At 46.2% G+C, this 71,601-nt stretch overlaps 4 protein-coding genes and 3 long non-coding RNA genes across 9 annotated transcripts; 3 read left to right on the top strand and 4 right to left on the bottom strand.

The window, feature by feature from the left end:
- Positions 1–13,931: 13,931 nt before the first annotated feature.
- Positions 13,932–15,219, bottom strand: LOC127302260 (quinone-oxidoreductase QR1, chloroplastic). The gene is made up of 2 exons (XM_051332670.2): positions 14,796–15,219; positions 13,932–14,709 (listed from the first exon to the last, which is right to left on the bottom strand). The coding sequence occupies exons 1-2, from the start codon at positions 15,102–15,104 to the stop codon at positions 13,999–14,001; spliced, it is 1,020 nt and encodes a 339-aa protein (XP_051188630.1). The 5' UTR covers positions 15,105–15,219; the 3' UTR covers positions 13,932–13,998.
- A 4,780-nt stretch (positions 15,220–19,999) lies between these two features.
- On the bottom strand, positions 20,000–21,245 carry LOC127302261 (quinone-oxidoreductase QR1, chloroplastic-like). Its single transcript, XM_071820645.1, has 2 exons — positions 20,937–21,245; positions 20,000–20,859 (listed from the first exon to the last, which is right to left on the bottom strand). Exons 1-2 carry the CDS (start codon positions 21,243–21,245, stop codon positions 20,149–20,151), a joined length of 1,020 nt encoding a protein of 339 aa, XP_071676746.1. The 3' UTR covers positions 20,000–20,148.
- Positions 21,246–43,904: 22,659 nt separating this feature from the next.
- LOC127298277 (uncharacterized) lies at positions 43,905–47,049 on the top strand. The gene is made up of 3 exons (XM_051328176.2): positions 43,905–44,309; positions 46,308–46,484; positions 46,630–47,049. The coding sequence occupies exons 1-3, from the start codon at positions 43,908–43,910 to the stop codon at positions 46,921–46,923; spliced, it is 873 nt and encodes a 290-aa protein (XP_051184136.1). The 5' UTR covers positions 43,905–43,907; the 3' UTR covers positions 46,924–47,049.
- A 2,159-nt stretch (positions 47,050–49,208) lies between these two features.
- On the bottom strand, positions 49,209–55,791 carry LOC127302258 (uncharacterized). Of its 3 annotated transcripts, none has more exons than XR_011745673.1 (5): positions 55,736–55,791; positions 50,782–50,882; positions 50,567–50,682; positions 49,662–50,330; positions 49,209–49,545 (listed from the first exon to the last, which is right to left on the bottom strand). It is a non-coding gene; the product is annotated as an uncharacterized lncRNA (long non-coding RNA). The 3 variants fall into 3 exon arrangements; XR_011745672.1 differs by having other exon boundaries at positions 49,209–49,994; positions 50,103–50,330; XR_007852758.2 differs by having other exon boundaries at positions 49,209–50,330.
- Positions 52,947–53,386, top strand: LOC139831378 (uncharacterized). The gene is made up of 3 exons (XR_011746105.1): positions 52,947–53,053; positions 53,123–53,163; positions 53,290–53,386. It is a non-coding gene; the product is annotated as an uncharacterized lncRNA (long non-coding RNA).
- A 4,334-nt stretch (positions 55,792–60,125) lies between the features above and the next one.
- LOC139831765 (uncharacterized) lies at positions 60,126–60,701 on the top strand. The gene has a single exon (XM_071821093.1). The coding sequence runs from the start codon at positions 60,126–60,128 to the stop codon at positions 60,699–60,701; it is 576 nt and encodes a 191-aa protein (XP_071677194.1).
- Positions 60,702–63,702: 3,001 nt separating this feature from the next.
- LOC127298276 (uncharacterized) lies at positions 63,703–65,789 on the bottom strand. The gene is made up of 4 exons (XR_011746104.1): positions 65,715–65,789; positions 64,671–64,728; positions 64,442–64,567; positions 63,703–64,085 (listed from the first exon to the last, which is right to left on the bottom strand). It is a non-coding gene; the product is annotated as an uncharacterized lncRNA (long non-coding RNA).
- Between the last annotated feature and the right edge of the window lie 5,812 nt (positions 65,790–71,601).

Here is a 71,601-nt window from a genome sequence, read left to right as displayed (position 1 = left end):
TTTATTGTACATAGAGGATGACATGCGGGTCCCAATTAGCAGCAGCGGTCTCAACGTTTCAAATGCGGCTTGAGATCAAAAGAAAAAGAAAGTTGATTGTACATAGAGGATGACATGCGGGTCCCATGAGTCAGCAGCTTACTCAACGTTTCCAAGGCGGCAGGGGATCAAAAGGAAAAGGAAATAGCCAAAAATCAGAGGGTGAAAAAAAACCCAAGAAAATAAACTTTTATAGCACATAGAGGATGACATGCGGGTCCCATGAGCCAGCAGGTTCCTCAACGTTTCAAACGTGGCATGAGATCGAAAGAAAAATGCAAGTGAACAAATATCAGGAGCCAAAAATAATTAAAGAAAAGAAACTTGAGTGTACATAGAGGATGACATGCGGGTCCCATTTAGCAGCAGAGATCACCGTTTGAGAAGCGGCGAGGATCGAAAGAAAAAGGCAAGTGACCAAATATGAGGTGCCAAAAAATCCAAGAAAAGAAAGTTTTATAGTACATAGAGGATGACATGCGGGTCCCATGAGCCTGCAGGGTCCTCAACGTGGCATGAGATCGAAAGAAAAATGCAAGTGACCAAATATCAGGAGCCAAAAATAATTCAAGAAAAGAAACTTGATTGTACATAGAGGATGACATGCGGGTCCCATTTAGCAGCAGCGGTATCACCGTTTGAGAGGCTGCACGGGATCGAAAGAAAAAGGCAAGTGACCAAATATGAGGTTCCAAAAAAAATCCAAGAAAAGAAAGTTTTATAGTACATAGAGGATGACATGCGGGTCCCATTTAGCAGCAGCGGTCTCACCGTTTGAGAGGTGGCAGGGGATCGAAAGAAAAAGGTAAGTGACCAAATATGAGGTGCCAAAAAAAATCCAAGAAAAGAAAGTTTTATAGTACATAGAGGATGACATGCGGGTCCCATTTAGCAGCAGCGGTATCACCGTTTGAGAGGCGGCAGGGGATCGAAAGAAAAAGGCAAGTGACCAAATTTGAGGTGCCAAAAAAAACTCCAAGAAAAGAAAGTTGATTGCTCATAGAGGATGACATGCGGGTCCCAATTAGCAGCAGCAGTGTCAACGTTTCCAAGGCGGCAAGGGATCAAAAGAAAAAGGAAGTAGCCGTAAATCGTGGGGTCAAAAAAATCCAAGAATAGAAAGAATTTTGGTTCATAGAGGATGACATGCGGGACCCATGATCCTGCATCGTAAACGGCTCGATCGGAGAGCGTTGAACGAGATGGCGTGATCGAGAAAAAAAACAATGCCAGAGAGGCTGCCATCTGGGCCCTACATCCCGCGGCGGTGCGGATTTGCGTTGACTCGGCCGGCGAACCTGAGAATTCGAGATGCACCACGTCCCGGGCCACCATACGCAACGTTTTGGCCGTTTTCGTCGGGCTAGGTGGCCTCAAAAACGAGAAAAAAAACGTTTTGACATGCACAACGGACAGACCCAAAATCGTCGGCCATGGTACACCAGCAACCACGGCGCGACTTCAACTTCGTCGGCCATGACAACTTTTCTTGTAGTGAACGTGGAACCTGCACAACACAATCAAAATACTTTGCCCCAACTTAACAGTGAGGTTGTCAATCTCACCGGCTTGCTGTAAACAAAGGATTAAACGTATGATGTGGAGAATGATGTTTGCTTGCAAAGAACAACAGAGAACAATGATTGCAGTAGATTGTATTTCAGATGTAAAAGAATGGACCGGGGTCCACAGTTCACTAGTGGTGTCTCTCCAATAAGATAAATAGCATGTTGGGTGAACAAATTATAGTTGGGCAATTGATAAATAGAGAGGGCATAACAATGCACATACATATCATGATGACTACTATGAGTTTTACTTAGGGCATTACGACAAAGAACATAGACCGCTATCCAGCATGCATCTATGCCTAAAAAGTCCACCTTCGGGTTAGCATCCGCACCCCTTCCAGTATTAAGTTGCAAACAATAGACAATTGCATTAAGTACTGTGCGTAATGTAAACAATACAAATATCCTTAGACAAAGCATTGATGTTTTATCCCTAGTGGCAACAACACATCCACAACCTTAGAACTTTCTGTCACTGTCCCAAATTCAATGGAGGCATGAACCCACTATCGAGCATAAATACTCCCTCTTGGAGTCACAAGTATCAACTTGGCCAGAGCCTCTGCTAGCAACGGAGAGCATGCAAGATCATAAACAACACATATATGATAGATCGATAATCAAATTGACATAGTATTCCGTATTCATCGGATCCCAACAAACACAACATGTAGCATTACAAATAGATGATCTTGATCATGATAGGCAGCTCACAAGATCTAAACATGATAGCACAAGAGGGGGAGATAACCATCTAGCTACTGCTATGGACCCATAGTCCAAGGATGAACTAGTCACGCATCAGTCCAGAGGCGGGCATGGTGATGTAGAGCCCTCCGGTGATGATTCCCCTCTCCGGTAGGGTGCCGGAGGCGATCTTCAGAACCCCCCGAGATGACGTTGACGGCGGTGGTGTCTCTGGAACTTTTCTCGTATCGTGGCTCTCGGTACTAGGGTTTTCGCGACGGAAGGATTATATAGGCGAAGGGGCAGAGTCGGGGGACGCTCGAGGGGCCCACCCCATATGGCGGCACGGCCAGGGGTGTGGCCGCGCCCCCCTACGGTGTGGCCGCCTCGTCTACCCTCTTCGTCTCCTCTTCGGACTTCTGGAAGGCTCCGTGGAAAATAAGACCGTGGGCTTTTGTTTCGTCCAATTCCGAGAATATTTCCTGTGTAGGATTTCTGAAACCAAAAACAGCAGAAAACAGGAACTGGCGCTTCGACATCTTGTTAATAGGTTAGTACCGGAAAATGCATCAAAATGATGTAAAGTGTATATAAAACATGTGAGTATTGTCATATAACTAGCATGAACATAAGAAATTATAGATACGTTTGAGACGTATCAAGCATCCCCAAGCTTAGTTCCTACTCGCTCTCGAGTAGGTAAACGATAACAAGGATAATTTCTGAAGTGACATGCTACTATCATAATCTTGATCAATACTATTTTAAAGCATATGAGATGAATGAAGTGATTCAAAGCAATGGTAAAGATGATGATTAAACAACTGAATCATATAGCAAAGACTTTTCATGAATAGTACTTTCAAGACAAGCATCAACAAGTCTTGCATAAGAGTTAACTCATAAAGCAATAGATTCTTAATAGAAGGTTTTGAAGCAACACAAAGGAAGATTTAAGTTTCAGCAGTTGCTTTCAACTTTCAACATGTATATCTTATGGATAATTGTCAATACAAAGTAATATGATCGATGAGTGCAAATAAGCAAGTATGTAAGAATCAATGCACACAGTTGACACAAGTGTTTGCTTCTAAGATAGAAAGAAGTAGGTAAACTGACTCAACATAAAGTAAAAGAAAGGCCCCTTCGCAGAGGGAAGCAGAGATTACTGATACGTCTCCGATGTATCGATAATTTCTTATGTTCCATGCCACATTATTGATGATATCTACATGTTTTATGCACACTTTATGTCATATTCGTGCAGTTTCTGGAACTAACCTATTAACAAGATGCCGAAGTGCCAGTTCCTGTTTTCTGCTGTTTTTGGTTTCAGAAATCCTAGTAAAGAAATATTCTCGGAATTGGACGAAATCAACGCCCAGGTTCCTATTTTGCCCGGAAGCATACAGAAACCTTCCAGAGCCGCCGCCATCGCAAAGCCAAGATCTGGGGGACAGGAGTCTCTGTTCCGGCACGCCGCCGGGACGGGGAAGTGCCCCCGGAAGGCTTCTCCATCGACACCGCTCCCATCTCCACCACCATCTTCATCACCGCTGCTGCTCCCATGAGGAGGGAGTAGTTCTCCATCGAGGCTCGGGGCTGTACCGGTAGCTATGTGGTTAATCTCTCTCCTATGTACTTCAATACAATGATCTCATGAGCTGCTTTACATGATTGAGATTCATATGAGCTTTGTATCGCTACTAGTTGTGTGCTACTCATGTGATGTTATTAAAGTAGTCTATTCCTCCTGCATGGTGTAAAGGTGACTAGTGTGCGCACCATGTGGTTCTTGTCGTAGGCTATGATCATGATCTCTTGTAGATTGTGGAGTTAATTATCATTATGATAGTATTGATGTGATCTATTCCTCCTTCATAGTGTAATGTGGACAGTGTGTGCACTATGTTAGTTCTTGGTTTATTTTGCAATGATCTATTATGCTCTAAGGTTATTTAAATATGAACATTATTGTGGAGCTTGTTAACTCCGGCATTGAGGGTTCGTGTAATCCTACGCAATGTGTTCATCATCCAACAAAAGAGTGTATGTAGCACATATGAGAAAGAGTTATTTATTATGCGATCAATGTTGAGAGTGTCCACTAGTGAAAGTATAATCCCTAGGCCTTGTTCCTAAATACTGCTATCGCTGCTTGTTTCTTGTTTCTTTGCGTTACTCGTCTGCAATACTACCACCATCAACTACACGCCAGCAAGCTATTTTCTGGCACCGTTGCTACTGCTCATACTTATTCATACCACTTGTATTTCACTATCTCTTCGCCGAACTAGTGCACCTATTAGGTGTGTTGGGGACAAAAGAGACTTCTTGCTTTGTGGTTGCAGGGTTGCATGAGAGGGATATCTTTGACCTCTTCCTCCCTGAGTTCGATAAACCTTGGGTGATCCACTTAAGGGAAACTTGCTGCTGTTCTACAAACCTCTGCTCTTGGAGGCCCAACACTGTCTACAGGAAAAGGAGGGGGCGTAGACATCAAGCTATTTTCTGGCGCCGTTGTCGGGGAGGAAAGGTAAAAGGTACTCACACTCCGGATCTCGGCTACTAAGCTATTTTCGCCGTTGTAAGTACTCGAAGCTATTTCCTTTAGATCCTGCAATTGCATCTTTTTGTTTCTTGTTTACACTAGTTTGGCATAATGGAGAAGAATGATCTTCTTATTCTATTTCCTGATTTAAAACATGGATTGTTTGATGCGAAAATTAAAAAACCTATGGAATCTTATTTGCATGCTGGTAGTAATATTAGTATGAACGCTTTGAACACCATTGTTGATAATAATATAGAAAGTTCTAAGCTTGGGGAAGCTGGTTTTGAGGAGCATGATCTTTTTAGTCCCCCAAGAATTGAGGAGAAAATTTACTTTGATGATACTTTGCCTCCTATATTTGATGATGAGAATAATAATGATAGCTACTTTGTTGAATTTGCTCCCACTAGTACTAATAAAATTGATTATGCTTATGTGGAGAGTAATAATTTTATGCATGAGACTCATGATAAGAATGCTTTATGTGATAGTTATATTGTTGAGTTTGCTCATGATGCTACTGAAAGTTATTATGAGAGAGGAAAATATGGTTGTAGAAATTTTCATGTTACCAAAACACCTCTCTATGTGCTGAAATTTTTGAAGCTACACTTGTTTTATCTTCCTATGCTTGTTACTTTGCTCTTTATGAACTTGTTTATTTACAAGATTCCTATGCATAGGAAGCATGTTAGACTTAAATGTGTTTTGAATTTGCCTCTCGATGCTCTCTTTTGCTTCAAATATTATTTCTTGCGAGTGCATCATTAAAACTGCTGAGCCCATCTTAATGGCTATAAAGAAAGAACTTCTTGGGAGATAACCCATGTGTTATTTTGCTACAGTACTTTGTTTTATATTTGTGTCTTGGAAGTTGTTTACTACTGTAGCAACCTCTTCTTATCTTAGTTTTGTGTTTTGTTGTGCCAAGTAAAGTCGTTGATAGTAAAGTTCATACTAGATTTGGATTACTGCGCAGAAACAGATTTCTTTAATGTCACGAATCTGGGCAATATTCTCTGTAGGTAACTCCGAAAATTATGCCAATTTACTTGAGTGATCCTCAGATATGTACGCAACTTTCATTCAATTTGAGCATTTTCATTTGAGCAAGTCTGGTGCCCTTTTAAAATTCGTCTTTATGAACTGTTCTGTTTTGACAGATTCTGCCTTTTATTTCGCATTGCCTCTTTTGCTATGTTGGATGAATTTCTTTGATCCATTAATGTCCAGTAGCTTTATGCAATGTCTAGAAGTGTTAAGAATGGTTGTGTCACCTCTGAACATGTTAATTTTTATTGTGCACTAACCCTCTAATGAGTTGTTTCGAGTTTGGTGTGGAGGAAGTTTTCAAGGATCAAGAGAGGAGTATGATGCAATATGATCAAGGAGAGTGAAAGCTCTAAGCTTGGGGATGCCCCGGTGGTTCACCCCTGCATATTCTAAGAAGACTCAAGCGTCTAAGCTTGGGGATGCCCAAGGCATCCCCTACTTCATCGACAACATTATCAGGTTCCTCCCCTGAAACTATATTTTTATTCCATCACATCTTATGTGCTTTGCTTGAAGCGTCAGTTTGTTTTTGTTTTTGTTTTTGTTTGAATAAATGGATCCTAGCATTCATTGTGTGGGAGAGAGACACGCTCCGCTGTAGCATATGGACAAGTATGTCCTTAGGCTTTACTCATAATATTCATGGCGAAGTTTCTTCTTCGTTAAATTATTATATGGTTGGAATTGGAAAATGATACATGTAGTAATTGGTAGAATGTCTTGGATAATTTGATACTTGGCAATTGTTGTGCTCATGTTTAAGCTCTTGCATCATATACTTTGCACCCATTAATGAAGAAATACATAGAGCTTGCTAAAATTTGGTTTGCATATTTGGTCTCTCTAAAGTCTAGATAATTTCTAGTATTGAGTTTGAACAACAAGGAAGACGGTGTAGAGTCTTATAATGTTTACAATATGTCTTTTATGTGAGTTTTGTTGCACCGGTTCATCCTTGTGTTTGTTTCAAATAACCTTGCTAGCCTAAACCTTGTATCGAGAGGGAATACTTCTCATGCATCCAAAATCCTTGAGCCAACCACTATGCCATTTGTGTCCACCATATCTACCTACTACATGGTATTTCTCCGCCATTCCAAAGTAAATTGCTTGAGTGCTACCTTTAAAATTCCATCATTCGCCTTTACAATATTTAGCTCATGGGACAAATAGCTTAAAAACTATTGTGGTATTGAATATGTACTTATGCACTTTATCTCTTATTAAGTTGCTTGTTGTGCGATAACCATGTTCCTGGGGACGCCATCAACTATTCTTTGTTGAATATCATGTGAGTTGCTATGCATGTCCGTCTTGTCTGAAGTAAGAGAGATCTACCACCTTAATGGTTGGAGCATACATATTGTTAGAGAAGAACATTGGGCCGCTAACTAAAGCCATGAATCATGGTGGAAGTTTCAGTTTTGGACATATATCCTCAATCTCATATGAGAATAATAATTGTTGCCACATGCTTATGCATTAAAGAGGAGTCCATTATCTGTTGTCCATGTTGTCCCGGTATGGATGTCTAAGTTGAGAATAATCAAAAGCGAGAAATCCAAAATGCGAGCTTTCTCCTTAGACCTTTGTACAAAGGCATGGAGGTACCCCATTGTGACACTTGGTTAAAACATGTGTATTGCGATGATCCGGTAGTCCAAGCTAATTAGGACAAGGTGCGGGCACTATTAGTATACTATGCATGAGGCTTGCAACTTGTAAGATATAATTTACATAACTCATATGCTTTATTACTACCGTTGACAAAATTGTTTCATGTTTTCAAAATAAAAGCTCTAGCACAAATATAGCAATCGATGCTTTCCTCTTTGAAGGACCATTCTTTTTACTTTAATGTTGAGTCAGTTCACATATTTCTCTCCACCTCAAGAAGCAAACACTTGTGTGAACTGTGCATTGATTCCTACATACTTGCATATTGCACTTATTATATTACTCTATGTTGACGATTATCCATGAGATATACATGTTATAAGTTGAAAGCAACCGCTGAAACTTAATCTTCCTTTGTGTTGCTTCAATACCTTTACTTTGATTTATTGCTTTATGAGTTAACTCTTATACAAGACTTATTGATGCTTGTCTTGAAGTGCTATTCATGAAAAGTCTTTGCTTTATGATTCACTTGTTTACTCATGTCATATACATTTTTTTGATCGCTGCATTCATTACATATGTTTACAAATAGTATGATCAAGTTTATGATGGCATGTCACTCCAGAAATTATCTTTGTTATCGTTTACCTGCTCGGGACGAGCAGAAACTAAGCTTGGGGATGCTGATACGTCTCCGATGTATCGATAATTTCTTATGTTCCATGCCACATTATTGATGATATCTACATGTTTTATGCACACTTTATGTCATATTCGTGCAGTTTCTGGAACTAACCTATTAACAAGATGCCGAAGTGCCAGTTCCTGTTTTCTGCTGTTTTTGGTTTCAGAAATCCTAGTAAAGAAATATTCTCGGAATTGGACGAAATCAACGCCCAGGTTCCTATTTTGCCCGGAAGCATACAGAAACCTTCCAGAGCCGCCGCCATCGCGAAGCCAAGATCTGGGGGACAGGAGTCTCTGTTCCGGCACGCTGCCGGGACGGGGAAGTGCCCCCGGAAGGCTTCTCCATCGACACCGCTGCCATCTCCACCGCCATCTTCATCACCGGTGCTGCTCCCATGAGGAGGGAGTAGTTCTCCATCGAGGCTCGGGGCTGTACCGGTAGCTATGTGGTTAATCTCTCTCCTATGTACTTCAATACAATGATCTCATGAGCTGCTTTACATGATTGAGATTCATATGAGCTTTGTATCGCTACTAGTTGTGTGCTACTCATGTGATGTTATTAAAGTAGTCTATTCCTCCTGCATGGTGTAAAGGTGACTAGTGTGTGCACCATGTGGTTCTTGTCGTAGGCTATGATCATGATCTCTTGTAGATTGTGGAGTTAATTATCATTATGATAGTATTGATGTGATCTATTCCTCCTTCATAGTGTAATGTGGACAGTGTGTGCACTATGTTAGTTCTTGGTTTATTTTGCAATGATCTATTATGCTCTAAGGTTATTTAAATATGAACATTATTGTGGAGCTTGTTAACTCCGGCATTGAGGGTTCGTGTAATCCTACGCAATGTGTTCATCATCCAACAAAAGAGTGTATGTAGCACATATGAGAAAGAGTTATTTATTATGCGATCAATGTTGAGAGTGTCCACTAGTGAAAGTATAATCCCTAGGCCTTGTTCCTAAATACTGCTATCGCTGCTTGTTTACTGTTTTACTGCGTTACTACTGCTGCAATACTACCACCATCAACTACACGCCAGCAAGCTATTTTCTGGCACCGTTGCTACTGCTCATACTTATTCATACCACCTGTATTTCACTATCTCTTCGCCGAACTAGTGCACCTATTAGGTGTGTTGGGGACACAAGAGACTTCTTGCTTTGTGGTTGCAGGGTTGCATGAGAGGGATATCTTTGACCTCTTCCTCCCTGAGTTCGATAAACCTTGGGTGATCCACTTAAGGGAAACTTGCTGCTGTTCTACAAACCTCTGCTCTTGGAGGACCAACACTGTCTACAGGAAAAGGAGGGGGCGTAGACATCAATTACTCATGTGCTAGAGCTTTTTATTTTGAAAACATGGAAACAATTTTGTCAACGGTAGTAATAATTCATATGTGTTATGCATAAAACCTCCTATAAGTTGCAAGCCTCATGCATCGAATACTAATAGTGCTCGCTCCTTGTCCTAATTAGCTCGGATTTCCATGGATTATCATTGCATTACATATGTTTCAACCAAGTGTCACAAAGGGGTACCTCTATGCCACCTGTACAAAGGTCCAAGGAGATAAATCGCATTTGATCTCTCAATTTTGATAGATCTCAACTTAAGGACATCCATACCGGGACAACATAGACAACAGATAATGGAATCCTCTTTTATGCTTTAAGCATTCAACAACAGATAATATTCTCATAAGAGATTTGAGGATTAATGTCTAAGCTGAAACTTCCACCATGATACATGGCTTTGGTTGGTGGCCCAATGTTCTTCTCTAACAATATGCATACTCAAACCATTTAACTCATGGCAAATCTCCCTTACTTCAGACAAGACGAACATGCATAGCAACTCACATGATATTCAACAAAGGTGTGACAGGTTGATGGCGTCCCCAGAAACATGGTTACCGCTCAACAAGCAACTTATAAGAACTAAGATACATAAACGACATATTCATTACCACAATAGTTTTTAGGCTACTTTCCCATGAGCTATGTATTGCAAAGTCAAGGAATGAAAATTTTAAAGGTAGCATGCAAGCAATTTACTTTGGAATGGCAGAAAAATACCACATAGTAGGTAGTTATGGTGGACACAAATGACATAAGTTTTGGCTCAAGGTTTTCGATGCACGAGAAGCATTCCCTCTCAGTACAAGGCTTTGGCTAGCAAGGTTGTTTGAAGCAAACACAAGTATGAACCGGTACAACAAAACTTACATAAGAACATATTGCAAGCATTATAAGAATCTACACTGTCTTCCTTGTTGCTCAAACACTTTACCAGAAAATATCTAGACTTTAGAGAGACCAATCATGCAAACCAAATTTCAACAAGCTCTACGGTAGTTCTCCACTAATAGGTTTAAACCACATGATGCAAGAGCTTAAACATGATCTATTTGAGATCTCAAAACAATTGCCAAGTATCAAATTATTCAAGACAATATACCAATTAACACATGAAGCATTTTCTGTTTCCAACCAAATAGCAATAAACGAAGCGACTTTCAACTTCGCCATGAACATTAAAAGTAAAGCTAAGAACACCAGTGTTCAATATGAAAAAGCGGAGCGTGTCTTTCTCCCACACAAGGAATGCTAGGATCCGAATTTATTCAAACACAAACAAAAATAAAAATACACAGACGCTCCAAGTAAAGCACATAAGATGTGACGGAATAAAAATATAGTTTCACTAGAGGTAAGGGGCCCGGTCGGTGTCAGCACCAGGGCCGGCCTGGACCGGGTGGGCCGGCTTGTGGGCCGGCAGGCCGGTCGGCCGACCGGCCGCCTTTTTCTTTTCTTTTTTCTTTTGCTTTCTCCTTTTCTTTAATAACTAAAGCTCCCGACCTCCGATTTGAATGAAACCAATTTTGTTTGGAAGATAACAACAAATGTCATCCAATAGAAAGTGCAAACTCAAGAATCTGTAGGAGGGGATTTTATCATAAATATAAAAGGTAGAACCTTATATCATGAATAACCGGTAAAATCACCCAACCTCGAAAACGCAATAGAAGATGCATGTGAACTCCGTTTTCGATGAACATGGGCTTGTTGTAAAGCTAGCAACAAGCACAAGAACCTCACACCAAGAAACACCAAGAAGCAATAAGGATATGCAAAGTATGCAAAGGATTGAGCTCCCTAAGACGATGTGATCAAGTTACCCAACCGAAAGCCCCTCTTGATAGTGCGGCTATCTATCCTATAATCCGGTCTCCCAACAACAACCTTGATACCGGTAAAAGAAAAACTTAGCAAGGTCAGACCTTTGCCTTGCGCATCCCGCTTGATCTTGATGATAGTTCTTCACGCTCCACTCAAGCCGGACTGCCTCACTTGATCATCGTCGCTTCGTGTAGACTCACAAATGCTCCCCCATACACCATGATGGGAAAGCTCTATTGATGCACATCTACACATGTCCATTATCACCAAATGGACGGAAAGCTTCAAGCATGTGATTCACTTGAGATGCTCATCTTCAACTTGCCCGACTCAACCTTGTATCTTCTCATACTCTATCATACTATCTTGAGATGTATATAAAGAATTCTTCACTTGGAATCAAGCTCTCAAGATCTTGATCATCCATTGTTTATCACATAAGATAGAGTATGGCTAATATTGAGTTCCACATAGGAACTCCTTCTTCATTTCTTCTACTTGATCATATCACATATAGATCTTCAAATCAATGATCTTGATGCCAATACACAAGGTGTATCTTTATCTTCATGACATCCATACTTGAATCGAACACATGGAATACAAGTAGAACCTATGGAATATTCCTTCATATAAACTCAATAAAAACATTAGTCCATAGGGGTTGTCATTAATTACCAAAACCACACATAGAGACAATATACCCTTACATATAGCATGGAAGAAATTTCCGCGGGCACAAGTACGATGGCGACTGACTTTACAAAAGAAGGCCACAAATGCGATGACGACTGACTTTACAAAAGAATTTGCTAAGGCTTTGAGAACAAGGTGTAGTTCCGAAGCACTTATTCCCTCTACCCTTTGTTCTTTTTCCTCTATGTTATTAACCCTCTTTAGCATTAGGCAAACAATCAGCATATGTGTTCAGGAACAGAACTAGTATATGTTCGCTTAATTTATACTAAATAATTTTACGTCACCATATTTGCGCTAAATATATGTCACAAAATACCACCATTATTTAATTCCTTTGTCTAAACCGATCTAGCCACTAAATATATGTCGCTTCTATCAATACATATATGCATATACTATCTTTAAAAAAAATTAATTATGACTGGCAAACCTAAAACTAATCATGCCATCTATGTTAAAATACAATTCTAGTATTAATCTCTACAAATATAATTTGTTGTGAGAAATAGGAACTATGTTTTCTTGATTCTATTATTTAATATATGCTTAAGAAAAACATGATAAAATGAACTCTAAACTAAGAAATTAAAACCAAAATAGTTTATGTCCATTACTATGTTCAAGTGCACTTATAGATATACTTTTTCTTTGTTTTCGAAATATCTAGTGTTCTCTTATATACGACTGATACAAATGACGTAATAGAGGATTGCAGAGTATAAAAGTATCAAGCTTTGTTGTTCCACCCATTTTTCCATCGGTTACTAGACAGATCCTCTTCCTCTATTCTAATCGAAATTATGCACCGCTTGTAATGCATGAATGTTTAGAATATAGATGCGTGTAACGTGAAAGCACTACATGAAAACGCCACTATGCCGACGGCCTGGAGCTATGCCGACGGCTAAAGGTTGGGGCCGTCGGTGTAGTTCACGGGCGCCGAGGACTGTAGGAAGACCATGGGCATAACTACACCGTCGGCATAGCTCCAGCTACGCCGAGGGTCACCGTCGACATACCTTCAGCATCGGTATAGCACCGTAGATGTCGATGGTGACCGTCGACGCAGCTTGCACCGTCAGGCTTCAACGCGCCCCTGCGACTCTAGGCTACCGGGTTGGCATAGCTCCCATCGTTAGTCCATCCTAGGCTTGGCAAGTCCGAGCTATGCCAATGGTTATACCCGTCGGCGTAGCTGAATTTTTTTCCGCCCGATTTTGCCTCCACAAATTTCTATTTCCCGCGCCCACTTCCGCCACGTCAAATCTATGCCGACGATATAACCGTTGAAGTAGCTTAAGTTTTTTTTTTATTTTCCATAGGTTTGCCTACTTCAAGGGCTTGGTTTTTTTGCTTAGTAATGTTTGCATGCATGATACTTACATGGCACTTTTTGCTTGGTTTTATTTTTTATGTACATAGTTATGTTTGCATGCATGATACTTTATGTGCTGTTTTTTGTGTGTTGTTTTACCTTGAGCACTGGAGGTAATCTTGAGATATGGTTTAACTAGGACACATCAATTTATGTGACCTACTAGCTACAAAGGCCATTTGGTCAACTATATATCATTCGAGTCTGGTCAAAGGGGTCGATCTGCAGGACTCCCGTACTAGGTTTGGTCTATAGGAGAGAATATTTAGATAAGAGGGGTTTATTATTGGTACTACATGTTCCTATGACCTAACACAATATAAAGGAATAGAAAAGTCCATGGATCAACTATCATTGGAGGCCGGTCAAAGTGGTTGATCAGCAGGGCTCCCGTATTTACTTACAAATAAATATATTTCAAATCATAAGATTTACTTACAAATAACTATATTTCACTCACGCTAGAAATGAAAAAATCAGCAGCAGAGGCAGAAAAGAAATGGCAAAGTCCCGTGGTACATCATTATCACTCCGCGTCTTCTACCATGTCCACGATAATCTTACCGGTGGCGTGGCCGCTCATGCTCTTGGCCCAGCCCTCGTGCGCCCTGCTCAGCGGGTAACGCGAATCAACCACCGCCCGGATCTTCCCCTGCACCACCAATCCCAGCAGTGCATCCATATCCTGCTTCTTCGTCGACACGATTAGCGGCACCAGCCTCTTCTTCGAGAAGCACAGCCAGTGCAGCACCGCGACGGCCACAGACGCGGTGCGCGGGGTCAGGTCCACCACCACGCCACCGGCGTCCGCCAGCGCCGGCTTGAACGCCGACCACGGGAACCCCTCCGCGCAGTGCACCACCACATCATGCATCCGTCTGGACGGCCCACGCAGCGCCACGCCCTCAGGCGTGGCGTAGTCCAGCGCCTCGTCGGCGCCGAGGCCCCGAACGAGGTCCAGGTTGCGCGCGCCGCAGGTGGCCGTGACGTGGTGGTGGCCCGCGAGGCTGGCCAGCTGCACGGCGAAGGTGCCGACACCGCCAGAGGAAGCGGTGACCAGCACGTTCTTTGCGGGGCCGTCGCCGGCGTCGAGGGCGACCCCGGCCGTCCTGAGCGCCATGAGCGCGGTGGCCGCCGCAATTGGAATGCACGCGCCTTCGACTGCCGACACCTCTGGCGGCCTCAACGCCGCGTTCGATGCTGACACCACGGCGTACTCGGCCAGGCCGCCGCTACCCTGAGACCACCAAACAAACATCAGTAAACAACCAAACCGGAGCAGGCGAACAAGCGACCTCACGTCCCGTGCGTGCGTTTTCTTACCGGGAAGTTGACGGCGATGATCTTGTCGCCCGGCCTGAAGCCGCTCACCCCAGCGCCCAACTCCACTACCTCGCCGGCGAGCTCGCAGACCGGGGTGAAGGGGAACTTGCTGGGCAGGAAGGGCCGCCCGACGCCCTTCTGGAACCTCCAGTCCAGCGGGTTGATGCTGGCGGCCTCCACCCGAACCAGCAGCTCGCCTTTCTTCGGCGACGGGACCAGCACCTCCACGTGGTTGAGGCCCTCGGCTCCTCCGCCGTACTTGTCGTACTGTACGGCCCTCATTGTTCTCGAAGAAGATGGTGAAGACATGGCCGCTCGCCGGAACACAGTAGGTGCTGCTGCCGGCTACAGATTATCTATCTCCGGTAATGGAAGTGTCCAAGTGCCGTGACGATTGTTAATGTTGCGGGCGCGCGGACGTACTTGTACACGGCGCGGGTCGCTTCATTTGTTTGACATGACGACCCCCCGATTGACGACGCGTCCCTGAAGAAAGCGTACGTGGCCGGGCTCCTCGCCGCACGCCGGTCGCCGGCGTTGGATCGCAGCGCGGTCAGCCAGTGACAAGTCCGCGTGATCGAACGCCACACCACAGCATCTGGACTGAGGGTAGTCCGCTTTGGTTGTAAATGCGTCTGGCACCCTCTCCAGCGGCACGACGCAAAGTGACCGGGCCGTCCGCGGAGACGCAAACCTGGCCCAAATATGCGCCAGGTTTGCGTCTCGGCGGACGCTGCGCGGACGCGCAAAGTGTCCGCTGCGGTCTCCACCGGGCCCGCCTGGCAGCGAGCCTGCATGGAGGGCATCGCTTCCGCGGCCATCGCTTCCGCGGTCAGCGCCTCCGCGTCTGCGCCGCTGCCTTCGCCATAAATGCCGCACTTCCTGTTCTGCGCGTGCACTGGCGGGCGGCGGCTGGGCTTCTGCGGCGCCTTCAATGGCATCGTATCTCGTGCGCGGCCGCCCTTAAAAGTCCAGCGGCCGCGTTGCTCCTTCGCCCACAGCTCCACTCGCACCACAACCGCCGCTGCGCCATGGGGAAGAAGAACGACTTCGAGGCCTCCGGCAGCGGCAGCAAGAAGGTGGCGCTCCCCGTCACGGTGGGGAGGCTGATGCACGGCAAATGGGTGCCGTGCGACGCCTGGTCCGGCGTGCAGCTGCCTGGCGGCTGGCGGCTCAGCTGCCGCCGGGTGCCCATCCCTCCAGTACCTGCGCGCGAGCCTGAGCGGACCAAGGAGATCCGGCGCAGGAGGCGATATCTGCCGGCGGACCTCCGCGCTGATCCGGCGTACGCCATCGACTCGGAGAGTTGGCGTACGTACCTGTCCACGGAGACGGACAGCAGACGAAGGGTTGGCTTCATGGGCGACAGGGATTATCCCTTCGGCCCTGCACCGCCGGCTCGTCGTCAGCAGGCGCCGACGCGTCGTCAGCATGCGCCGACGCGACGTGAGCAGCCGCAGCACAACGACCGCGAGGACGAGGACGACGACGACGAAGCCTACGCCGTCTACGACGACGACGACGACTACATCGAGGCGCTCGCGTACCATAGCGAGGAGGTGAAGGACGACAGCGAGGACTACGTCGGCCTCGTCTTCCACGAATGGCAGCAGGCCATGGCGGAGGGCCGGAACTTCGAGTTCCCCGACAACATGACGGACGACGAGATGGCCAAGGTCGGCCTCCTCGTCTCCGAGTACGACGCGCCGGTGCAGCCGCCGTTGCCCCGCTACGCCACCGCTGTCATGCCGCCTGGCCTGTCCGCCGATGAAGCCCTCCGACAGGCGCTCCTGGACTCGGCAGCGCCTCCTCCACCGCCGCCACAGCCTTGGGTGCCTCCCCCACCGCCGCCACAGCCTTACGGCTGGGCGCCTCCCCCACCGCCGCCACAGCCTTACGGCTGGGCGCCTCCCCCACCGCCGCCACAGCCTTATGGCTGGGCTCCTCATCCGCCGCCACAGCCGCAGCCCTGGGCGCCTCCACCGCCGCCTCAGCCGCAGCCTCCTCAACCTTGAGCACCGCGAGCGCGCCCGGCGTACGCTCCCCCGGATGGCTACTGGCCGTGGGACGTACCGGAGATCATCTTGCTCGACAGCGACGAGGAGCAGCACGGCGACGATGCGCAGCAGTAGGCGTTTTAGGTTTTTTTTTTTATGTTTTCAAGTATGTAAGTTATGTTTCAGTTTTTGTAAATTATATTTCAGTTCAAAAAAATGATTCATCCTAAAAAAATGCGTCGTGTCGCTGGAGCCACCCCCGACGCAAACGGACGCGCGGTCGTTTTCGACCAAAAGAACCAACGCAAACGGACGCGCGCGAACGCTAAAATGCGTCGCGCCGCTGGAGATGCCCTGAGGAAAATTCACCCCGGCCGATCAACCACTACAGCGCGCGCATTCGCACCTGCGAAATCGCCGGACGCCGAATTTTCCTCCGTGGCTGACCATCTCCGTGACTACTGGTACAGTGGTACCTACAGGCCAAGAGCGGCTTTGCATCCAAATCCAATCTGTCAGCCCAACGCTTCTCCTGCATGCTTGCAGCTCCTCCTCGACCAATGGACCTCATAAATCAACCAAAATAATTATACAAGTGGACTTTTTTTAGATAATAGGCAAGGACTTTGCCCGACTTTAAATTAATAAAACCACATCATGTTTTGAGTTAGGGTACAAACTGCTGGGCATTACAGCTTCGCCAAGGACTAGAGATATCCAGTTTGAAGATTCAAACTAAAACACAAAGTTTGCACAAAACTTGCTAAGACACAAAGTTTGCATGGAAGCTTCGCCTTGCCCAGACCCCGCACCTTGGCAGGAGCTACTTCGTCACGGCGCCACCGGCTTGAGCTGCACGTATAGCTCCCTTAGCTCTCGTGCCATCCAGCTTAGCCCCTCCTTTTCTCTTGCCTTGGACTTTAGGCTCCACAGCTGCAAAAAAATGATGATTTTGTAAATAATATCAGCTGGGTTAGCGATAGTTTTCTTTTCTATAGCAAGTTTATTGCGCACGTTCCACAGGGCCCAAGATTGAGCAAGAAACAAAACCCACAGCAGCCTTCTAGGATACCCCGAGTAGCTAGCAAGAATGGCATGAAATTGGGCGAAGTTAGCGGGGCGCCAGTTGCACCCGAGCAGCTGGCGCGTGACCGACCAAGCGAACGCCGCCAAGGAGCAGGCGAAGAAAATGTGAGCGGCATCCTCCGGGGCTCCACAAAGGGCACGAAGGCCATTGGACGGACCGTGTCTAGTGAGGATCTGCTGCCCAGAAGGCAACTTATCAAGCGCTAACTGCCAGGAGAAGATTTTGATTTTTAGCGGTACTCTGGCTTCCCACATGTCCTTAAAATGAGCTATCGTCGTGCCCTGAGAAAGTTTGGTATACATGGACTTCACCGAATAAGCTCCCGTTTGCTCCAAGTGCCAAGAGACCTTGCCTTGGCCAGTTCTGAGAAAAAACAGGGGCCATCAGCTCAAGCAGCGCACTCCACTGTCGCAGGCCCTCCTGGTCGAGTGAGCGACGGAAACGTACTTGCAGAGAGTTTTGGAGAAGCGCATCCGCAACCAAGATAGCTTGGTTGTCGCAAATGGCAAACATCAAAGGGAAGGACTCCATGAGGGGACCCCTCCCACACCACCAGTCCATCCAGAAGTTAGTTCTAGCGCCGTTTCGCACCTCGTGCTTTGCGCCTACCTTGAACAGATGCTTGATTTTATGCAAACTTTTCCAAAAAGGTGATCCTCCCTGACCTGATCCCGAAAACAGGTCCGGGGCGTCGCCATACTTGGCACGGATGATACGAGTCCAGATCGTGTCCTTCTCTTGGTAAAGCCTCCAAATCCATTTGAGAAGTAGAGCAAGGTTCATCTTCTTGGTATTGAGCAACCCCAAGCCTCCCGCTTCTTTGGGTCTGCAGAACGGATTCATCCAGCTTGACCTCTCCCAGCTATGCGCCCCAAACCTTTTTTTAAATCCGGCGTGTTTGGCGTCACGAGCCTATTCCCGCTACATAGGGGACGTGGCGGTCACTCCCTTCTCCTCCGTGCATAGAAGGTGTTCGATCGTTTGTCTGGTAAACGCCGCTAGTTGTTCATTGTCCCCATTGCCACCATGGATTTCTAACTATTTATTTTGCCTCTTAGACATGGATAGCGGCAACAATGATGACACAGCCTGCAACGATGACATTGACGAGCACTTGGCGATCATCGCTTACCTTCAAAAAATGCTTGATGACGCCGAGAAGGAGAAGAAGAAGAGGTCGTGCTATGGAGGTTAAAGGTCGGCAAGAAGAAAGTCAAAGCCCAGACAAAGGTTGGAGGGACATGCTATGTGGCACACCGACTACTTCTCCAACACTGCAACACATGCCGACATTTTTTGAGTGGCACAAGAACAGATTGTTAATGATACATGTGGAGTTTCCTTTTTTTTTTTGAAAGACCCGGCAAAGTGCTGGCTTTTCGTGTTAAGGAGAGTAAAGAAGTTTACCAACTAGTGGACAGGACACAAAAGAGAAACATAGAGAAGAAATTTTAAAAAAAGGCTTTACATGAAGTTTAGCCAATTCGTCTCGCTAGGTTCCCGAAGGAGGCTGCTAGGCTTTTGGCACCAGCCAGGCTCCAATCCTCCTAAGGTCCTTGAATTGCAGCAACAATGTCAAACATAAGGTTCGAAATGAGCCTGGCTTTGAATTAACGAAGCCATCAACCGGCAAGGAGATACACGAGAAGTTACAACACACACGCGCCAAACGCACAAAGAAACCCACACAGAAGACAACACAGAGAACATCGAGCCGAAGCGCCAGCTTGAACCATGAGGAGGGGCCTTGTCTTTTGCGGCACCGGAGCAAATACGACCATGTCCACACCAACAATGTCTCTCACCGGTCTTACCTTCCCTTCAAAAATTATCCGGCTTCGCTCAAGCCAAAGCTCATAGGCTATCAAAATAACCATTGAATTGACTCCTTTTCTTGAGGCCAGAGGCTGGCTGGCGATGTGGAATTTCCTCAGTAATGAATATGATTATAGCATTTTTTGTAGCGGAAACTTTGGACTGCAAAGGAGGAATAGGGCATTGTTTTTGCAAAGAAGATATCACTATAGCCATCTTACAAATAGTCACTTCTCACTCAACGTAGAAACCCATGATTTTTTGTGTGTATCTTTCGCACAAATCTTATTGCTCAAATCATAAGATTTACTTACAAATAGCTATATTTCAGTCAGGCTAGAAATGGCAAAATCAGCAGCAGAGGCTAGCTGTTTCCTCAGAAAAGAAATAGCAAAGTATGGCTATCTTACAATAATTCACTAAAGTGACATGGCGTGCTCGTGGTACATAATTATTACTCTGCGTCTTTTACCATGTCCACGATGATCTTACCGGTGGCGTGGCCGCTCATGCTCTTGGCCCAGCCCTCGCGCGCCCTGCTTAGCGGGTAACGCGAGTCGACCACAGGCCGGATCTTGCCCTGCACCACCAATCCCATCAGTGCGTCCATGTCCTGCTTCTTCGTCGACACGATCAGCGGCACCAGCCTCTTCCTCGAGAAGCACAGCCAGTGCAGCACTGCGACAGCGACGGACGCGATGCGTGGGGTGAGGTCCACCACCACGCCACCGGCGTCCGCCAGCGCCGGCTTGAACGCCGACCACGGAAACCCCTCCGCGCAGTGCACCACCGCATCGTGCTTCCGTCCGGACGGCCCACGCAGCGCGGTGCCCTCCGAGGTGCAGTAGTCTAGCGCCTCGTCGGCGCCGAGTCCCCGAACGAGGTCCAGGTTGCGCGCGCCACAGGTAGCCGTGACGTGGTGGTGTCCCGCGAGGCTAGCCAGCTGCACGGCGAATGTGCCGACGCCGCCGGAGGCCGCGGTGACCAGCACATTCTTGGCGGGGCCGTCGCCGGCGTCGAGGCCGACCCCGGCCGTCCTGAGCGCCATGAGCGCGGTGGCTGCCGCGATAGGAATGCACGCGCCTTCAACTGCCGACACTTCCGGCGGCCTCAACGCCGCATTCGATGCTGACACCACGGCGTACTCGGCCAGGCCGCCGCTACCCTGAGACCACCAAAAAAACATCAGTAAACAACCAAACCGGAGCAGGCGCCTCACGTCGCGTGCTTGCGTTTTCTTACCGGAAAGTTGACGGCGATGATTTTATCGCCTGGCCTGAAGCCGCTCACCCCAGCGCCCAACTCCACTACCTCGCCAGCGAGCTCGCAGACCGGGGTGAAGGGGAACTTGCTGGGCAGGAAGGGCCGCCCGACGCCCTTCTGGAACCTCCAGTCCAGCGGGTTGATGCTGGCGGCCTCCACCCGAACCAGCAGCTCGCCTTTCTTCGGAGACGGCACCGGCACCTCCACGTGCTTGAGGCCCTCGGCTCCTCCGCCGTATTTGTGGTACTGTACGGCCCTCATTATCCTCGAAGAAGATGGTGAAGACATGCCAGAGTAGGTGCTGCTGCCGGCTGTTATAAAAGCGACAAGCAAATAACGAAGAACGAAACAAGAACACACGCAGGGGACACAAGATTTAACGTGGAAAACCCCTTCCAACACAGAAGGGGAAAAAACCACGGACGCCAGCCAGCAAAACTTCACTATATCGGGAGGTGTTTACAAACGCCGTGGGTTATCTTATAATCTGATCAACCCTAGCCGGCGGCTTACAAGATGTATATATAGGCGGTGCCAACGATCCGTACCGTCCGGCGATGGGCCTCGCTCCGCTCGTCAGAAGTTAGCCTCCCTTTAGTATATGAATTTGGATCACAATACAACAAACTCCACCTTGAGACAAATTCCATCTTGTAGCATGAACTTCAACAATCTCCTGAACAACAAAGGAAAAACACTTGCTGGCGCCAAACAGCCACTTGGGCTAAACAGTTATACCAACCAAGCTCGAGCAAAGCTCAAACTTGGAAACAGGAATTGGCTTTGTCATCATATCAGCAGGATTATCATGAGTACTTATCTTGCATACCTTCAGTTTACCTTGAGCAACAATGTCGCGAATATAATGGTACTTGATGTCAATGTGCTTTGTCCTCTCATGGAACATTTGATCTTTAGTAAGGTATATTGCACTTTGACTGTCAGAAAACAAGTTAATGCAAGAATTATCTCCACAAAGCTCAGCATATAAACCTTTCAACCAAACAGACTCTTTGCCAGCTTCATTAATTGCTATATATTCTGCTTCGGTTGTAGATTGGGCAACAACAGATTGTAACGTTGCCTTCCAACTCACAGCACATCCACCAACAGTGAACACATAACCTGTGAGGGATCTTCTCTTATCCAAATCGGCAGCAAAATCTGAATCCACATAGCCTACGAGTCCGGGAGTCCCTCACCGGTCTTGCCAAACTTCAAGCAAGCTTTGGATGTGCCACGAAGGTATCTGAAAATCCACTGAACAGCTCTCCAATATTCTTTACCAGGATCAGCAAGATATCGACTGATCAAACTCATAGCATAGGATAAATCAGGACGAGAACAAACCATGGCATACATCAAGGAACCAACAGCACTAGAATATGGAACTCGAGACATGTACTCAATATCTTCATCAGTACTAGGACATTGCAATGCTGACAATTTGAAGTGAGAAGCAATTGGTGTACTAACAGACTTTGCATCATGCATATTAAAACGATGAAGAACTTTCTGAATGTAATTATGCTGACTAAGAAATAACACACTAGATCTTCTGTCTCTTGTAATTTCCATACCTAGTATTTTCTTAGCAGCACCAAGATCCTTCATCTCAAACTCACTACTTAACTGTGACTTTAAAGTAGTGATCTCTTTCTTGCTCTTGGCAGCAATTAACATATCATCAACATATAACAGTAAGTATATTGGTGATCCATTGACAAACTTGATATAGACACAACTATCATACTTAGATCTCTTAAACTCATGTGCAAGCATAAATGAATCAAACCTTTTGTACCACTGTCTTGGAGACTGTTTCAGACCATAAAGGGACCTCTTCAACTTGCAAACAAGATCCTCCTTACCAGGCACAACAAAACCTTCAGGTTGGTCCATGTATATCTCCTCCTCAAGCTCACCATGCAGAAAAGCAGTCTTTACATCTAGCTGCTCAAGCTCAAGATCACGCATAGCCACAATACCAAAGAATGCACGAATGGAACTATGCTTCACAACCGGAGAGAATACATCATTATAATCAATACCTGGAATTTGGCTGAAACCTTTTGCTACTAACCTTGCCTTAAACCTCGGAGGCTCATTAGGAGATAAACCTTCTTTTCTTTTAAATATCCACTTACAGCGGACAGCCTTTTTCTGTTTAGGCAAGGGCACAACATCCCATGTGCCATTCTTGTCAAGCGACTGCATCTCCTCTTGCATAGCAGAAATCCACTTCACGTGGTCAACGGATGCAACGGCCTCAGTATATGTAGCAGGTTCAGTATCATGCTCCACCTGTTCAGCACAACTCAAAGCATGATGAACAAGATTACATTCTTCAATTAAACGAGGACGTGGACCTTTGTTACGCCTCGGTCTATCAGCAGCAATGGAACTATTTGTTTGCTGCAAAACAGGTGGTGAGTGCTGAACAACAGTGTTATCATTTTCAGCAACATCATTTTCTTTCTCCTCCACGTGCTCCACCTGCACGCTAATCCTCTGTTGTTCATCATCAGAATTATCAGAAAAATCAACAGCATCAGTAACATCTGTAGATGAACTCTTATAAAACATGACAGCCTCATTAAAGACTACATTCCTGCTATGCAAAACTTTCTTAGTTTCAGGATTCCATAACTTATATGCCTTAACTCCTGAACCATAACCAAGAAACACACACTTAACAGCCCTGGGCTCTAGCTTTCCATTATCAACATGAGCATAAGCAGTGCAACCGAAAACTCTCAACTGTGAATAATCAGCAGGTGAACCAGACCATACCTCAATAGGAGTTTTCTTATCAAGCGGAATACAAGGTGACCTGTTTATCAAGTAACAGGCGGTGGAGGCTGCTTCAGCCCAGAAACGTCTATGCATACCGGCATTAGACAACATGCAGCGAGCCTTGGAGATGATGGTTCTGTTCATCCTCTCCGCCACACCATTCTGCTGAGGAGTATATGGGATGGTGTGGTGCCTGACAATGCCTTCATCGCTGCAATAATCATTGAAAACAGTAGAACAAAACTCCATGCCATTGTCAGTACGAAGCAATTTAACTTTCTTTTCTGTTTGCTTCTCTACCATAACTTTCCACTTTCTAAAAGCATCAAACACATCAGATTTATGTTTCAGAAAGAAAGGCCACACTTTTCTGGAGTAATCATCTATGATAGTAAGCATGTAATTTGCACCACCAAGAGAAGTCTTGCGGGAAGGTCCCCACACATCAGCATGCACATAATCTAAAATCCCTTTGGTGGTATGAACGGAAGCATTGAATTTAACTCTTTTATGCTTACCAAAAATGCAGTGCTCACAGAACTCAAACTTACTCAAATTGCAGCCATCTAGCAGGTCTCTCCTGTGCAATTCTGCCATGCCATGTTCACTCATATGTCCAAGACGCATATGCCACAGATTAGTTTTACCAGGTTCATCAGGAATAACAGCAGCAGCAATACCAGACAAAGTGCTACCTCTAAGAACATATAACTTTGCAGAATTCATATCACCAATCATGTGAACGAGAGAACCTTTTGTTACCTTCAGAACTCCGCGAGAACCGGAGTGTTTGTACCCGTCAACATCAAGGGTACTGAGAGAGATCAGATTTCTGGCCATGCCAGGTATGTGTCTAACATCTGTCAGAGTGCGTGTCATGCCATCATGCATCTTGATCTGAACGGAGCCAATGCCCACGATCTCACGTGGGTTGTTATCTCCCATACGCACAACATCTCCACTCTGCACAAACTCATAAGAACTGAACCAGTCTTTGTTACAGCAAATATGAAACGAACATGCAGAATCAAGGATCCACTCATCATTACCAGAAACACAACCAGCAAACACAACTAGGCAATCGCCATCAGAATTATCACTGGAAACAACAGCAGCCTTACCATCACCCTCAGATTTGTTTTTCGGTTGGTAAGTACCGTTTCTTTTCTCTTTGTTCTGCAACTTCCAACAATCATCAATATTGTGGCTAGTTTTCTTACAATACTTGCAGAACTTACCATCACGTCCCTTGGACTTTGAGCGACCTCTGTCGGTCTTGCTCTTATCTCTGTTGTAGTTGTTGTAGTTGTTGTTTCTGTTCTCGGTCCTGCCTCGGACCTGCAGTGCTTCTGCCTTAGATGACGAACCCTCTGCCTGCACCATAGATTTCATCTTTTCCCTCTGCTGGAGGGCCTCATAAACTTCGGCAAGGGTTAGTTCATCACGACTGTATAACAAGGTGTCTCGAAAATTCGCAAAAGAATTAGGCAACGAGACTAACAGTATAAGAGCTAGATCCTCATCATCATATTTTACCTCCATGGATAGCAAATCAGAAACGATCTCTTTAAAGATCGATAGGTGATTCATCATTGACGCACCTTCTTGCAGCTTGTGCGAGAACAACTTCATCTTCACGTGCATCTTACTGGTTAGATCTTTGGACATGCAGATCGATTCCAGTTTCAACCACAGCGCCGCTGCGGATTTCTCAGCCAGCACTTCCTGCAAGATATTGTTGGATAGATGAAGCTGAATTAATGAAAAAGCCTTACGGTCTTTCCTCTTTTCATCGTCGGTCCAGGTCTTGGCATCTTTCTTGCCAAAACCATCAAGAGCTTCATCCAGATCAGAAGATTGGGTAAGTATCGCCCTCATCTTCACTTGCCACAGAGAAAATCTCGTGGTGTAATCCAGCTGCGGTAGATCGAACTTCAAGGAAGACATGTCGCAAAACCCTAGATTGAAACACGGGCTCTGATACCACTTGTTATAAAAGCGACAAGCAAATAACGAAGAACGAAACAAGAACACACGCAGGGGACACAAGATTTAACGTGGAAAACCCCTTCCAACACAGAAGGGGAAAAAACCACGGGCGCCAGCCAGCAAAACTTCACTATATCGGGAGGTGTTTACAAACGCCGTGGGTTATCTTATAATCTGATCAACCCTAGCCGGCGGCTTACAAGATGTATATATAGGCGGTGCCAACGCTTCGGCCCAAGCCTCCGGCGACGGGCCTCGCTCCGCTCGTCAGAAGTTAGCCTCCCTTTAGTATATGAATTTGGATCACAATACAACACCGGCTACAGATTATCTATCTCCGGTAATGGAAGTGTCCAAGTGCCGTGATGACTGTCAATGTTGCGGGTACGCGGACGTACTTGTACACGGCGCCGGTAGAAACGATCGAAGGTCGTGTAGTAGGTCGCTTGGTTTGTTTGACATGACGACCCCCGATTGACGACGCGTCCCTGAAGAAAGCGTACGTGTCCGGGCTCCTCGCCGCACGCCGGTCGCCGGCGTTGGATCGCAGCGCGGTCAGGCAGTGACAAGTCCGCGTGATTGAATGGCACAAGACAGCATCTGGACTGACGAAAATTCACCCCGGCCGATCAACCACTACACCGCGCATTCGCACCTGCGAAATCGCCGGACGCCGAATTTTCCTCCGTGGCTCACCATCTCCGTGACTACTGGTACCTACAGGCCAAGAGCGGCTTTGCATCCCAAATCCAATCTGTCAGCCCAACCCTTCTCCTGCATGGTTGCAGCTCCTCCTCGACCAATGGACATCATAAATCAACCAAAAAAATTAAACAAGCGGACTGACGAGGCTCATCTACAGAACGGATTCATCCAGCTTGATCTCTCCCAGCTATACGTCCCAAACCTTTTTTTTTAATCCGGCGTGTTTGGCCCCGAGCCCATTCCCGCTACATAGGGGACGTGGCGGTCACTCCCTCCTCCTCCGCACATAGAAGGTGTTCGATCGTTTGTCTGGTAAGCGCCGTCCCATTGCCACCATGGATTTATAACTATTTATTTTGCCTCATAGACATGGATAGCGGCGACAATGATGACACAGCCTGCAACGATGACGTTGGCGAGCACTTGGCGATCATCGGTTACCTTCAAAAAATGCTTGATGACGCCAAGGAGGAGAAGAAGAAGAGGTCGAGCTGTGGAGGTTAAAGGCCGGCAAGAAGAAAGTCAAAGCCCAAACAAAGGTTGGAGGGACATGCTATGTGGCACAACGACTACTTCTCCAACACTGCAACACATGCCGACGTTGGCGGCACTATAGGATGAGCAAGGACTTGTTCATGGATATCCTTCATGACGTGAGAGAGTTCGACCCTACTTCAGGCCGAAGCATGCCGCCATTGTCACGGTTGGCTTCTCGTTGATCCAGAAATGCACCGCCGCCGTCATGAGGATGCTAGCATATGAAGCACATGCCGATGCACAATACGACTACCTTCGCATGAGTGAGTCCGCTGCCATTAAGTACACGTACAAGTTTCGCCGAGCCATGGTGGGAATGTTTGGCACATACAAATCTTCATACTTCCAGTTAGTATGATACATGTTGTTATAGCTACATAGTTTTACTTCCGACAATCCATGCTTCCTAGGTCTCCTTTATGTTGTGACAGGACCATATATTTGGGTCCGAGCATCCACGCCTCACTTGCCTCATATATGCATCCATTTTTTTTTCTACCAAGAGATAGTTGCAGGTCGTTGATGAGCCCCCTCAGATCTTCGTCGACACCTTCCTTGCTACTCGCAGATGTTGCATGGTCTCGTCGATGCTCCTTCTCTAAAACATTTTTCTACACATCGGTGCCCATGTTCAAGCATACGTCATTCGTGACCTCTCTATGGACCATTGTTGTATATGGAAGCAAATTCTGATGTCGCTAGAGGCAAATACTATTTACTATGGATGCAAATTTGATTCTTTTTGTACTAATCAACAACGATATAGAAACATGTATTTGTTTCGTTGGAAGTAAATAATATTTTCTTTTGAAGTACATTCTATGTTTTCAATAAATACTGAGAAGTCGTTTGGTATCCATCATTTGGGCCCGGAATCCTGGAATTCATTTTGAAATTCCATAGGTGGGCTGTTTGGTTGCCACAGAATTGGACCGTCATTTCATTTATTAAATCCAGCCAAATGATGCCATGGGTAAACACGATTCCGAGCTAAGACATGTCATTTGCATTTCTTTATGGAAGCCATTTACAAATTCAATATTGAATTCTGCTGTCATTTGCAATTCCTGTGGCAACCAAACAAGTGTCTATTTCTGAAATTACAATGTAAATGAAATTTCAAAATTCTACAAATGAAATGAAAGCCTGGCTTCCAAACGACTTCTGACAAATATTTGTTTCATTTGGAAGCAAATTGATGCTACTCTGAAATAATTCTCTGATCTTTCAAACGATATATTTTCAATGCCAGAAATAATAATTAGGAAATCAATCACCGGTTGCCTTTGAAGCAAATATTCTTGGTAGAAATCAAAAATTTAGTTGCACAGGAAATAAAGTTTACCAAAACTGGAAACGTTTTTTTACATGACTAGAAATATTTTTCTCCATATAAATTAAGCAAGGTTGAAAACGTTTGAAACACAATTCGGTTCATAAGAAGCATACTATTTGGCGTGGAATCTGATTTTCCTGGAGTTATTAGTTTCCATAACTTCCCGAATTAGTTTCCTAATAATTTGGAGAAGTTAATTAGAATTAGATAGAACGTGATTAACGGAATTTGTTTCAAGCTAACTAAGACTAGTCACAATGGGAAGTATCATAGACTAGTATCATACATATGATACTAGTTTATGATACAACACCTACAATGCATAGTATCATGAATTAGTATCATAGTTCCATCATATTTAATGTTTTGTAGAATCTCAATGCAAATATGTGTACATGATGTATTTGCTACTAAAATTTCTAGTTTTACGTGCTATGATATGGTATCTACCTATGATACTACTCTCACTTCTCTCCTCATTAATTGATATGCCACATCAGATTTTTGCCTACACGGCATGCATGATACTACCTATGATACTCCCATTGTGGCTAGTCTAACAACCCATGTTTCCGTCTAGAAAAGTTACCACCTAGCCCACACTTTATTGGGTCATCGATCCTACGGTGGAGACAAAACAAATCACATGGTTTAATACTATAGCGGTGCCCGGAAAGAGCATTATTACCAATCGATCGGCGTGACCTGCTGCTACAAGTCCGTCGTCGTCCTCCTCACATAGATCCTTCTAGTTTCCCAATCCGTCTGTCTCAAGGTAGATGGCCATGCCTGCCGCCGCCGCCTTCCCCAACTGGATGATGCTGGACCGCTTCGTCTTCCGCAGGGACGACGACGAGACTTTCCGAGACGACAGCAAAGCGCCCATCAGGGCGTCCGGCACCACCTCGTGGAACGCCCCCTTCGTCTTATGTTTCTGCCTTGCCGATCCCCGTCCATCTCCCGCATCTACGCACATCTGCCTAGATTTCCTCCTCCCACGGAACAGGTGCCCTTAGCCATCCTGTCGACCCACCGGCATCTCGTCCTGCTGCGCGTCGGTACCATGAAACTCGGCGTCGGACTAGTGCAGGACTTCTTCATCTACTCTGCAACCAACCCTACATCGCTCAAAGCGCTCCCCCTTGCACCGAGCCGGACATGGACCGTTCCCACCGTGATGGCCGCATGCCTCGCCGTCCTCCCCCTGCCCAGAATGAGGAGTCCAACAACCGGCATCTGCTGAACACCGCATCCATGGGTGTCTTGTGCCGAGGCGGTGAAGAGTTCGTGGTGGCAGAGCTAACGCTTTTCAAGCCCACCCAATGTAAGGCCTATGCTGACATCTGTTTGTTGGGCTCCAGCACAGCCGGACCTGCCGACAAATGGAACTCCATGCGTGTATCAATCCTCAGCAGCGACAACCCTGATGATGCTTGGCAACTCTGCTGCTGGGAAACTGCTGGGAAACAGACGCCATCATCCCCTTTGGCGACCGCCTGTGTTGGATCGACTACTTGATGTCTACGTTCCCCCTCCTTTCCTGTAGACAGTGTTGGGCCTCCAAGAGCAGAGGTTTGTAGAACAGCAGCAAGTTTTCCCTTAAGTGGATCACCCAAGGTTTATCGAACTCAGGGAGGAAGAGGTCAAAGATATCCCTCTCATGCAACCCTGCAACCACAAAGCAAGAAGTCTCTTGTGTCCCCAACACACCTAATAGGTGCACTAGTTCGGCGAAGAGATAGTGAAATACAGGTGGTATGAATAAGTATGAGCAGTAGCAATGGTGCCAGAAAATAGCTTGCTGGCGTGTAGTTGATGGTGGTAGTATTGCAGCAGTAGTAACACAAGAAACAAAGAAACAAGCAGTAGTAACGCAGCAGTATTTAGGAACAAGGCCTAGGGATTAGACTTTCACTAGTGGACACTCTCAACATTGATCACATAACAGAATAGATAAATGCATACTCTACACTTTTGTTGGATGATGAACGCATTGCGTAGGATTACACGAACCCTCAATGCCGGAGTTAACAAGCTCCACAATTTGTTCATATTTAAGTAACCTTATAGTGTAAGATAGATTAACAGATTAAACCAAGTACTAACATAGCATGCACACTGTCACCTTCATGCATATGTAGGAGGAATAGATCACATCAATATTATCATAGCAATAGTTAACTTCGCAATCTACAAGAGATCATGATCATAGCATAAACCAAGTACTAACACGGTGCACACACTGTCACCTTTACACACGTGCAGGAGGAATAGGACTACTTTAATAACATTGCTAGAGTAGCACATAGATGAATAGTGATACAAAACTCATATGAATCTCAATCATGTAAAGCAGCTCATGAGATTATTGTATTGAGGTACATGGAAGAGAGATGAACCACATAGCTACCGGTACAGCCCCGAGCCTCGATGGAGAACTACTCCCTCCTCATGGGAGCAGCAGCGGTGATGAAGATGGCGGTGGAGATGGCAGCGGTGTCGATGGAGGAGCCTTCCGGGGGCACTTCCCCGTTCGGCGGCGTGCCGGAACAGACTCTGTCCCCCAGATCTTGGCGTCGCGATGGCGGCGGCTCTGGAAGGTTTCTGCGGTTTTCGTCGAACGCATCAGGGTTTTCGATCCAGGGGCTTTATATAGGCGAAGAGGCGGCGCAGGAGGGCTTCTGGGGGGCCCACACCATAGGGCGGCGCGGCCCCCCCCTCTGGCCGCGCCAGGGTGTGGTGTGGGCCCCCAGGGCTCCCCTCTGGCGGCTCTCGGGTGTTCTGGATGGTTCCGGGAAAAATAGGAACCTGGGCGTTGATTTCGTCCGATTCCGAGAATATTTCGTTACTAGGATTTCTGAAACCAAAAACAGCGAGAAAACAGGAACTGGCACTTCGGCATCTTGTTAATAGGTTAGTTCCAGAAAATGCACGAATATGACATAAAGTGTGCATAAAACATGTAGATAACATCAATAATGTGGCATGGAACATAAGAAATTATCGATACGTCGGAGACGTATCAGCATCCCCAAGCTTAGTTCTGCTCGTCCCGAGCAGGTAAAACGATAACACAGATAATTTCTGGAGTGACATGCCATCATAAACTTGATCATACTATTTGTAAAGCATATGTAGTGAATGCAGCGATCAAAACAATGTATATGACATGAGTAAACAACTGAATCATAAAGCAAAGACTTTTCATGAATAGCACTTCAAGACAAGCATCAATAAGTCTTGCATAAGAGTTAACTCATAAAGCAATAATTCAAAGTAAAGGCATTGAAGCAACACAAAAGAAGATTAAGTTTCAGCGGTTGCTTTCAACTTGTAACATGTATATCTCATGGATAGTTGTCAATGCAAAGCAATATAACAAATGCAATAAGCAAGTATATAAGAATCAATGCACAGTTCACACAAATGTTTGCTTCTTGAGGTGGAGAAAGATAGGTGAACTGACTCAACAATAAAAGTAAAAGAATGGTCCTTCAAAGAGGAAAGCATCGATTGCTATATTTGTGCTAGAGCTTTTATTTTGAAAACATGAAACAATTTTGTCAACGGTAGTAATAAAGCATATGTATCATGTAAATTATATCTTACAAGTTGCAAGCCTCATGCATAGTATACTAATAGTGCCCGCACCTTGTCCTAATTAGCTTGGACTACCGGATCATCACAATGCACATGTTTTAACCAAGTGTCACAAAGGGGTACCTCTATGCCGCCTGTACAAAGGTCTAAGGAGAAAGCTCGCATTGGATTTCTCGCTATTGATTATTCTCAACTTAGACATCCATACCGGGACAACATAGACAACAGATAATGGACTCCTCTTTTATGCATAAGCATGTAACAACAATTAATAATTTTCTCATATGAGATTGAGGATATATGTCCAAAACTGAAACTTCCACCATGGATCATGGCTTTAGTTAGCGGCCCAATGTTCTTCTCTAACAATATGCATGCTTAACCATAGGGTGGTAGATCTCTCTTACTTCAGACAAGACGGACATGCATAGCAACTCACATGAAATTCAACAATGAATAGTTGATGGCGTCCCCAATGAACATGGTTATCGCACAACAAGCAACTTAATAAGAGATAAAGTGCATAATTACATATTCAATACCACAATAGTTTTTAAGCTATTTGTCCCATGAGCTATATATTGCAAAGGTGAATGATGGAATTTTAAAGGTAGCACTCAAGCAATTTACTTTGGAATGGCGGAAAAATACCATGTAGTAGGTAGGTATGGTGGACACAAATGGCATAGTGGTTGGCTCAAGGATTTTGGATGCATGAGAAGTATTCCCTCTCGATACAAGGTTTAGGCTAGCAAGGTTATTTGAAACAAACACAAGGATGAACGGTGCAGCAAAACTCACATAAAAGACATATTGTAAACATTATAAGACTCTACACCGTCTTCCTTGTTGTTCAAACTCAATACTAGAAATTATCTAGACCTTAGAGAAACCAAATATGCAAACCAAATTTTAGCATGCTCTATGTATTTCTTCATTAATGGGTGCAAAGCATATGATGCAAGAGCTTAATCATGAGCACAACAATTGCCAAGTATCACATTACCCAAAACATTTATAGCAATTACTACATGTATCATTTTCCAATTCCAACCATATAATAATTTAACGAAGCAGTTTCAACCTTCGCCATGAATATTATGAGCTAAGAACACATGTGTTCATACGAACCAGCGGAGCGTGTCTCTCTCCCACACAAGCATTTATTCAAACAAAAACAAAAACAAGAAACATACAGACGCTCCAAGTAAAGTGCATAAGATGTGAACGAATAAAAATATAGTTTCAAGAGAAGGAACCTGATAATTTGTCGATGAAGAAGGGGATGCCTTGGGCATCCCCAAGCTTAGACGCTTGAGTCTTCTTGAAATATGCAGGGATGAACCACCGGGGCATCCCCAAGCTTAGAGCTTTCACTCTTCTTGATCATAGTATATCATCCTCCTTTCTGGACCCTTGAAAACTTCCTCCACACCAAACTCGAAACAACTCATTAGAGGGTTAGTGCACAATAAAAATTAACATATTCGGAGGTGACACAATCATTCTTAACACTTCTAGACATTGCATAATGCTACTGGACATTAGTGGATCAAAGAAATTTATCCAACATAGCAAAAGAGGCAATGCGAAATAAAAGGCAGAATCTGTCAAAACAGAACAGTTCGTATTGACGAATTTTAAAATGGCACCAGACTTGCTCAAATGAAAATGCTCAAATTGAATGAAAGTTGCGTACATATCTGAGGATCATGCACGTAAATTGGCTTAATTTTCTGAGCTACCTACAAGGAGGTAGACCCAGATTCGTGACAGCAAAGAAATCTGGAACTGCGCAGTAATCCAAATCTAGTACTTACTTTACTATCAAAGACTTTACTTGGCACAACAAAACACAAAACTAAGATAAGGAGAGGTTGCTACAGTAGTAAAAAACTTCCAAGACACAAATATAAAACAAAGTACTGTAGCAAAATAACACATGGGTTATCTCCCAAGAAGTTCTTTTCTTTATAGCCATTAAGATGGGCTCAGCAGTTTTAATGATGCACTCGCAAGAAATAGTATTTGAAGCAAAAAGAGAGCATCCAGAGGAAAATTCAAAACTCATTTAAGTCTAACATGCTTCCTATGCATAGGAATCTTGTAAATAAACAAGTTCATTAAGAGCAGAGTAACAAGCATAGGAAGATAAAACAAGTGTAGTTTCAAAAATTTCAGCACATAGAGAGGTGTTTTAGTAACATGAAAATTTCTACAACCATATTTTCCTCTCTCATAATAACTTTCAGTAGCAACATTAGCAAACTCAACAATATAACTATCACATAAAGCATTCTTATCATGAGTCTCATGCATAAAACTATTACTCTCCACATAAGCATAATCAATTTTATTAGTTGTAGTGGGAGCAAATTCAACAAAGTAGCTATCATTATTATTCTCATCAAGTGTTGGAGGCATAGTATAATCACAACAAAATTTACTCTCCATAGTAGGTGGCACCAAAAGACCACTATCATTATAATCATCATATATGGGAGGCAAAGTATCATCAAAGAAAATTTTCTCCTCAATGCTTGGGGGACTAAAAATATCATGCTCATCAAAGCCAGCTTCCCCAAGCTTAGAATTTTCCATATCATTAGCAACAATGGTGTTCAAAGCGTTCATACTAATATCATTGCTACTAGCATGCAAATAAGATTCCATGGGTTTTTTAATTTTCGCATTAAACCATTCATGTCTTGACTCAGGAAATAGAATAAAAAGCTCACAGATGTTGTCCATTATGCCTTACTAGTGTAAACAAGAAACAAAAAGATGCAATTACAGGATCTAAAGGAAATAGCTTCGAGCACAAACACAATGGCGCCAGAAAAGTACTTTACCTGGAACCGGAGTATGAGTGCCTTTTACCTTTCCTCCCCGGCAACGGCGCCAGAAAAGTGCTTGATGTCTACGTTCCCCCTCCTTTCCTGTAGACAGTGTTGGGCCTCCAAGAGCAGAGGTTTGTAGAACAGCAGCAAGTTTTCCCTTAAGTGGATCACCCAAGGTTTATCGAACTCAGGGAGGAAGAGGTCAAAGATATCCCTCTCATGCAACCATGCAACCACAAAGCAAGAAGTCTCTTGTGTCCCCAACACACCTAATAGGTGCACTAGTTCGGCGAAGAGATAGTGAAATACAGGTGGTATGAATAAGTATGAGCAGTAGCAATGGTGCCAGAAAATAGCTTGCTGGCGTGTAGTTGATGGTGGTAGTATTGCAGCAGTAGTAACACGATAAACAAAGAATAAGCGTAGTAACACAGCAGTATTTAGGAACAAGGCCTAGGGATTAGACTTTCACTAGTGGACACTCTCAACATTGATCACATAACAGAATAGATAAATGCATACTCTACACTTTTGTTGGATGATGAACGCATTGCGTAGGATTACACGAACCCTCAATGCCGGAGTTAACAAGCTCCACAATTTGTTCATATTTAAGTAACCTTATAGTGTAAGATAGATCAACAGATTAAACCAAGTACTAACATAGCATGCACACTGTCACCTTCATGCATATGTAGGAGGAATAGATCACATCAATATTATCATAGCAATAGTTAACTTCGCAATCTACAAGAGATCATGATCATAGCATAAACCAAGTACTAACACGGTGCACACACTGTCACCTTTACACACGTGCAGGAGGAATAGGACTACTTTAATAACATTGCTAGAGTAGCACATAGATGAATAGTGATACAAAACTCATATGAATCTCAATCATGTAAAGCAGCTCATGAGATTATTGTATTGAGGTACATGGAAGAGAGATGAACCACATAGCTACCGGTACAGCCCCGAGCCTCGATGGAGAACTACTCCCTCCTCATGGGAGCAGCAGCGGTGATGAAGATGGCGGTGGAGATGGCAGCGGTGTCGATGGAGGAGCCTTCCGGGGGCACTTCCCCGTTCCGGCGGCGTGCCGGAACAGAGACTCCTGTCCCCCAGATCTTGGCGTCGCGATGGCGGCGGCTCTGGAAGGTTTCTGTGGTTTTCGTCGAACGCATCAGGGTTTTCGATCCAGGGGCTTTATATAGGCGAAGAGGCGGCGCAGGAGGGCTTCTGGGGGGCCCACACCATAGGGCGGCGCGGCCCCCCCTCTGGCCGCGCCAGGGTGTGGTGTGGGGCCCCCAGGGCTCCCCTCTGGCGGCTCTCGGGTGTTCTGGATGGTTCCGGGAAAAATAGGAACCTGGGCGTTGATTTCGTCCGATTCCGAGAATATTTCGTTACTAGGATTTCTGAAACCAAAAACAGCAGAAAACAGGAACTGGCACTTCGGCATCTTGTTAATAGGTTAGTTCCAGAAAATGCACGAATATGACATAAAGTGTGCATAAAACATGTAGATAACATCAATAATGTGGCATGGAACATAAGAAATTATCGATACGTCGGAGACGTATCACTACTGCAGAGGCATCCTCCTGTGCGACGTGTTTGGAAAGCCCACGTAGCATTGTTGAGAGACAAGTTTGATAAATGATAAGGTCGAAGACTAGCTCATAAAGGGGCAAGTGGTGGTGGTGGACTGGTGACGCATGGAGGTGGTGGCGATGAAGGTCACGATGATCCTACCTCCATTTGACGCCGGTGGTGAGAGGAGATGGTGAGGAGACTGAGCAACTTTCTGCCATGAACTATGAACTGTTTGCTATGATTCTGTGATTTGATGTAAAACTATGAATTATGCATGAGTTGTTTGTGTTTGATAGTTTGATCATTTAAGCCTGCCTTTACGGGTTAGGAAGCCGCTTTCGTGGAATAGAGCCCGTAAAGCAAAACTGTAAAATAGAATATTCTGATTTATAGTTTATATTTATGGGCTCTCTTCTGCGCCAGCGATTTTTTGACCCGTAAACACGAGCTCGGTGAACTGAACTCGGGGTTTTCAGTTTACCTGTTTACGGGCTATGCTAGAGATGCTCTTAGTACACCAAGTAGTACTCACCTTAGTATGCTACATCTAGTCATCTCTATAAAGAAGAGCTTTGCATATATAATTGCTTCACATATATAAAATTCCTGGGCTAACCATCTCGACCCCTAACCCTCGCCCCGCTTGGTGGCGCCACACCGATCCCGGTGACTCCCTCTGTAATGTCCCAGGTTTAGAGACGATCGAGGGGTAGATTTTAGAAAGGGATGTGCATTGCATTGCAAATTCTGGGGAAATTTCGCGCTTTTAAACAAAAACTGCATCGAAGGGGGACAAGTTTCTCTCTCGACACCTTACAGGGTTAGGGTTTCGAGAGTGCGACAAACCTGTTCCTTATTCAACTAAACTAGGGTTTTGAGAAGAGAGGGGAGAGTTTGCATCACAAACTTAAGTTGCATGATTGAATTCCAAATTAAGTTGTATGATTGAATTCAATCCAAGTTTGAATTTGAATTTCAAATTCAAACATCAAATGAATATCACGTTATTCAAACTTAAGATAATTTAATAAACAATTAGCCTTAATCAAGAACTATAAATCACACAACAATAAAGTAAAGCTCATTAAGGAAAACTTGAGCTTTATTAATAATCACACAAGATACATTGTCACTTACAATATTCAAAATTGGAACAAATGAATATTACAACATATTACTAGAATTGGACAAAATGGAAAATGAAAAGAACAGAAAAGTACAAGTTAATGTTCTATCCTAACACTACAATCTAGTCTTCATTTAGCCTTGTACTTGATGATCTCCCTGATCCTTGGAGCATCAGGTTGTTTCCCTGCACACAAACACAAAGCAAATAAAAACAAGTGTTATGCCAAGTGGCATAGCCACTTGGCAGGTTAGCAAACAATGAAATGAGATGGATATGCTCAAGTTTCTGCCGAGCAGGTCCATGCCACAGATAGAATCAAGCCCAAGTGCACAGCACTTGCACACACACACAACCAGGCAGCTCACCAGGCTATGTGCATGCACAACAAAGACACACAAGCCAGGGGAGTCACCAAAATGGTGCCAGGCTCAGCTGTCGACCAGGCGAGCAAAGAGAGGATGATATAAAATCTTTTTCCATCCAAACCCTAAACATTCCATCGACACAAGCTCCTGGGTAAGTTCACCAAGAACAGCAAGAACACTTAGAACAGGAAGAACAACAAGCCACCAGAAACCATCCAGGGACAGATTCATCAAGAACTGTCAGCTGTGAGCAAGTACCAGATGGAGTCCACAAGCTTGCAAGGAGGAGCAGGGCAAGCAAACCAAGCATCACAGAAGCAATCCTCTACACCAACACCTATTTCTAGGAGCTGGAGTGAGGTATACCACACAAGAGCCTGAGCAAGATCATATCTTGCTCATACTTAAGCATGCTTGCATCACAGGAGCACAGAAGGGTAGGAAAACCCTGGATGTATCATCATTTGGTTACTAAACCAATTGGTGCCAGCAAGTATAAACAAGGCTAGAAGGAAACTAAACCAGGGAACACTGGTTTTGACAACACAGTGTCAAAACCAGAGAAATCCAGCATGGATTTACTCCTTGTAGCCATCCAAATTTACAAAGCACCTATTAGCCTAGCTAAACCATCAGATGGACAGGCAACATGTGCCTATCCTGTTTATCAACATCTAGGCTACTGGAAATTCACTAAGTGACTAGCCAGTAAGCATCTATCCATCACAGAAAGCCACCAAATAGGGGAGCTACCCTAGGGCAGCATATGAATACTGCCAGGGACACCTCAAACCCTAGACCAGCCAAACCAACAAGCCAAATACAAATATCATCACCCTGATTGGGTTCAAAGAAGGGCTAGGGTTCCCAACCACTGTGGGCATCCATCTAGCCTAATCCAACCAATTGTGATGATCATCACTGTACAGTTCACATCAATTATCCACTCCATCAATTAAAACAACATAGATAATTGATATCAACAAGCAAACCTTGAAATAAACATTTGCTAATGATCCAGAGGATCACTGCAAGTGTCAGCTGATGCTTGAGCAAGCACTAGCACTGATCTGTGCCACACACATACACATAGATAGGTAACAGCAATGCACAGGCACAGGTAAGCAAGCCAATTACCAGCTGCTGATGATCACATGATCATCAGAGCTTGCCATAGCATGCTAGGGCATGCTAGAGCATCACTAAGCAACAGAGCATGGACCAGGTATTTAATTGGCCACAGATAATCCACAAGTGTTTCACAGATAACCAAATGGCTAACCAAATGATTGTATTCAGAAGCACATCCAAGGCTGGATGAACCACTAGATCAAGATAAATAAGTAAAGCACTTGGTGCTCATCACTGAATCATACAGATAAACCAGCAGTAATGCTCAATCAAGCATACACATGAAATTGAGCACAAGAGACAGCATACCATTACCCTGGAACTTGCAAATTGCAAGGAATACACATGGTAATCAAGCCAGGGCAGCCAAATTGAATACACATGAATGTCTAGCAAGAACAGTAACTAGAACAGAGGCACAGGGATGAATTCGAGCCAAAAATGCAAGATTAAACAAGCATGAGGCTCTGGAACATGCACAGAAATGTGCACAACCATGATAGCAAGAATTAAGCATAGCTAATGGGCAGAATAGAGCAGCACCGTAGCAAGAATTCATGGCAGTAGCACAGCAGCAACACAAACAGCACAACAACTAGCACGGCCAGAACCTCTACGAGGACAAGCAGGCCATGGTCAAACTAGACGAAGAAGAGGTGAGGAAGAAGAAGAAGAAGGGAAGGAGAAGAACTCACCAGGGAGGAGGTGGCCGACGCGGTCATGGCGGCCAAGGCGGCGCGCGCCGGAGCACGGTGGCACCAGGCCTGGCCAAGCCAAGCCTGGCGATCACCACCGCACCTAGCGCTGCACCACGCGCAGGGAAGGCGCCTGGAGGAAGGGCCGCGGCCTCTCCAACGCGCGGCGGCGGCGGACGCCAACGGCCTAGCGCACTGGAGCGACGATGGCGAGCGAACGGCGACGCCCGCGACAGATCGGCGCGGACCATCTGGTTCGCCCTCGAACGGCGACCCAGATCCGCAGCACCTCGTCGCCGGCGACGGCCTGGGGCGGCGGGGATAAATCGGCGACGGCGGAGGCGACTCTGGTCGCTAGAGCGAGAGAGAGAGATTAGGGTTTCGCGTGCGAGGAGAGGGGAGCGCGTCTGAGTCCGACCGAGCCGGTTGGAGCGGCTCGGGTTTGACTCAACCCTTTGGGCCACCTGACAGGTGGGGCCCAAGGGTATTTTAGGTATTTCATAATTCATATATATCCTGAAACTTTGAAATTTAATAAGAAATGCTTAGAAGCTCAAAAAAATAAATTAAAAATATGAAAATGGATCAGCATAAAATTCTCTATTTGAATAAAATACCAAACAGAATTTTTGAAGAAAATTAAGAATAAATCCTACTTTGATGATTTAAATAAGAATTTAAATCACACATATTATTTTCTAAAATGAAAATAAGTCCATTAATGCATTTGGGCTTTAAAAACACCTTGACAATATTTCAAGGTTGTATTTACCCTAAATCAAGTATCTCCAAGATGTTCTTAGTATTTAACCTCTCACATGAAATTACAACGACATCGGAAGGGGGGAACAAACCCTAAAACTGGAATCATGCATAATTGCTTCTTTAACCATTGCCCTTATCGGACAATGATGCTATTTTTCAGAGACAGAGGACAAGGGTCAGTCCACACCATCCAACTGCAAAACTTTGCAGTGTTCATGCAAGTTCATCACTTGCTCATGTCATTTGAGTATTTCTATCAAATTACTTGCAAAGTATTATGGTTATCACTATTGCATAAAAATCAAAACCACTACTTTCATAACTATGAATATGACTATGTGGTGGGCAATGGAACCATGGATTGTGTTGATATGGTGGAGGTTCCATTGCAAGGGTTTATATCCATCTAGGATTAAACAACAAATGTCGCCAGTGATTCTTGTGCCGTAATACCCGTGTTAACCATAAGATCCGGAGTGGGACGGAGTAGTCAAAAGTGTTTCCACCTCTCGTTCATCAATGGATGCGCTTACCGTAGCAGTTGTATCTGGCGAAACAACCGGAGGGTGGGGATCCCATTCTAATTCCCCACGGTAAAGCATTGCTTGCCGTAGCAGTTGTGTCTTGCGGAACAACCGGAGGGTGGGGATCCCATTCTAATTCCCCACGGTAATGCGGTCTATGATGGGTTGCAGCTACCGGCGTAGGAGTGTATGGTAGAGCCCAGCACTGACATCGTGGTCGGGGTCCACCTTGAAATCTACAGGAATAATGGGACCGACGTGGACCCAGGGTCGGGGCATGCAACAAAGGGTGGGTGTTCGAGGTAGCGGAGGAACATGAATGGCTAGACCTTATACCGGGCCTCACACCGAAGGAAGTGTGGACGGGAAAGCTGCCCGGTTGGCACCAAGGTTAAGATCTCTTATGGGTAAAGCAACACACCTCTGCAGAGTGTAAAGAACTGTGACCTGTCACTCCCTGTTCCGGGATGAGGAACTGCGAACGCGGCCGGAAAGGAGCTCCATGAAGTTCTAGTAAACCGGTGAAGGCTGACGGACATAGCTCTTTGGAATAAAAGCAATCTCTTGAAGAAAAGTTTACCAAAACTTGCATTGGTATTAGACTTTCTGGTCTAATATCGTAGCTAGTGCATTAAACACCTCTTATCTATAATGAACTTGTTGAGTACGCTCGTACTCATACCACTCTTAAATCCCTTGCTTAGATTGTCTGAATCATCTGGGGGAGGACTACGACAACAATGAAGGAGCCAAGATCATCGGCTATGAAGAACCAGACCTCTCTGGAGGTATCGAGGGCGTAGACTACCTCATCGTCTACGGAACCGGGGAGGCTTCCGGAGGAGATCTAGCCTGAACATCTCGAGTAGTAGTAGAATCCGAGCAGCCCGAACTCTTAGTATTTAGCTGCTCGAAGAAATAAATGTATAACTTAATGAGACTCTTATATTGTAAGCTAAGTTGGGTTCGCCTCGAACCCAGGAGTATTCCTCTTAGGACCCAAGAGGAGCTCCGAGACGACATGTGTATTATATTTGTAATAATAAATGAATGAGTTATGGACCTGCTATGTTCTGTTGTACTACTCTGAGGGATGTAATATTTGCGGAATGGTACTTCGTGAATGTTATATCAACGACTGGCATACTACAACATGCAGTGGTATGCAGGGTCACCACACCCTCCTCCTCCTCCCCTTCTCCCGTAGGCGTCGCCGGGCAAAGCCCTGGTAGTGTGGCGGAAATGAACTCTCCTCGGTCAGGAACTTGGCATGGGGTCGCGGCTCTCACGCCGGTGGCGGTGCTTGTCCCGGCCCGGTCAACGATGTTGTCGTGGAACAACGGGGAACATCGGATCTCGGTGGCCTTCTTCAGCGACGATCGACGTCAGGTGTGGTGATCCGGGCCCTGATCTGGGCCCAAATGGGATTGGTCGGGCTTTGTTGCAGGCTAGGCTTGATGCATCATGTCTTCACCGATGATGGTTCCCAAAGGTTTTCTAGTGCTAGTTCCGTGACACAACGACACTAATGACATTTGTCTGAGGCATGGTGGTGGTGGCTTCCTCCTATGTCGGAGGTGGTCGGCATGTTGGTCTCGACGATGAGTTGGGGAGGCACGGATGTTGGTGAAAACCAAGCGCCCGACCCCGGCCATGGTTGAGCACTTTCGTTTCACTTAGTGGGTGTTTCAGGGTATGCGATGTTTCCGGTTCTTAGTTAGTGGTGATTTTTCGTGTTTTCACGGAATAAGGCCATGTTGGAATAATCTTCTCTTATTGTCCTATTGGTAGGTGTTGTGCGGTTGCTTCGGGTCTCCATATATGGTCCTTACCAGACCTTTGTTAAATACATTAATAAAAAAGGCGTATACATCGTTTCGATGCAGAGGTTGGGCCTAGTCTCCATTTAAGAAAAACATATATCATCACCATAGATGCCCAACTGATTCATCAACCTATGCAGATCGCCATCATCTTTCACCCCCGAATTTGAAGCACCATCAGCCATGATAGGCCTAATGGGGTCGATTATTACAACATTATTATTATTATTATCACTAATTCATTACTTTTTTGTCTTGGGCTTTTAGTGTGGGTTTGGTTTGTGCCCAAGATTGGCCCACCAAAATTTTGGCTAGCCAATATTTTCGTTGAGCTATTTTTTGCCCACAAATTGGTCAACATTGGCTAAAAAATTGAACTAAAGTTGGTAGTGAAGCATTGACAAACCAAAAAATTGGCAACTATCCAAAAAAAACAACCAATCTTTTGGTCATGACCAAAAAATTGGTAGGGTATGATTTGCCAGCAATTCAAACACACCCACATTTCAGTCACTTCAGTCCAGCCGAACCGCCGCACCCCACCTAGGAGCACCCACGCTCGCTTTTGTCCCTCGTCTCACTGCCGCCGCCGGCGGTTCCGGCCACCGTACCCTTCCTTCCGGTTTATCTCAGGGATGGAACTACACTCGGGCAGTCGCCTCAGCTCGCATTCGCTCCCAGGAGCTCCCCGTCGTTCCTGCACACGGCGCTGCCCAGACGGCGGCGGAGAGGACCAGATCAGCGCCCTTCCGGATGATATGCTGCTCCAGATCCTCGTTCGCCTCCGCTGCGCCCGCGCCGCCGCCCTCACGAGCTCTCTCTCCCGCCGGTGGCGCGGCCTCTGGAGGCACCTCTTCGCGATCTCCTTTTGCGAGATCCCCTTGGACGCAGTCGACGCCGCCCTCCAACAGGTCGCCTGCCCTACTCTATCCCGCCTCGAAATAGAGATCCCCGAGAGGCACAGGATCATGGACTCTGCACGCCTCTCCGCGCTGCTCCAAGCTGCCGAGCGGTTCGCCCCGGCGGATCTCGTCGTCGATGTCCACGGGGACTGTAAAGATCAAGTTACACATAGCCAACCTTTATCTCACACTGCCGGCAAGGCGCGTTGAGTTCCCTATGCTGGAGAGGTTGTCTGTCGCCCACTGCCGCTTCGACAACATGAACATGGTTGAGCTGATCAGCCGGTGCCCTCACCTGCGCGTGCTAGAAGTGGACCACTGCTGGCGTCTCGACACGCTCAAAGTTCACTCAGCGACCATTGAAGAGCTTGTGGTGGACGACTGGCTGACCAACGTTGATATCGTGGCCCCCGTGCTTAAGAAGTTCAGGTTGAAATCCACCATGGAGAGATGCTTCAGCGTGTCCTTCTCAGCACCGATGGTGGAATATCTCTCGTGGTCATTCTCGTTTCACCATCAAAACGTCGGGATCGGCGATATGCGGCTATGGTGTGTGCGTGGCCTGAGTCTACAGACAAAACAGAGAGCCCACGTCCTACTGTTGGACATAGATTTTGCGGTGCGTATTCTCTCCTGCTCAATTTACCTTGCCTTATTGTCTTAGTTTGCTATTACATGACTGTTTTCTTTATAAATGATCGAACCTCGAAATGCTAAGCTGATGCACATTCTAAATGGATTTATACTTTTGGATACCATGCCTTGGAGTAGGTTGTTATAAATTGATGAAATAAGATCAGTAGCAAATTTGGGTAAGGTTGAGTCCAAATATGTCCCAATAAAGGCCCAGTATGACTGTATGAGATGAGTATCGCAAGTTACAGATCGAAGCATAAAAGCTGTTTATCTAGGTAAGTACAATAAAAAGGTACTCGTATTTTAGTTTTGCAAGTCTAAAGCTAATCTACTCTATATTCAACTAAGAAAGAACCAAACAACGTGCATCTTCCTCTCCTGCTCAATTCATCCTGTGGTACAGTCTTCATGCCAGGTTCTCTTAATGCATGACTAAGATAAGCATTACAACTTTGTATCCAAGTATAAACGACCTTTTATCTAAGTAAGCACACCAGAAAGAATTATTGTTGTATTTATGTACTCGAACAGTTAGGCAACTTTTTCCAAAATCCCTGGCGTCGGGCCGATATACTGATATGCAACAAACTACTGACTATTAACTATTAAGTTTTGAAAACGCCATTCCAAAACACAACCATGCATTGGTAGCGAAAAGTCACTGCTACGGCTACTACTACTGCATAGATACTGTTGCCAAGAATAGCTTATTGCTTACCAGCTATTGCCCCACCACCTCGTGTTCAACCAATCAATGCCAGCTGCTACCCTTCTCTGCCATGTCAACTGCCAAGGCCTCCATTCGGACGGCACATTGCTTTTGTGCTTATGTTTGACCTTAAACACTGGTATGGCCTCCAAGGAACCACTTTTCCATGGGTATGGTAGAGGTGTCATTCATGATTTTAAAGGCGTCTAAGAGAAGTTTGGGGGCGCTCTGACGCCTAGTCGCCTAAAGCGATCGATTTTTCAAGGCAGAGGGGATGGGGGGCGCCTTGATTCATAAGCGCCACCTAGGCGACACTTTTTAAACCATGGTGTCATTTAGAGTAAGTGCTGATCAGAAGAATAGTACAGTACCCAAGTTGAAACCAGAGCAACAGATGACAGTGAATTGAGTGAGTTTGGAATTTTGAATGAGGAAAGAGAAACCAAGGTTTGATTATAAATTTTGTATGGCTGTAAATGGAGCCAAAGTCGGCAAGAGATTTAAACAAGAATCGAAGGATTTGGTAGTGCAAAGCCAGGTCTGGGAACTGTATTTTGTGTTTTAAGCTTATGCATGTGCTTAAAATAGCGAGATGCTATAGCATTGTAGATTTCGTCGAGTAAATAGAATTTTATTTAGCTACCAAGCCCATAAGCCCAAGACCACCTTACCAGCTGTAAGCCTCTCAGGCTCATAATGCTACCTGCCCACACATGGGGTGTCACCCGAGCTACCGGATCCCCACCACCACACAACATTGTAATTGTTGTTACATCACATATCAATTATTTCGCTCAATGTTCATAAGGGCTGAACAATATAGCGACATTTTGTTTTCAAGTTATCTGGAAGAGGTTAGATAATCTGGCCAATGACTTTGGCCATGTTTGAATTGCAGTACTCGTCCCTGAAAAAGTAACAATATCGCTAGGGGAGCTTCGTAGGCTGATGTCAGGAAAGGCTTGCAGGGTGATGGATCGGCTTGATCGAAGTCAAAATTTTAGCAGTCTTTTATAAGTTATGGTCTTCAAAATGACAAAGTATTGAGAACATGCAGGCTTGAGGTAGTCTGGGAACATTATGATGTAGCTTTGCTATGCTCCTGCTTAGACCTTTCTTCTAGTCATGTCTGCCGAATGCATGCATAATAGGTTGTTGACCTTGGATCAAAAGTCACACATTCAATTACTTCTGCTACACATCATCAAATTGCTTTAATAGTACTCTGAGTTGATCTTTAAATTTCCTTTTCATGGACCTTCTATGCATTAGCACGAGGAATTTCTTGTGGACAGTGACTTGTTCCAGCAGATATCACCGCTTCCTGAATTTTCTGTTTTGGAGATGTATTTGGGATCATATGGACATGTTTTTGGAGCAATGATGTTGGATCTTCTTGGGACTTGCAACGCTATAACCAGGCTTAAAGTCACCATGCGAAGCTCACCGGTAATTCGTCAATCTGGGCACCCTGATATATAATGCATTTAAGAGACCTGTTTTTATATATTCTTCAGATGACTGTATAACTTGATACTCCTGTATGAGTAGGTTTTTCGGATTCATAATCAACAACACTTCACGATTTTTTCAGAGAACACAAGCATGCCCACCAGAATGTCTTTGTGATGAATTCCCAAACTGGAGAAGTCAAACTATCCCGCTGATGTCTCTTGAAGAAATAGATATAGATGGGTTTTTGGGACTGGGCCACGAAGTTGATTTCTTGAAACTTCTGTTCAGATCCGCAACTTTGATGAAAACAATGGTCGTCAGGTTATCCTGTAAGCTTTTCCCAAGTGATGGGGGATATAAGGAAATGTGCAGCATCTTCGAGGCGAATCCATCTGTGAAATGCTATGTTTATCGCAGCTCTGGATGGTATTAAGCAGGTTATTGAACCATGTCTATCTTATGATTCTAGTTGTAACTTTATATGATAGCCCCTAATAAACTTGAGCTACTGCCCTATCTTCATTTGTCGTCTTCATGTTTTGCGGAAGATTTACGTCAGTACTGCAAACTTCTCTGTTGTCTTGGATTTTTTCCATTAAAATAGCATGAACCTGGTTGGCAGCAGTAGCAGGTGCAATGGGAGCTCAACTGTTAAGTAGGCCAGTTCAAGTATAAAAGAAGAATGGAATGGGAGGGCAGGCGCTAGTTCATTGGACCTGTTTACGAGTTCCTAGACTGGAGGAAGTAGCCAGTAGATGAGTACTGAAAGGGCTTCCTCTCCAGCTTCTCGGTTGAAGTACTTCAGTTTCAGCACTGCTCATCAAACAGCGTGTCCAGGAGTTGTCAAGATCGCTGACGTCCAATTCGCTTACGTCATTGTCTACCTTCACTTCTATCAATTCCCAGTGGCGTCAAGCACATCGAAGCTGAACGGACGGTGATTGTTTCGTTTTAGTGTGAAAAGTTATGGGTCATGAACACATAATCTCTATGGCTCAACCGCCTGTGCTTTTTCTCAAATGCGTGGATTTGACACGACCGTTTGGTTTCCTCTTGTTCGTGCACTAAATTGCACACGTTTAGGCAAGTTCATGTTAAGGACGTACCCAGTGCTGAGAGCTCCCGCACTGTACGGAGTCCTGGAGAAGGTATTAGTGGCAAGCCTTACCCTCACGAAGTCCAATGTGAGGAGACCGCGACTCGAACCTGGGCAAGTTCATGTATGCACAACAAATTATGTTTAAAAATAGGGTGACATGAGATACTTATCCCGATCATCTTTTGGTCCTACTAGAAATATGTAGGCAATGATATGTATATGTATTGTATTATTTTTTTTGAAGAAAATGCTTGACTTTAGCAATGTTAGGCGTAACCAGTTTATTCTTATTTTAACGGAAGACATAATGAGATTGATTAAAAATTCCATCCTTGTTTCGGACCGGTAATGCTACACCTACAGATGAAATTGGCTATGGAACGCTACGCGCTGACGTGACGAAGGGACGTGGAGCCAGCGTGGGTAACTTCTCGCTCACAGGCGAAAGAAAATCAGTTACGAAAAATATCCCCCATCTTCCCAGTAGAGCTCCACTACTTCATGGGCGGTGAGGCGGCCTAGACCTGGTCGGCGGCGGCGCGGCGACCTAGCCCTCATCCTTGGCGGCACGGCGACCTAGCGCTCTTCGGCGGTGGCGCCGTGACCTCTCCGTCGTCATCGGCAGCACGGCGACCTAGCCCTCGGCGGTGGTGGCGGCGGCGCAGCTCCCCCTGTTCTGCAGCTGGACGGTGATTCCCCTCTCTTGCAGACCCATCTCGTCAGAGTTGGTCGTTAAAACTACAAGTTTCATAAGTACCAATGCAAGTTTGGCATCTTGCTAAAGAATTTTGTCTCTCTTAATGCTGGTCTCTTACAATTTCATTTCGTGGGTATGCCACGGTCGGATGGATGAGGCTAATGTGATCTGCACTGAGATCAAGACGAGACGATTGCTGCCAGATTGCTACTGGATTCTTTTCTGCAGGAGCATACAATTTTATCTAGTGGATAGTCCTGGGGATAATGGATTGTATTGCAGCCTGTAGTAGAGTTAATGAATGTAGAAACAGGGCTGGATTGTATGATTTCTTCTCAGGGTAAAAGTTGTGTGACACAGCTTAGTTGTGCACTTCCATGTGTTATCTTTGTACCATACTAGTACTTTGTATAAGCTTCACGTTTATATTTACATGAATACAGATTGTTCAGATGTACCGGCACTTTGGTTTCTGTCGTTGTGCCATTTTGTACTGCTGCTAGCTCATGGTCTGACTACCAATTAGCTCCACTACCTGGTTCTTGTTTGTGGTTCTGGGGTACATTTGGATGTTGTTTCGATAGTTTTCGAGCTGATAACATTCTGGACTCAAACGCATGCCAGACAATTGCTCTTCTGAACTCAAACGAGTTCAGTTGTACATTACTCTTTCTGTTGGCATGTCCAAGGGAAAACAATGTGACGTGTACAGCATTGGATGGTACAGGCCTGAGATTCTGTGAACTACTGTTGCTGGTAGTTTGTATGCTATACAATGTGATATGTTGTATGATAAGATAATAAATAATAAACTCTTTTGATGATAAATTCATTATGATATCTTTCTATTCCAATACTGAAAATTGCAATCGCATATAATTCAATAATCAGTTCAAATACACTGTGGAGAATCCAGATTCCAAAACATAAATTCGTTTACTTTCTACTACCCTGTGCCTATTAGCTATTACATTAAAATTTCCAAGTGCATAAAAGATTATAACAAAGGTCTGCATCCAACATCCTTAAATTACACAATTCATCTCTAACTTTGATCCATCGTATTGTTGGACTTCTCCAGTTCCATCAAAGCGTAATTGCAGAGAACTGGACACAGGAGCGGAGCTTTGCTGAACTTGATACAACATGCTTGTATATTTTCCTAGAATTGGAGGCATAACGACAGACGATGAACCTCCATATGGTGATGCAGCTGTCATTGTTTGATTTATGTTGCTAACACTAAAGTCAAACGGTTCCTGCACCAAGCAAGTTTAGAAGGTACTTGCTATAGAAATAAATAAAGAGACAAAAATATATACATGAATTGCTCCATATGGTATTGTGGCTGTCATCGAGGTCAATGTTGGCACACCTTATGGGCACTACGGAGCTCTTGAGGAAGTTTGTGCATAGCCTGGTAACCTTTCCGAAGTCATTGAGGATGTGGGCGAGGTTTTGAATGTCTTCTTTAATAGGGGCTACAAAACTGCCACATCATCCGCATAAAGAGATGTGCGGAGGATGGTACCCCGCCCTCGGATCTTATTGAGAAGCCCATGTCCCGTTGCCTTTTCCAACGCATGAGCCAAAGTATCGATAGTCCAACACCTTTTTTTTCTTGTAAAACTTCTCCTTAATTAATAGAAAGGGCAAAGCTTTTGCCCGCGTTTCAAAAAGAAAAACTAATGTCCAAGAAAAAAGATTCCTGGTCCAGATAAAGTGGTAAAAGACATATGTGCTCAGGTATGTAGTGAAAATAAAGAGATGACAAACAAAGATACTTGAATTGTGCTGTAACTAAAGAAATAGCTACCTCATATTTCGTCTCCTCTTGTTGTAGCCTGTCTCTCTCGGATGATTTTCTTTTTTGCATTTGATCTTTTATTTTTCATTTTCATGGAGTGAACCTGAAATAAATACTAAATTAGTGGACTTAAAGTGTAGAGCTTTTCGAAGAATCAAAGTATTTGTTAGAAATGTCTCTTGTTCAGCTTTCTTCTTCTCCTTTTGTGCAGATTTCTTCTTCTCCCATCTCCCATTTCTGTATATCATGATAATATTATAAGAATATATATAAGAAGTTAATTAAACAAAGAACATATTAGTCAAACCAACTGAACACTAATACTACTGCCGCTCGAGGTAATGGACTACTACTTGCGTGCACCGTGACCAGTGTTATCCCCTAAAACAGGTGCTGATTAGCTAGTGATTAAATTTTAAAAAGCTTGACGAGAGACATTTTTTTTGACATAGCAGAGTACGAAGATTGAGTACCTGCAAACGCAGATGGATAAGGATCAGGCAAGCTGAACTGGGTTTGATCAATTTACTTGAACCTGTTCCTCTGCCATAGAATGATCGATCAACAGCTTGGCGTGGTCAATCTGAACCTACAGTATAGTTTGTTGCATAATTAGCAGAATGTCCGGCGGCCGCCAACGGTCAAAATGGTGAGGTCTATCTACGGGTTGAGGACGATGGTGAGGTACCTGCGTGAAGCCCGGCCATTCACCACGGCGCGATGGAGGAAGCGGGACGGTGGCGGCGGCCCTGCACGGCGGCGCGATGGAGGAAGGTCGTCGTGATCGATCTGAACAAGGGCAAAACGTATTAGGCACATCCTATTGGTTCCATAATTAGCGGCACGTCATGTTTGTTGCATAATTAGCGGTGCTTTTTTTTTCCTTCCGTGCAGCAGCCACGTACAATTCCATCCGCGTCACCGCGTAGCTATTCCGTAAGTCTCCGTAGGTCTAGCATTTTCGGTTTTGGACCTTCTCCTCTAAACACTTTCTTTGGGTTTTGCCATTTCAGCCCAACCGCCACCCCCACCACTCCAAAAATTCCATCCTTGTTGTTACCTGTCGGTGGCAGGGGCACGAGCAGAAACCGTCGGGCTCCTAGCACCCTCGGTGGAGGAGGTCCCCGTCCGCTTGGCGGGTGGCGCAGACGGCGCATTCAGAACCTTGCCTTCCTCTTTCTATTGCTAGAAAATGGTGGTTCTCCTTTCCCTGGCATACAACTCTCATAGGTTGGGACTGATGTGGTACTTAAATCCATGTTCAGGATTTAAATCCATGTTCACGACTAGCTACATTTAGAAGCTACCTGGATTGGTGTGCCTGTGATTAGGAGACGAGAGCCACTTTTATAAGTTCTCACGAGTTCCGATAAATCAGAATGTTCATTATTTAAATTTTCATCTTCATCAATAATAATGTAGCCCTAGTGGATACCCTTTAACTTTCTCTTTTCTATATTTGTCATCTCAAAACTAGTCACGCACACATCAAATTCCTGCGCCTGCGATGAGTCCCATATAGCTTTCTAACATAGAAAAAGAAAGAGAAGGTCACTAATAGTATAAGTTGAATCAATGAATAAAGAACAGACTTTTGAGAGAACTAACCCGCTCTTTTTTATCCCCCAGGAACTTCACAAAAAGTAAGTTAGAGAAAAATAATGTTGAATGCCTTCATCCAGTTGTCAATAGTCTACTTCGGAACAACAAGCATGTGACGATCAGTTTTTTCTTCTTCTTTTTTAGGATCAGTTGTGTCTCTACTCTTTTTCTTTTCTTTTGTGGGTTTAGTCTAATGCTTGAGATACCCCTGCAATGCTTGAGATACCCCATGCTTGAGACTAAACCAACAAAAGAAAAAAAAAGTAGAGGCACAACTGATCCTAAAAAAGAAGAAGAAAAAACTAATCATCACATACTTGTTATTCCGAAGTGAACTATTGACAACTGGATGAAGGCATTCAACAGTATTTGCTCTAGCTTACGTGTTGTGAAGTTCCTGGGGATAAAAAAGAGCAGGTTAGTTGTCTCAAAAGTCTATTCTTTATTCATTGATTCAACTTATACTATTAGTGACCTTCTCTTTCTTTTTCTATGTTAGAAAGCTATATGGGACTCACCGCAGGCGCAGGAATTTGATGTGTGCGTGACTAGTTATGAGACGGCAAATATAGAAAAGAGAAAATTAAAGGGTATCCACTGGAGCTACATTATTATTGATAAAGCTGAAAATTTAAAGAATGAACATTCTGATTTATCAGAACTCATGAGAACTTACAAAAGTGACTCTCATCTCCTAATCACAGACACATCAATCCAAGTAGCTTCCATTGACAGTTTTGTTTTTCAAATGTAGCTAGTCCTGAACATGGATTGAAGTACCACTGGCTAGTAACTGATGTGTGTTGTTTCATATTTGTTTTTGGTTTAATATTATTAATGTTTACCAGCTACGTGGCAGAATGATTTGCATGAGCTTTGGCTCTCCTACACTTCGTGGTACCTAAGGTCTTTACGTCTATGTCTTCAGAGACCTTTGATATGTGGTCTCAAATTTTGGGTTGCCCTTATAAAAAATCGGATTCGTATTCCGCCTTCAAGGATTGTTTACAACATTCTGGTTCCGATTCGGATTCAGAATCCAATATCTTGGATTAGCAGGAGGTGGTGGTGGAGGTTCACAAGGTTGGGATTCTCGTGATCACCAATTTCAGTATTTTAAAATGAAGTCTATTTATAATTCTTTATTACAACTTCCTCTTCTGTTCAGCTGTCAATAAGGATGACCTTCCAAAAATGACATTGTTGGGTGCTGGAAAGGTTTTCGATTCGAGGACAAAGACAAGAATCTGATAAGGATATTGAAGATATTCTAGATAAAAGAGAGAAGACAACGACACAACCTAAAGCAAAAATACAAAAAATCGCTAAGGATAGCATTAAATTTAGTTGGAACAAGCGTATGTGCCTGTATACCTGCAGCAGCCCTCTGTCTTTTGTCCACCTACCTAACACCTTCTTCTATGTAGATAATTGTTATTGGGATGAACATCGCAGCATGTCAGAGAAGGTAATAATTCATACATTCGATTCATGTGCTGTAATTGTTTTCTAAAGTGTCTTGCTTATCACCAACTGAATTCTCCTCCGTGTCTGCTTGTGGTCTTGGTGCTAACATCAGAAATTTTTGATACAGAAAGTAAAAAATAAGAAAGATACCATTGAGGGGGAAGCCGAAGGTATTACTCGCTCTTGGTTTTCCAAGGTTGTATTACAGCATGCAAGCAAGTGGATCGTGCTAACTTTATTATTCTTATGTGATGCTCAGATCAGCGGGATTCTTTGATGCCCGAGGAGACAGAATGGAAGGGACGTAGCCCATGTTGTTATTTAGTTGACTACATGGATACTGGTACTGAAGCTCGAAGAGAAGATGAAATACAGAATGAGGAACAAGAACCTGGCTTCGGTGATTTAGTTGGAGTGATAGCCAATAGAACATCAGTCCCAACCTATGAGAGTTGTATGCCAGGGAAAGGAGAACCACCATTTTCTAGCAATAGAAAGAGGATGGCAAGGCTTTGGATGCGCCGTCTGCGCCACCCGCCAAGCGGACGGGGACCTCCTCCACCGAGGGTGCTGGGAGCCCGACGGTTTCTGCTCCCGTACTCGCTCGTGCCCCTACCACCGACAGGTAACACAACACTCCACCCGACACACACACACACACACACACGCACACTTCTGTTACTCGTCTAGCCCGCCGCCGCCGCCGGTTCCTTTGTTCCGACCGCCGTCTCTGTCCCGCAGTTCGCCGCATCCTTCCGATTTGTATCAGGGATGGAGCTGCGGTAAGGTCGTCATCTCAGGTCGCAGTCGCTGATAGGATCTCGCCGTCGTTCCCAGCCGCGCCGCTGCACAGACGGCGGCGGAGACGACCGGATCAGCGCCCTTCCGAACAAAATGCTACTCCAAATCCTCATTCACCTCCGCTGCGCCCGCGCCGCCGCCCACACAAGCTCTCTCTCCCGCAGGTGGCACGGTCTCTGGAGGCACCTCTTCGAGCTCTCCTTTTGTGACATGCCCTTGGACGCAGTCGACGCCGCCCTCCAACAGGTCGCTTGCCCCGCCCTGTCCCGCCTCGAAATAGAGATCCCCGAGAGACACAGGATTCTGGACCCTGCTCGCGCCTCCACCCTGCTCAATGCCGCCGCGGGGCTCGCCCCGGCGGATCTCATCATAGATGTCTGGGGGCACTGTAAAGATCGCGACTTTCCTATCCAGATTACCTCCTTCGAACGCGCCGCCTCGATCAAGCTACGTGTGGTCAACCTCTACCTGACTTTACCGGCGGGCGACAACATCGAGTTCCCTGCGCTGGAGAGAGTGTCCGCGCCGGCCGCCGCGTCGACAACATAGCCGAGCCGATCGCGGTGCCCTAACCTGCGCGTGCTAGAGGTATGCGGGTGTTGGGGCCTCGACACGGTCAAAATCCACTCGTCGTCGATCGAGGAGCTTGTCTTGGACAACAGCGGTGTACTGGGTAACCTTGACATCGTAGCCCCAGTGCTTGAGCAGTTCAGGTTGCAGGCCACCATGGGCAGGGACTTCAATGTGCTGTTCTCAGAGCCGATGGTACAATATCTCTGGTGGTGGTGCTCGTGTGAGCAGCGTAATGTCGGAATTGGCGAGGCATGGTACCTAAGAAGCCTGGATCTATGGACAGAGGAGAGTGCCTACATCTTACAGCTCAACATAGATTTCTCGGTGTGTCTTCTCACCTCCTCAATCTACCTTACCTTGTACTAGTATTCATGCTAGGTTGTCTTAGCTGGCATACATGTCTATTCTTTTCTGTATAAATTGTCAAACCTAGAAACGTTGAGCTTATGCAACTTCTAAAAGGACTTACATTTTGGATTTGAGATAGTATGCCGCAAATAGCAGGTTGTTATAAACTGATGAAATAAGATCAATGTCAAATGTGGATAAGGCCGAGACTAAATATATTGTCAAGATCCGTAACGACATGAGTACAAAAACTTTGTTTCTAACTATAGAAACATTTTATTTAAGTAAGAATGATAAAAAGAAGTATTTTAGTTATGTTACTCTACAAATAAGCTAAATAGCTAATCTATATTCAACTAGGAGAAAAACAATGAGAAATGGTGAAAATTTTGATGTCAGCTTGTTCTGCTTCTTGTCTCCGCTCAATTCACTTTGCGGTATTGTCTTCATGCTAGGTTGTCTTATTAGATTACTAACTTGGACTTACATGTTTGATCGAGGACAAGATTGCTGCAGAGGTTGCTGTAAACCGATGAAAAAATCATCCACATATCAGCTAGATAGCAAATTGGACAAGGTTGAGTCCAAATAGAGTGTCCAGCTAAGATCTACTACCAGATAGGAATTGCAATTTTGTATCTAATCTGGACCTATACTTTATTATGTTGTGCAAAAATGTACATACATTCACACTTGCCTACCATTTCACAAAACTGTCCCAAAGAAGAATTTCTTAAAGAACTCTTACTACTTTCAAGCCTATTCCTTGCATTTTGCAAGGAACAAAACCGGATCGCCATCCGTAGCAACCACACATAGCAAACAGAAGGGTTAGAGAGAGACAGGATTACCTCGTCACCGTAGTTGTCGTCGAGCAGCAGGACACAAGGACGGTGGCATCCTCTCCCGGCGACACCAAGCAGCGGCCCACATCCGCCACCAATGTCAAAGCCAGACAAAAAACACATGTTACCGTAGGAAGAGCAAGAAGCCATGTCCAAGGGTAGTCGCAACAAATTAGTTATCAAACCTTAGTGAAAACTGAAAACGGATTTGACTAGTAATAGCTCCGCACAAGACACAAGTTTCATCGGTGTTTGTGCATCATGAGAAAAAATCAAAAGAATCTAATGCCTATGCAGGCCAAGTTTTTAGTTAAGTTAAATTAAACAGACTTTCTCGCTTCCATATTTCAGAATAGGGAAAAAGTGCATGCAACCGGAGTCCGGACGTACTCCAATCCCTTGGGAATCAACTTCACTTCACACTTGAAGCTATGTACTAGTGAGAAATGAATGCGAAGACGGTTGGAAAAGAACTACGGTTTCGAGGATGGCTCCGCACGATTCTAGACGCAGCCTGAGCTCTCCCCCCCCCCACCTGTAGCCCCGCCGCCGACGAGCCCCGACGGTAGGTCCTCTCCATGTGCCCTAACCCAGCCTAACCTCCACCAGCCTCGCCGTCGTCGAGTCCATCGCCGGCAGCCCTCAGATAAGCCCCTCCCCGCCGCCCCGGGCGTCCAGGGCCACCGCCGGCGGGTCCGGCGCCACCCGCCGCGGGCTCGCGTCCGCCGGCGAATCCTCGCGTGCGCCCTCCTCCCGCGATGTCGCGGCCACCCCCCCCCTCACCCCGCCGCCGCACTCCGACCCCGCGGCCGCCGAGGTCGTGCCTCGCGAGCGTGTCGCCGGCGAGGGAAAGGGTGCCGGCCTCGCCCGCATCGGCCCGCGCTCGGAGATCCACGGACACTGGGGCGCCGCCCAAGTCGACGCGGACGGCTTTCAACGCCCCCGCCGCCGGAACCGTCGGCGCCGCGCCTCGCCACGCCACACGCCGAGCCCCGCCGCCGCAAAGACCTCCCGGAAGTGACGAGCTTTGCTTCCGCCGCTCGACCCCGGCCACCGCGTGCGTGATCGCACCAACAGTGGTCAAATGCCGCACCGCCTCATCTTAGGCCACTCCTCCGGCGACCGGAAACCTGCTCGCGCGAGCAAAGGCTCCGCCGCCTCAACGACGACCGCGCGCGGCCACCGCGCGGCGGCAACCCGTCGCGCCCGCGCTTGTCGCCGGCGCCGCACCTGCGCCCCGGCCGCTGCTCCGGTGCTCGCCGCCCCCACGGCCACGGCCACGGCTGCCCCGACGCCTCCACAACCGCCCATGCGCCGGCGTGTCCTTCTCTCGCGCTTCGTCGAGATCGAGGAGGCTGAGCTCACCCTGCGACGCGCCATGGTGGCCTCCATCACCGGGACCAGGCCTAGCGTGCGAGCGGGCGATATGGAACAGGCCCTCTACGCCATGTTTGACCTGGCGCCGGGGGATTTCACCGTCCACCTCCACCACCCTAAGACTTCCTCATCCTCTTCACGGCCAAGCAAACCATGGACCGCCTCGCCGGAGAACACCTCGTCAACACCGCCAACTTCTCCTTCCTCCTGCGACCGTGGAGCAAGCTCGCCCACGCCGGCCAAGGCAGGTTGGATCAACGCGTCGAGCTCGAGCTCCGCGGCATCCCCGCCCAGGCCTGGCATGCAGCCACGGCAGAGCACATCCTAGGCTCGGACTGCTGGATCGAGCGGCTTCACCCAAGCACCAGGTCCCGCGCTGACATGGCCGTGTTCCGTGCTACGGCGCGCTCCGACAACCCATCCGCGATTCGCCGCCGCGCCATCCTGGAGATCGTCGAGCTTCTGCCATCGCACATCCCGACCGCGCCGCCAACGCTAAGGACCCTCACCTACCCCATCACCATCGAGGTCATCCCCGGCGAGGGGGCTACAAGTGACACGGCGCGCGCCTCCCAAGCCGGCGGCCGCGACAGCGGGGGTGGCAACGCCGGTAATGGCCGGCAAGATGGCGCTCAAGGACGTTCCCGGCGCAGAGGTCGGAAGAGGCGGCGCACCGGAGCCGCGCCGGAGGGTCGTGCTGATGGCATGGCCGTGGACTCCCTTGGCTGGACCGCGCCCGCACATCCCGCGCCAACGGCGTCGACGTTGATCCCGGTTGGGGCTCCGACGGCCACAACGCGGCGGCGCCACCACCTCGGGAAAGGGCAAGGACCCCCGGCCGGACAGCTACAGGCCGCCCATCCTCGTCGCCACGCCAAAAGAGAAGGGCCAAGGCTGGCCGCCGTGCACAACCTCGCCAAAGTCCGGAGGGCCAAAGCCGCTGCCGCCGCACAAGCGACACCGGGCCAGCGCTACACGCACCACGAACGACCCAATCGCGTCGCAGCCTATGTGTCGGCCGGGAATGCAGCTGGGACCCCAACGAAGCCATGGCCAAGGAGCGTGAGGCCGGAGATCGCGCGCGTCCCCGACCGGGTCGCTTTGCAAAGTGAAGTCCCCGATTCAGCGTTGGAGGCTAGCGGCTCGGCACCCGACACCGATCCTCTCCGTCGGGCAAAGCGTTGCTTCACCTCCGTCGCTAGTGGAGGCGCTTTGGACGCTTGTCGCGACCGGTCGGCCGCCGCACGACGGTGACACCGGAAGCCATGCAAAACCACCTTCTCCCGCCACCTCGCCAGCCAAGACTCCGGAAGCTTCCCCCAAGATGGATGCTGGACCGGCCCACAAAGCCCACGAGGCCTCCAACACGACCTCAGAGGCCCAGGAGACCCAGGATGAGGCAAACCAGGCCCACTCGACCATGGACTTGGCTCGCGCGCCGCCGTGCCAAACACGCCAAGCCCCGCCGCGCTGCCGCCGCACCCCACGCCGACACCACCGCTTCCGGCCGCCGCTTCGCCTCGCCGCCGATCACGCTCAGAGAAGGCCGCGGCTCGCGCAGCCCGCCTACCACGTGGACGCTCGGCGACTTCCTAACGGCCGCCACCAAGGAGCCGGGCTCGCCCGCCTACCCCGGGAGAAGAACGCGCCGCCACCCACCCAATTTTGCGCCACGACGTGGACGCTCGGCTTCCTCCGCAAAAACGGTCAATGCGCCGCCCACTGCTGAGCGACGTGCCCACATACAGATCCTGCGCACGCTCGGCATCATCGACACGGATCAGGCCATCACGGCGGAGCCCATGAAAGCCTACGACGACGTCTTCGCAGCACCAATCCCACTCGTCGTCCTCATCGCGATCGCAGCTCTCGGTGGACCGCCAACTACCCGCCCATCTACCGACCCCGAATGGCGGCGCGACGCGGATGACCGGCCGGTCGTTGTTTAGGCTACGCGCCCGTTTTGTGCTTCATCGATCCCGTTTCTATGGATTACGGACTCAAAATTGTAATTTGGAATGTACGTGGGCTCAACGCACGTGCGCGCCGCATCGCCATCCGCTCGTTGGCCATCACGTACGCCTCGATTATCTGCCTCCAGGAAACAAAGATGGAATTGCTCTACTCGTCCATTGTCCTTGAAACGCTTGCCTCGGAGTTCGACGATTTCACTTACCTACCGGCGGTCGATACTCGCGGCGGCATCTTGCTTGCATGGAGGAGCCGGATGGTGACCGTCACCGACCCAGAGTTCACCACGAACACGATCACCGCCAAGGTCCGCACCCAGTCGAGCGCCGGCCCATGGTGGATCACGGTGGTGTACGGCCCGCAGGAGGACGCCGAGAAAATCGCCTTCCTGCAAGAGCTACGCGACATCCGCAGGGACTACGAGGGTCCGTGGATGATCTGCGGTGACTTCAATCTGATCTATCAGGACGAGGATAAGAACAACAGTAACTTAGACCGGAGGATGATGGGGCGGTTTCGACGCGTCATCAACGACCTCGCACTCAAAGAGGTGTAAACGGGCGCCGCTATACTTGGTCCAACGCGTAGTCGCCGCCCACCCTCGTCCGCTTGGACCGCGTCTTGTGCACGGTGGACTGGGAAGAGCAGCATTGTCACTGTCATCTTCGCTGCATCGCCTCCGTCGTCTCGGACCACAGTCCCTTGCTGCTTGACTGTTCACCCCTGCCTCCTGCGCACCGGCGTTTTCACTTCGAGGATTTTTGGATTCGCATGCCCGGGTTCCAAGAGACGGTGGCATCGGCCTGGCAATCCATTCACCAAGCCAATCCCTTCCTGCGCCTGCTCCTAAAGATGCAGGCCACGGCGCGAAGACTGACAAGTTGGAGCGCGCTCTCCGTGGGAAACGTGCGGCACAAACTTGCCCTCTCGCGCGTGCTTTTGCTGAGTTTTGACAAGGCACAAGAGGGAGGGTGTTATCCGCTCAGAGGAATGGCTGCGCAAAGACATCAAGCGGAAGTACCTGGGCCTTGCATCGCTCGAACGGACCATGGCTAGGCAGCGAGCTCGCGTCGCCTCGCTCAAGGACGGCGACGCCAACACTTCGTTCTTTCATCGACAATGCTCCTACCGCAAGCAAAAGAACACGATCCACAGCCTATCGGCTGACGGACGCACGCTCACGGACCCTGCAGAGATCGCGGAAGCCGCCTTCCTCCATTACGAGGGCCGCCGGGCACGGAGGAGCCGCGCGATCGCACGCTCAACTTCGACGACCTCATCACGCGCCACGAGGACCTCGCTTGACCTTGATGCACCGTTCACGAGGAGATATGGCAGCAAGACGGCGCATGCCCGCAAGGAAGGCGCCAGGCCGGACGGCTTCACCGCCGAATTCCGCGCGCATGCCGGCCTCTCGGTTAAGCACGATGTCGTCGACATGTTCCAACAACTATACGAGCTACGAGGCCGCGGTTTCTCCAAGCCGAACCAAGCGTTCCTCACCCCGCCGCCAAAACATGCCGGCGCGTCCACCTTGCGCGACTTCGAGCCGATAAGCCCGATCCACCTCTTGGCCAAGCCGTTTGCCAAGGTGCTGTCCCCTGCGTCTCGCGCCGAAGCTTGATGGCATTGTCACCCGGTCCCGTAATGCATTCATCGGCGGCCGAAGCCTCCACGACAACTTCGTCCTTGTCCGGCAATCGGCCAGGCTCCTACACCACCGGGCGCGCCGCGCATCCTCCTCAAACTCGACCCGGCACGGCGTTCGACTCCATCGCCTCGGCCGTTCCTCTTTGAGGCTCTACGCCGCATGGCTTCGGCAATCGCTTCCTCGAGTGGCTAGCCATCCCGCCGTCCTCTCCGCGAGTACGCGGGTGCTCATCAATGGCGCGCCCGGCCCAGCTATTTGGCACAGAAGAGGGCTTAGGCAGGGCGACCCCCTTTCACCGCCGCTCTTCGTCCTCGCAGTTGATACCTTGGGGAAGTTATTCAAGCGCGCCGTCGAGCTTCGCGTCCTGGGGCAGCTACACCCGCGGAAAGAGATGCCCACGATCTCGCTATATGATGACGACGTGATCCTCTTTTGCCACCCCACACCTGAGGAGGTTGTGGCTGTCAAGGAAACGCTGAACTGTTCACCGCGCCTCCCGCCTCCGCGTCAATTACACCAAGAGCACCGCGACTCGATTCGTTGCGTTCCCGAGGATGTCCAGCAGCCGTCCAGCAGCTCGAGCCGCCCGATCGTCGAGCCGCCAATCACTTACCTTGGCATACCCCTAATCGTGAAGAAACCCACCGCCGCGCAACCTGCAGCCCGTGGTCGACAGTGGTCGCGGCGAAGCTCCCCACCCGGAAGGTAGGGCTCATGGACAAGGGCCGGCCGCCCGGCTATGGTCAAATCTGTTCTAGGCGCCATCCCGATCCACCAACCGCCGGTGATAGCCCCCGACAAAAACCATCAAGCCGATCGTCAAAATCCAGCGTGGCTTCCTCTGGGCTGGGCGCGCCGATGCCAAGGGTGGCCATTGTCACGTGAATTGGCAGCGGGTGGCGAGGCCGATCTCCCTTGGGGGCCTGGGCGTGCGCGACCTGGAGCGCACGGGCCTCTCCCTGCGCTTGCGTTGGCTATGGCTCAGTCGCACTGATCCTCGCCGCGCCTAGCATGATCTCGGACCTACAGCTCACCGCAGATGAGCGCGCCACTGTTCTTCGCATCCACCACGATGCGAGATCGGGGACGGACGCAAGGCCTTGTTCGGGAGGACAGATGGCTCAATGGACGGTCCATCGGCGAGATCGCGCCGCTGTTGCATGCTTGCATACCCAAGCGGAGAAGGAAGCTGAGGACAGTGGCGGACGGTCTGCAGGACCATGCCTGGGCACGAGACATCCATGGCACGCTCGGGCTCCATGAGATTGGGCAAGACCTTATGCTCGGCAAGCCATTGACGCACACGCCTCCACGACGCCCTGCACCAACCGCTCGAAGTGGACGGCGAGCGGCAACTACTCGCCGGCTCCGCTTACCCGCCACGTTCCAGGGTTCCACCCTTCCGCCCGGTGGAAGCACATTTGGAAAGCTTGGGCGCCACCATGGGTCAAGTTTTTCAACCGGTTAGCGTCCCTGCAGAACCGGATCGCCGACCGCCGGGCGCGTCGTGGCCCGCAACACCACCCCCGCCGCCTACTATGCGATCGGGAACCCGAGACTATGCAAGACCTACTCATCCACCGCCCCTTTGCCAAGCAAGTTTGGCTCGAGGCCCCTGGCTTGGTTGCGTTTGTCGTGCCGCACGCCACGGGACACCGATGATTCCATCTTCACTTGGCTGGTGGAAGCGAAGCAAACGACGCCCAAACCCTCCGCAAAGGGCTAGGATCAGCAGCGCCGTCCCGCCATGGATGATTTGGAAGCACCGTAACGAGTGTGTTTTTGAGGGAGCACGGCCGTCTCAGGCGCGACTCCGATGTCCAAAGTCAAGGAAGAAGCTTCCTCCGGGGCTAAGGCAAAGCTATGGGACTTAGGGTAGCGCCGCCGCAACCCGGGGATATACACCGAGTAGCCGAGTGTGTTCTTTGTATGCTGCCTCCAAGGAGGATCAGTAAACATTCTACCATTCCAATGAACAGAGACGCAAAGGTCCTTTGCCTTTTCTCGAAAAAGAAATGAATGCGAAAAAATGCAGCTTTTCGGGTGCAACTACAATGACACAGCGTAGTTTTTTCCCCGAGAATTCGTGGCCTAATTCAAGTAATCGTCTGCTCTACAGACCAAACCTAAAGCCATGGCACAAGAGATTTATGCATAATTTTCGCCACTAACACATTTATTCAACATGATAAAATGATCTATACCGAATTTGAAAGGACTCGAAGTCGATGAAGAGGAGGAGAGTAAGCTCACGGGCAGCGAAGCTTGGGGAGGTAGTGGCGGATGATGTGGTGGTCGGCATGATCGAGGAGCAACAGCTTGGGTTCGTGGCCACGCCGCAACATTATGTATGCGCCATTTTACACTAAATTATGATGATTCATGGATTAGATACCAATCAAGAAATAAATGCTTGGATTCCTTTTATACCTCTCGAGCAGGCCTTGATGACTACATGGCGTAATCACGATAACATTACACGACCAAAGAAAAAAATGCAGTTTACATAACATCGAGACCCTATATCTGTCCTACGACGTATTAAGACCCCAACTTAGTTTCTCAAGAAGGATTAAGGAATGTGAAAATCCTTGCAACTATTGAATTGGTATGTTAGCAACTACACCATATGTTCGAGTTTAGATCTCACCTTGAGCATGGCTGACTAAACATGCATACATTTATATTGAAACCATAACCAATAAACAAAGAGTCACAAAGCACCAGTTATGTGGCCCATGAACTAAATGCTCAATAATAAGTGGGCCGCGACCAAGCCAGAAGTCGACACATGCAATGTGGCATCGCATAACACAAACAAGCTGAAGTTAAAATACCTCAAATATCAAGACAAGAAACAAAAATATAATTCAAAGCAAGAAACAAAAATATATAAAAGTATAGTTCTAATCGTAACATCGAGATGATACTTCTAATCGAGCTTCTATACATAGAGGAGCTTGCGAGGCTAGCTTTCTACTCTAAAATGAATGATGCAAAAACAGGGCAGCAAACCAGTAAAGCTCACAATAGAATTTGCACTCAGTATTAACACTAGGCACGACACATGCATGGATAAATATATATACCTAAAGGTGATAGCAACACCCAAATCATGCAAGAGCTAGTAATAAAACCAAACAGTCTTAGAATCAAGGAGAACTACGATAAAACCAAATAGTCCTAGAATCTAAGATGTGCACACCAGCCAAGTACAGTCAAAATAAGTACAAAAAAGTATGAGGAACTATTTACATCTAGGGACAAGGGTACATCACGTTGCCCAGAATTTCACCTTAACCATGCAGATCAAGAAAAGGACATCGCTGCCACAGGCAAATATTCGTTCCAGCCTATCTGCATACACACCAGGCGGTAAAGTTGGGTTAAAAACAGGCAACCAAATAGAGAACCAAATAGACATAGCATGCCAAATTAGTTTCTCAAACCATAAGTTCCAGATTAGGGTAGGGTCAAGCTCGCAGTATATTTGCAATGACTAGCAGGATCAAAATAAGCCACTAAACTCAATCATTCATTCGGTGCAAGTTTAAATGCATCCACACAACACCAAAATGGTCTCAGCGTAAAATTAAAATGGTATTAATTTACGAAGCACACTTTCTAGATGATCAAGAGTAGATGGCCAAAGTACTTTCAATCACTTGCAGAATAATCCATAAACTGAATTCTGGCAAGTGACACCTCTGTACCTGCTTATTTGACAAATCTTTTGGACCGATCTCGATTCTCAAAGGAACACCTTTGATTTCCCATTGACAATATTTCGATCCTGGAGAATGGTTGTCACGAGCATCCAAGTCTGCTCAAATCCCTGCCTGATTCAAGGTGTAAATTGTTCAACTCGCATGCTCCTTTAATATCCATTCTGTCAGCATCTTTAAATGGCAGATGAATAATGAAGACCTGGATAGGTCTCACCTTGGGTGGCAGGACTAAGGGACCTTGTCATCACCATGTGTATTACCATGACACCAATCTAAGAAGAGCAAACATGCCAGATATTAGAAATGCAAGCATAACTAGAAAGAACATATGGTGACAAAATACCACATTCACATAATTAAAAAAACTAGTACTAAGCTATATTTCAGACTGCAACATGCCTCCACATCACAACTCAAGGAGATCAACAAAACATTATGCCAAGACGGGTACAATATCATATCATTCAAGTATCTATACAAAGTTAATAGTGCAAAAAGCAAGTTTAAGATGATCAACTTGAGGGGACCACCACAAAGTATTCCACAATTAACACGTACCTACCAGAAATATGTCACAGAAGTTACTATTTAACTGCAAGTGACAAGGAATCATTTGTAAACATCTACTACCTCCATTCCAATCAATAAGGCTTATATTATTTCTGAGAAGTCAAACCGAGTAAAGTTTGACCAAGTTTTCACAAAAAATACAAAATCAATACTATTAGATAAATCATGAAATATATTTTCATGTGATACCTATAGAATGATATATACTTTTCTACAAGTTTGGTCAAACTTTACTTGGCTTGACTTTTCAGAATATAAGCTTTATTCATTGGAATGGAGGGAGCAAGTGGATATGCATAAATCTACCCCCGTAAAGACATGCCTAACAACAAGAGCCATCACCAAGCTAGTAATAGAACTGCTCGACAAAAAATACAATTAACATCATATATCATAGTTGAATACAAACCTACATGTCATGCAAACATGTCGGGAGACAAATATAAAACAAAGATCGCCGACATGCATGATCAACTAATTAACTAGTGTCCAATTGAATCACCCTAATTAACCATAAAAAGCAGATCCAACCGCCAAGGTAACACCCGCATTGAACATGACAACACACAGTACACCGAGAATATGCTAACTCAAATGCCGTTCAAAAGCACACATTCATGATTCATCAATCTCATGGTACAATAGCCGTCACAACAAGAGAGAGGCATCGCGGTGGATTGAGATATACCAGATCCTTATCTTGAGGATGCAAAGCTTCATGGAGCCGTTATCGAAAGCAAGGAGCAATAGAGGTGTCTAACAAGAGTCGCACGTAAATACCGGGGGCTACCATCGGTTAAGGCTACATGGGAGAGGAGGAGCTGGGGTCTTCGGCCACAGGAAACTGGAGTAGAAGAGTACCTAGGACGACACGAGGGTTTCAAGTGCATCCCGAAAGAGCCGCATCGGAGAGCCAAACCCCGCATGTAGCAAAGAAATTATGTCGGCGCATGTTTATGTCCGTAGCTCGGATGTGTCACATAAGAACAAATATATACATGAAAATTCAAGAAAAATCCAATGAAGAAATTCACTAAATAAAGAAAAATTGAATAATGCTGCTCCAATGCTCCGTAATGTATATAACCAATTAATGCGAACAATATATATGTGAGAGAAATTCTAACTAGAGACCTCTCTCGTTCATGTAACGTAGCAAATGATATGCTAGAACCGAGAAATGATTCACAACAAGAAGGTACCAACGAAAGACATTGGCAATCATTAATATTTATCTTGTGGCGGGCTTGAAATGAACCAAGATCACGGTCCAGCTTGTCCCTCGACCTTCTCCCGAAGACGCTTGCATTTGCTCCAGGTGGAATCCGGCGACAACAGACCGGCAAGAAGAGGAGACCACCACCAAGAGCTCGGGGAGGTCGGCGTTGATGTCATTCAACGTTTTCTCGCATGGGGCACAAGCATGGGCATGAGTACTATGAGCAAAAAAAAATAGGATCATTTGCCTACATAACATTCTAGATTATACACATGACGATAATGATATATGTTTTGAACCAGAAATGTACATGTTTCCAATAGGCACGGCCAAGATAGATCGTTTAAGTTTTCTTTTTCTTCTCTCAATAGTGATGTGAAAATTACTCTCAACAGCTTCACTGTAAGTATGCTTTAAGACAATACAATAAAGTAATGCTATTGTTTAGTCACAAAGCAACATCAAAGCAAGCAATAATACGGAACAATGCACATCAAAGTAGACCGACCACCGTACTCAAAGCCCAACCAAGTATCCATGTAGTCAATCGAATAACTACATGGGCTACGTCCCTTCCATAGAAAAAGAAAGAGAATGTCACTAATAGTATAAGTTGAATCAATGAATAAATAATAGACTTTTGAGAAAACTAACCCGCTCTTTTTTATGCCCCAGGAACTTCAAAACACGTAAGTTAGAGAAAATACTGTTGAATGCCTTCATACAGTTGTCAATAGTCCACTTGAAACAACAAGCATGTGACGATCGCTTTTTTCTTTTTTTAGTATCATTTGTGTCTCTACTCTTTTTTTCTTTCGTGGGTTTAGTCTCATGCTTGACGGTGCTGGCTAAACCCACAAAAGAAAAAAAAGTTGAGCCACAACTGATCCTAAAAAAGAAGAAAAAACTGATCGTGACATTTTTGTTGTTCAAGTGGACTATTGACAAATCGGATGAAGGCATTCAAGAGTATTTGCTCTAGCTTACGTGTTGTGAAGTACCTAGGGGATAAAAAAAAGCGGGTTAGTTGTCTCAAAAGTCTATTATTTATTCATTGATTCAACATATACTATTAGTGACCTTCTTTTTCTTTTTGTATGTTAGAATGCTATATGGGACTAACCGCAGACGCAGGAATTTGATGTGCGCGTGACTAGTTATGAGACGGCAAATAAATAAAAGAGAAAGTTAAAGGTATCCACTGTGGCTACATTATTATTGATGAAGCTGAAAATTTAATGTGTGCGTGACTAGTTATGACCATGCACAGGAAAGTAGACCGACCACCGTACTCAAAGACCAACCAAGGCATTGCTGTCTCCCATGACGACGGCATCTTGGCGATGTTGTAGCTATGGTGTTCTTGATGCATATTTTGTAGCAACCCTTTTCCGAGAAAATAACTCGTATTAAAAGCATATCATACTCTTGCCGCAATCTAAAGCTCTTAGATCGGGTGCCGATCAAAACTCAATTTAATGGTGTGGGGATGATCTAGTCTATTAGTTCCAAAACACATCCATTTCATCAAGCATGAAATAAGTATGACAATGAACTCACAAACAACACCAGCTAACTTGAGTCCCTGCAAGATACTACACTGTCCAGGTAAACTTGTTATGTTGAATGCTTACTCGGTCAATTGACTAACTTGATGAAAGATAATATATTTTTTACCTAATAATGCCAATTGGGAGCTCAATTTGCATATGATTACTAATCTACTGATAAGAGTAAAGATCACATGGCCTAAATTTTTAGATGATCCGAATCTACAAAGTCATGCCAAGGGTTCAAAAAATGTGAGTAGATCACATGGCAAATGACCAGATCAGAACTACACTTGAGAACGAATGCAGGTTCAAGAAACAAGTGATCATATTTACACACAAAATTACATGTATGACCGCTTAAAATCATACAGCTAATCGCAAAAATCGAACCAACCCAGAAATAATACTACACAGGCTTGTGTTTACTACAACCATTAAGTGCATTAAAAAAAGATCAAATAGTAGAGAACAATATCCAACTGAACCGGGGTCCACGAAACAAAAATGATGGATAACTTTACAGAATTAAAGTCCCCAGTCCCCATTGTCTAAAAGACTGAAGCATGAAGCTAGACCAAGATTTTAATCAAGTAAAATAGATTTCCTGCTTCCGTATTACATCAATAGGAAAAAAAGCAACATATACAAATTCTGCATGCAACCAGCAGTCCAGGACATACTTCAATCCATTGGGAATCAAAAAACTTCACTTCAAACTTGAAGCTATGTACTAGTGAGAACTGAATGCGAAAAAATGCAGCTTTTCAGGGGCGACTGAAACGACACAGGCCAGAGTTATTTCCCTACGAATTCGTGGCCTATTTCAAGTAATCATCAGGCCGTACAGGACAAAATCTTTAATGCCATGGCAGAAGAGATTTATGCATAATTTCAGCTACGAACACATTCATTCAACGTGATAAAATGATATGTACTGAATTTGAAAGGACTGCAACTCGATGAGGAGGACGAGGAGAGGGAGCTCACGGGTAGCAGCAGTTTGGGGAGGCAGCGGTGGACGATGTGGTGATCGGCATGAGGAGCAACAGTTTGGGTTCGTGGCCGGCGCCGGCAGCAGCACCTCGGGAAGGCGACCGCCGGCCTTCCTCCGTGCCTCATGTTGCAATTCCTGCGCCCCTCCCGCCGGCGAGAGGCACGGCTGCGCCGCCCTGGTCGTCCCCGACGGCGAGGCACCAGGTCAACCCGGTGTAGTTCCACGACTCGGTCGGGCATCACCAGGTCTCCTACTCCGTGGGGCGCTGCAGGAGAGGAGACGAGTAGGCGCCGGCTCGACTTGAGTCCACGGCGTCCTTGCCGGAGGTCGAAGCGAAAGACGGCGGCGGGTGAAGCCCACGCCGACGGGTTGGACCTGCTGCGGGAAGGAATGGGGGTGGAGTGGGGGCCGGTGGCCGGTGGCCCGTGCCGTAGCTTGAGGGGAGGTTGGCGGCGCATGCAGGGCTTGGCGTCGAGGAGATTGGAGAAGAGGCTCAGGCCATTGGAGGTTAGAGTTGGGGATAGTTGAGATCCGATTTTAGTTGAGATCCGATTTTAGGGGATTAGCATCCTTAAAGAACGCGGGCGCTAGGGTGTTTTTCCTGGCCTGTCCGTTACGAGCAAATCCTTGTCAATCCTGGGAATACCTCCTGCGTCGACGCCACAATAGGAGCCGGCGCTCCAGTTCTATCTCCAACAACCAACGTTTCCTTCCCAACAGCAATGACTACCCACGCGGCAGAAAATAATTCTGTTTTAGCGCCCGTATTAGCAGCCAGCGTTGGGATATAGAGCGCTTGGTTGTTTTCATTTTTGGTAGGCATTATTTTTAATCAGCTAAGCGCCTCCTTAAGCGACTACGGTCGGCGGTGGCTCATGTCGCTTAGGGTAGAGCCGTTCTTGCCGCCGCCGCCAGCCCGTCGCATCGGTTCCCCGCCACTAAGTCGCCTTCGCCCGCCATCAAGCTGCTGTGCCTGGAGCTTGACCGAGGCGTCGCGATGCTGAACCTGTAGCTGGGACGAGTATTACTTCATCAACAACGATGATATCACAGGGGCTTAAAAATGCATGCCGACACCTTTGAAAACCATGCACACTCCACCATTGAACTGGAAGCTTTGTTTAGCAGTTCTTACATAACCAAAACGAAACAGTAGAGTAAAACCAGTAGCTCATGAATTTCAGTGAGGGTTAGCATACCACTGCCCGGTTCTTCTTCCGAGACTCTAGAGTCCAATCAGTCCCTCGCAGTCATTGGATAGTTTCAACATTTAAAAGTCATCAAAGAAGCGGAAATTCAATTTGGCCCCCGGGTGCGTATGCTCCCTCTACTAACAAAACATATTTTGAAGTGTGGAAAAATTTTGATAAAAAATTCTACATGTACATCTCCATAATATATGTGTATGCGTCAAGTTTCACGAAAAAATAATATTTTTGATGGCCTATGTAAAAAAGAGAAAACTTATCCTGCGGAAAGCATTATTTTCAGCACTGAATTTTGTCTTTTTTACCCACGTCACATGATAAGTTCATTTTTTTATGAAACGACTTTGTAAGCGAGTAGCACATGAAGACGTATGTTCGAGTTTTTTGTTTCAATTTTTTGAAATTTAAAATATGTGTAAAATGCATTCCAAAATATAGGGAGCATATGCTCCCATGTTCCAAAACACCACTCCCCATCTTTACTATTATATTTCAGTTGGTCGTACGTCATACAACGCGTTTGGTGAAGGAGATTCGGAACATATCCGGGCCGCTCGATCTAAATCAAATCCTCCGCGCAAAATCCATCCATCCAATCTACTTTCCATGTAAAATTGCCCCTCCTTTTGGACCTTCCTTGCCTCTAATCAAGATATAAATCGTAATCAATTGGACCCTACTCCCACAGATCCCACTGCTTCCAATATTAAGGCATGATTAAATATTATTCCTTTTCCTAGCTACTAGTCATACGGCATTGTAATATCCCAGGTAATGGGGTTACAAAAATAGAGGAAACAGATGTGTGCATTGCATTCATGCATAGAAAATCTGGGGAATTTTCGCGCTTTAAAGTAAAACCACAAAGAATCGAAGTTTCACTTGACCTTGGTGGAATTGAAGTAGCTCATCAAGTCAAGCGCTACAAACCTCAATGTGACTTTGATAAAACCTTGTTTTGGGTAGAGATGATTTGATCTAAGGGGTTAGATCAAATGGAACTAATAATCAACATAACAACACTTTACTCAATGATCAATTGCTTGATCTTATAAAAGATCATAACATGGAATTCCTTGCCATAACATATGAACCTACAATTAATTGGAAATCAAGTAACAATAAAATGGAGAAACCATTCTTGACTTATCTTTTTCATGTCTTAAACTAATCCTTGATCCTACCATGAACCTCATGGTATTCATTCTATCTCAATCTTGGAAACAAGATAAGGAGATCAACTTTAGAAGTATATATTCTTCTCTATTCTAAATTATTATACATCAAACCCAGAGAGGTGAGAGTTCTATATTATTTATTAGAGAAGCAATAACAAACCTGAGCTAAACCTTGGATATACATCCAAGTCTTCAAATCATCATCTTTAAGAGGAACACTAGTATATTATTCAAGACCTTCCCTAGAGAGAGAACCCATTTATGTTAACCATAGATTCTGATGATCACATCAACCTCTATGGAGCCTAACCTTAGGTTAGCATTGAAGTCCTTCCAAATGAGAGAAACCAAAGATACTAATACTAGCTTTACCTATTTAAGAATAAAGGAAAACCATTGAATTAAAGTATTAGCTTGTAAACC

This window comes from Lolium perenne, chromosome 5 (genome assembly GCF_019359855.2).
Source record: "Lolium perenne isolate Kyuss_39 chromosome 5, Kyuss_2.0, whole genome shotgun sequence".
In the NCBI taxonomy this organism is placed as follows: Eukaryota; Viridiplantae; Streptophyta; class Magnoliopsida; order Poales; family Poaceae; genus Lolium; species Lolium perenne.
This window is presented reverse-complemented; position numbering and strand designations above follow the sequence as displayed.

Excerpts from the sequence above, each read along its gene's own strand:
- LOC127298277 (XM_051328176.2), top strand. The coding sequence starts at position 43,908 with ATGCTGGAGAGGTTGTCTGTCGCCCACTGCCGCTTCGACAACATGAAC. Across the intron at positions 44,310-46,307 it reads TGTTGGACATAGATTTTGCG|CACGAGGAATTTCTTGTGGA; the intron begins GTGCGTATTCTC and ends TCTATGCATTAG. Across the intron at positions 46,485-46,629 it reads TCACCATGCGAAGCTCACCG|AGAACACAAGCATGCCCACC; the intron begins GTAATTCGTCAA and ends CGATTTTTTCAG.
- LOC139831765 (XM_071821093.1), top strand. The coding sequence starts at position 60,126 with ATGGCTAGGCAGCGAGCTCGCGTCGCCTCGCTCAAGGACGGCGACGCC.
- LOC127302260 (XM_051332670.2), bottom strand. The coding sequence starts at position 15,104 with ATGTCTTCACCATCTTCTTCGAGAACAATGAGGGCCGTACAGTACGAC. Across the intron at positions 14,710-14,795 it reads TCATCGCCGTCAACTTCCCG|GGTAGCGGCGGCCTGGCCGA; the intron begins GTAAGAAAACGC and ends TGGTGGTCTCAG.
- LOC127302261 (XM_071820645.1), bottom strand. The coding sequence starts at position 21,245 with ATGTCTTCACCATCTTCTTCGAGGATAATGAGGGCCGTACAGTACCAC. Across the intron at positions 20,860-20,936 it reads TCATCGCCGTCAACTTTCCG|GGTAGCGGCGGCCTGGCCGA; the intron begins GTAAGAAAACGC and ends TGGTGGTCTCAG.